Raw genomic sequence first — 72,089 nt, 5'->3', positions numbered from 1 at the left:
CAAGGCATATTATATTCCAACTGAAGTAAATAAAAACAAAGAGACAGCCTTGAAAGAAGCTGGGGGAATGGGGGCACCCACCACACCTTTAAAGGAACAAGAATCAAAATTATCATGTATATCTCATCAGAAATCATGTAACAAGAAGACCCAGAGTGAAATATTTAAAGTGTTGAAAGAAAACTTTTTTTAAAAACTAGAATTTGTGTATCCAGTGTCATTATTCCTATAGAGTGAAGACAAAGTAAAGACTTTCTCATCAAATAAAGAGGGAGAGAATTTGTTGCTAGGAAGCTTGCCTTGCAAGAAATGTTAAAAAGATGTACTTCAGAGAGATGAAAGATGATAGCTCAGAAACTCAGATCTGTATAAAGAAGAGCATTAGAGAAGGAACAAATGAAGGTAAAAAATTATTTTTCTTCTTAATTGATTTAATAGATAACAGTTTATTGGAAATAATAATAGCAACAATGTATTGGTTGACTATAGCTTATGGATGTAAGTAATGACAGTAATAAGAAATGGGAAAGAGGAATTAAGGACTTCCTGTTAAAAGTTATTTGTACTGCCCATGAAGCAGTATAGTGTTTTCTATTTCAAATAGAAAGTGGACTTAGATTAGTGGTAAATGTATGCAATTAGTTGCAAACTCTGTGATAATTTTTAAAAGAAGCATAATTGATATGCAAGAGAAGAGAGAAAATAGAATCATTTAATATACTTGTTTAAAAGCAGAGAAGGCAGAAAAATAGCAAGAACAACAAAAAAGAAACAAACAAGGACAATGAATAGAAAATTGTTACAAATATGATAAATATTAACCTAATTACATTAATAATCACTTTAAATGTCAATGGTAAAAAGATAAACTGTTAGAGTGGATTAAAAAAAAAAACAAACAATTATATGCTGTTTATAATCAGGCAGAGCTCATGCCTGTAATCCCAGCACTTTGGGAAGCAAAAGTGGGTGAATCACTTGGGCTCAGGAGTCCCAGATCAGCCTGGGCAAGACGGCAAAACTTTGTCTCTAAAAAACAAATACCAAAAATTAATTGTATGTTGATGGCACATGCCTGCGGTCCCAGCTACCAAGGAGGCTGAGATAGGAGAATCACCTGCATATGGGAGGTCCAGGCTACAGTGAGCCATGATCACACTACCGTACTCCAGCTTGGATGACAAAGTGAGACTTTGTCTCAACAACAACCAAAGAAATCAGCCTTAAATCAAAAGGTACGAACAAATGGAGGGATGGAGAAAAATAATCCATGCTAACACTCAGCAAAAGAAATTGAGTATAACATTAATTTCAGACAAAGCCAACTTCAGCAAGGAAAACTATCAAAGTTAAAGAGGGGTATTACATAATGATAAAGGCGTCACTGTATTAAGAAGATACAACAGTCCCTAATGTGTATGCACCTTATCATTGGAGATAGATACAGCAGGCAGAAAATCGGTGAAGTATAAAGTTGAAACTGATGAGTGCTAACAAATAATTGGATCGAACTGACATTTACAGAAAAGCTCATCCAGCAACAGCAGAATAGACATTCTTCTCAAGCTCTCATGGAACATTCGTCAACATAGATCATATTCTGAGCCACAAAACACATGTTAACAAATTTGGGCAATAAAAATCATACAATGTATGCTTTAGACCATGGTGGAATTAAGTTACAAAACAATAACAAAAAGATTTCTGGAAAAATATCAAAATATTTAGAGATCAAACAATACACTTGTAAATAACACATGAATCAAAGAAGAAATATCAATAAGCTTTTAGATATTTTAAACTAAATGAAAATAAACATATAACATCAAAATTTGAAGGATGCAGTGAATGCAATACTTACAAGGCCATTTATAGCATTGAATGTACAAATTAGAAGAAAAATATCTAAAATTAATAATATAAGCTTCTACTTTCGGATATTTTTTTAATGAGCCAATTAAACCCAAAGTAAGCAAAAGAACAGAAATAACAAAAGATTAGAGCAGAAATCAATGAAATTGAAAATGCCATCAGAAATAGTCTAGTCTTATAAAAGAAGAGAAAATGGAGTTTTAAGAGATACGTAGAGGAAACAGACACAGAGCAAGAGGCATGGAGCAGAGAGACGTGGTCACAAGCCGAAAATGCCTGTAGCCACCAGAAGCTGGAAGAAGCCAGGAAAAAATTCCCCGTGTTGCCTCTGCCGACACCTTGATTTTGGATTTCTGGCCTCCAGAACAGTGAGATAATAAATTTCTGTTCATTTAAGCTACCAAATTTGTGGTCATTTGTTATAGCAACCAGAGGAAACTAATACAATATTCAACAGTCAGTTTTTGGGGCAAAATTCCCAAGGCAAACACTATGCAATTAGCCAAAGACTGGCTAATGACATCAAGATGCAGGAAATCGTTTAGACTGAATTGTCAGTGGAAATGACAAATGTTGGCCCTCTCAGGATATTCCAGAAATCCTAAGTACTTTTCTCATAATGAGGTTTTTTTTTCTTTTTTTTTTTTAGTTGAGAAGATTTGATAAATGGCAGTGCTTCTTTTTAAAATTTACATTGATTATATTGAATTGGCTCTTGCAAATCCCATTGACTTGTTTGAATCTAGTCAGATTGTACGTGCTGTTTACAGTAGGCTTGAGTATGAATTAAAGGAAAGTGAATTTATGGTAAAGCAACATCAATTGTGAAAGCATTGTCAGCAAACTCAGATAAATTAACTTGCATAGGCCTTTGCTTGCAGGTCTGCAATGATGTATTTTTACCTGGTTCCTGTGCTACGTATTTCCTTATCTGTATATTCAGAAAATCATAAACATTGATTTTTCTCCCTTTTCTATCAATGACATTTTCACACAGGATGTTCAAGTCTTGTCACTCTGTTCTTACCGACATTTTCTCAGGCTTCAAGGTCTAGCTTAAAGCCACAGGAATTCTGAAATTCACACTGTTCCTCTGCTTTCCAGTGCATGCTAATGAGATCTCTTCTTAGGATGAAATTCATTGTGTCTTGAAGTATATTTAATGCTTATTTTTCTAACTTCCCTATGAGGCCAGTGATTTTCAACCTGGACTAGGGGCAGTGGTTGGGGAAAGTACAGGACTACCTGGAAAGCCTTGTCTGTGGTTCATCCACCTGTTCCCATCCCTTTCACTGAAATTCTGATTCACTAGGCACTAGCTGGGAGCAACTCCCCAGATATTTCTGAATCTCTTCCCTTGCTAGGCCCTTACCTTTTATACCAGATGACATCAGGGAAATAAAAAATAAGTCCTGTGGCCTTAGATAATTTAGATTTTAAGATAGTTCTCATATTTTTGAGGTCACAGACTCCTTTGGAAATCCTGTAAAATCTATGGATCCATATTTTTAAAATAAATATCTACACAAACTTTGTGTATAAATTCAGGGGATTAATAGCCTTCTGAAGATCATTCCTGAACTCTCTAAGAATCCAAGGGCTTCTAGTCAGAAGTCCTAGGTTAAAATATGTAGAAGATAGCATTACATGAAGGACACTCAAGATATACCAGTTCAATTAATCAATTAACTGATTAATGTCTATCTTAATAATGCTATATAAGTATATGCAGATTATTTCTAGACTTTGAGTATATATGAAGAAAGATACCTATTAACTAGTACCTTGTTATCTCTGCTTATGACAAACTACAAAGTGGATATATATTATAAACCAAAGAAAAAAAATAAGGAAAAACACACAATAAATGTTAGAGTTGGGTCAATCTGATTTATTTTAGAACAAAAAGGCAAAACCCAAAATGGTCAGTCATATCGTCCTGTTAGCCCATATCCTCAGCCAGCCTATAGCCACTGCTTCGACTTCCCAAAGGAAATAACGCAATAGTTTAGGCAAAATTATTTTATTTACCTGAATGAGATATGTTTCTCAAACCACGTCAGACTTACCTGATTGGTTGAGCAAGGCCCCATAGAGGTATAAGGTGCCTTTGGCCCCTAATAAATGAGACTAGAAATGAAATTAAAAGCCACTTCATGGGCTTTGTCCACTTTTTTCCCCCTCAACTCCATCCAAATTTCAATTATCTGATCTATATCTTAGCACCCCAATGCTAAAAAATTTCAAGATAAAAGATGGAAGAAAGAAAAGGTCTCACCTAAACACCTGAACTCACAGACCTAAGGTAATCTTAGGTATCCTTTCTTTGGGAAGCACTGCAATTCTCATTGGCTTTCTAATTTCTTCTTCCTAAACCAAAAGAGACCCTGAAGTCTTTTACCACCCACTTGCAGAGAAGGAAAAGAAGACACCATTGGTCTGAATTCCAAAAAGTTTTCATTGAACCCAAGGGCTCAGAATGTTAACCCTTCCCTTTATTATGTGGCAAATTCTACCATAGCTCAGTGGTCCGATAACGATCCTTAGACCTTCATTAACCTATATCAGTGCCCCATCCTGAGTGTGAAGTTGTGCAAGAGCAGAGAGGAAAGAGGACGTTGGGCCTCAGGATAGCCAAGCACCTACCCTGTACAATTGGCACATAAAAGAACTACAATTGAAATCCAGGTATTTGGATAACCAGCCCACTGCTATTTCTAGTCTTCTGAAACCTTTAGTCTTAATCATTTTGTTATTACAAGAGATAAAGTACATCATTCTCTGGGAAATAATAACCATATCAAAAAAAATTATCTTCAATTGAATATTCCTTAGCATTATGACTCATTCCTTCGCATCCCCACAGATCAGTAGAACTCATTAAACCTTGTATTTTCCACAAATTAAAAGCAAACTTCTAAAGGGCAGCATTTATTTATATCTGATTCATCTTAGGGTAACTCGTATAATATTTCGCATATACTAGGAACTGAATGAAAGATTGAGTGAGCACACAAGAGTGGGAAAACTAAACAAAAATGAAGTTTTTCTTAGTATTTCACAAGGCTAATTGCTTTAAATGATGTGTTTTTGACTGAGTTTGTACAGTATTCTATTTATATATCTCAAGCCACATACAAGATAAAAAACTGCTTTCAAAGAAGTTAGAGTACTACAGATTACACGTAACTTGAATATTAAATATTTGGCACCCAGATTTTAGACTAAATTTTTCTGTTTCCCTAAAGAACATTTGAGAGTATACATATCCTCAAGGTCAGAAGAAAAAAAAGAGACAAACAATGACAAAAACCAGCTTCTGATCTTACAAAGAACATCTGAGCGTGAACACAAAATACTTCAAAGTTTTGGGATACCAGTTCACTTTTTGACACATACATGCCCTTTGCCATATATATATATATATATATATATATATATATATATACACACACACACATATCTGCATACATACACACACACATATATGCACACATATACATATATACACATATATACACACATACATACACACACATATATACACATATATACACACACACATATATACACACACATATATACACACATATACACACACATATATATATACACACACACACTTATATACAACAAGACAAAAGTGCATGAAGAAAAAGCAAGATTCCTCCTCATTTCTCCCTGGGGGAATACAATTCCACAAAGGAAAAAACAAGTAAATCTGTTTGCTTGTATCCTTCTCTTGTTCTTCTGTAGAAGTTATTCATACAAAAGTTACTAGCATACATAAGACAGCCTGGCAGGTAATCATCACATTTCTTTCCCAGCCTTAGTCAGAGATAAGGTTTACCTGGGAGTCTTTAATCTTCTTTTGGCCATAATCTCACAAGTAAGCCAAGGGTCAGCCATGACCAGCCATTCAACACTGAACAAATCACTATTATAAATATTTAAGTTCAATTTTGTGCTGAAGAAAATTCTATCAATTTTTGCACATTTGTACAATTGTCAAGACTCATTGTTTCCTCTATAATCACAAAATAAAACTAGAGTTGGTGTGTGCAGAAAAGAAACAGAGAATAAATTGAATCAAGGACAGTGGCTGTTTCCGAATGACCTGTTTCCCAGACATGGACTGTGTCTGCTTGGACCTCCCCCAACCCCACCATTGCTAACTTCCATTAAACATGATATTTTACCTGCCTTGATAGCTGCTGTCTGTCAAATGCCTCTGCATGCCTGAACCACTCTCACAAGTCAATTTAAATGTCTAAAATACATAATTGATGCTCTTTCTTGTAAATACAATGGTTTATGGAAAGGATCATGGCTAGAAGGTTGTCAGTTGAGGTAGTCTGCGTTTACTCTCATGGACCATGGGTAGTACAAGCTTCTCGCTGTCAGGAATAGTCTACCTCATACAACTGTCCTCCCAGTCCCAAGATTTCTACTTGGGAGTGTAAAGGTTGGCAGAAATGAAGCATAGCTTCCCTCCAGCTGACTACAAGGGACAAACTGCCACAATCACTGCAAATGGCCCATGGGATATTTTCTTTGAACAGTTGATTATATTACTGTCTCCCCCATGTATCTGAATGAACTTGGTTCCCCCACTTAGGCCTCTTAGCCAACTCCAGCCTGGCAGATATACCATACAGCTTTAGCAATGGCTGTAAATTATTCCTGAGCTTTTCTGTCATGGGTACTGAAACAAGGCAATGTGACATATTTGCTGAGCTATTTAAACATTTCTTTACACAATGACTAAATGCTGCTACCCATTTGAAAACACTTGAATGCCCATAATGGCTGCCTAGAAATCAGTGTGGCTAACCTCACCTAATTACTGATTAGGGAGTGACATCCCAAGATAAGCATCTGTTGAATGCAGGGGAAAATTCACAGAATTCTCTGGAATCAGGCAGTCTTTTGCATCTCTTTGCTTCTCTTCTGCCCTAATGTAAAATTTAAATGACTAGAAGTCAGAGAAAGCATACTCATGTTGCCAGAAGCCACTTGCCACATTGCAGGGCCCATCTGCTCTATTAAATACCCTGGTCAGCTACTTCATGCAAATGCTTGAAGAGTCACTTTCAAATTGATCTGGGTTATCTCCAATTTCTTCAGTCAGTTTTCACATGCGGCTGCTTTGTGAACGTGTCAGTAATTGATATGTCATAGTCATTGCCCTCACCTTTCAGGAGCAACATGCGAATATTTTTTTTCATTGTCATTGGGCTGAGACCTATTTATCCAAATCTAAATCTCATTAGAATGCTGTGTCATCTTGGACCCAGAGCAAAATGGAAGAAGAAAATATGCAGACATCTGTACATCTGACACCAGCCCGGCAGAATCTTTTCTTCAGCAAACCTTGCAGCCCAGAGAAAGACTGCCACTCTCAACAGAATACGAGGTGCTAGAAGAAAGAATTTGATTCTTCACCTAATTTTGCAGAGTGGGTTTGTGAATTCACTGCTACCTTATCCCGGCCCTGTGAGATCTGTTTCCTTGAAGAGAAATCTTCTGTGAGATCTTCTCCTTGAAGCATCATTACGGTGAAGCCACAAACACCATCTTTTAGTTTTGCTAACAAGCTAATATTAAAAGGTCCTGTCTTCAGGATGATGTCAGGAGAGTGAGAACTTAGCGTTGTTTGTTTGTTAATTTTATTTTAGGTTCAGGGGTACATATGCTGTTTTGTTGTATAGATAAATTACGTGTTGTGCCATGAGGGTTTGCTATACAGATAATTTCGATACCCAGGTACTAAGCATAGTAACTAACAGGAAGTTTTTCAGTCCTAACCTTCCTCCCTCTCTCCACTCTCAATAAGGCCCCAGTGTTGATTATTCCCTTCTTTGTGTCCATATGTACTCAGTGCTTAGCTCCCACTCATAAGTGAGAACATGCAGTATTTGGTTTTCTGTTCCTGTGTTATTTCACTTAGCTGCCATGTTGCTGCAAAGAACAAGATCTCATTCTCTTCTATGGCTGCATGGTATTCCATGGTGTATATGTATTACTTTTTCTTTATCCAGTGTAACACTGATGGGCATTTAGGTTGGTTCCATGTCTTTGCTATTGTGAATAGTGCTTCAGTGAACATATTTATGGATGTGTCTTTATGGCAGAAGAATTTATATTCCTTTGGATAGATATCCAGTAATGGAATTGCTGGGTCGAAAGGTAAATTTGCTTTGAGTTCTTTGAGAGAGGTCCAAACCGCTTTCCACATTGGCTGAACTAATTTATATTCCCACCAGCAGCATATAGGCATTACCTTTTCTCCACAACCTCATCAACATGTTATTTACTGACTTTTTCGTAACAGCTGTTCTGAGTAGTGAGATGGCATCTCATTGCCGTTTTGATTTGCATTTCTCTAATGGTTAGTGATGTTGAGCATTTTTTCACATGCTTGCTGCCTGCATGTGTGTCTTCTTTTACAAAGTGTCTGTTCATGTCCTTTGCCCACTTTCTAATGGGGTGGTTTATTTTTGTTTGCTGATTTAAGTTCCTTACAGATTCTGGATATTAGACTTCTGTCAGAGGTACCACCCTGGGATCCCAGCCTCCCATTACTGAGGCTCAGTAGGAGACACAGTGATTAGGGACTACTGTGGACCCCCAGCAGCACAGATAGCTTATGGAAAAGCAGCCAGACTGGTTTCCACATGAGTCCCTGACCCTACTGCTTCTCACTGGACCAAGTCCTCCAACCTGGGACCCTAGTTACCCCTCACCTGGACTCTCAGGCCAGCAGCAGCAGCCCTGCACTTTCCTGGGACAGATCACTCAGAGGGAAAGCCAGGTTGCCATTTTTCCTGCTTTACAGCCCTCCCTTCTGTTGCCCTCAGGCTCAGGAGGGCGCACAGTGATTAGATTAGGGACTATGATGAACCCCACCCCACCCCCAAAACACAACACCTTACAGAAAAGTAGTCAGACCTAAACTTTTTAGCAATGGGAATTCTAATTGATATTAACCTCTCTTGGTTGAGGTCCTTCCAAATAGACCTACCAATATCCTTTCTGTTGTCCCACCAATTTTAGGTATGTCTAAGTCTCTCTATTTCCTCTCAGGCACTTAAAACATAACATTAAAGAAAGCTATGCTATTTAATAATAAGTCCTAGTGCCTCTGCCACCACTATATTATAAGGTATTTTTATGTCAAATCACTCTGTCAAATTGAGAGGAGTGTCTTCTTTAAGGAGCTCTAGAATTTTTTCTTTATTCTGTTTTTCTGTGCCTCTAGTTTTATCTAATTAGGTCATTTAGAATCACCTCTGAGCCTTATCTTTGGCAGATCACCTTCTATACTTTATTCATTGACAGAATAACCTTTACTTGAAAAAGAGAAAAACTACAAACGTCAGCATTAACATCAAGATCCATAATTAAGTTGATGCTAAAAACTTCCCTTTAGTGTCTCAAACCATTTCCACTTGGTTTATACAAATACAACCCTGGCATTTTAGTTTTCATCTCCACCTTGCCCTTAGATTTTAACAGGACGTCACTATATTTTGAACAGCCAGCCAGAGCTTCTCCCCTTACATGTCATGAGCTAGGGCAAAGACAAGTCTGGACAAACCGGATGTCTTAGATGGAAGCAAAGGGAACATTTCTTCTTTTTCCTCATTAAATTTACTTTATAGTCTCATTCTTCCCCAGTTGTGGCTGGAAACATCCACTAGGTCTCTAAGCTGTTTACTTTTTCTTAAAATGTAAACCACAGATGTCTAGAACTAGATTAACTATAAATGTTTATTATCTATTATTGCTTCATGCATGTGTATTTTTATTGTATTATATTATATCTATTTGTTTATAGTAACAAGATAATAACCCAACAACCCAGCCAACTCAGGAACTAGAACACTGTCAAGAGGTTACTTCTACTCCAAGTCCACCTCCTTGCTTGGCTGCCCAACCTCCAGAGGTTAGCATGACCCTGAATTATATGCTTCTTATTCCTTTGTCTCCTCTTTACAGTGTATAATGCAATGCATTCATGAAGGATATACTGTTTAGTTTTACTTTCTTTAATCTTATAAGAAAAGATAGTAAACTATAGGTAGTCCTTTAAAACATGCTTGTCCCTTGATAGTATATAACTGTAGTCAACTTTATTATCAAATGTACCTGTATTTTATTCATTTTCATGGTTATATAATATTCTATTCAATAAAATACTACAATTTTTTAAAATTTTCTATTAATAAGTATTTGTGTTGTTGAGTTGCTTTTGCTATTATGAACAATGTTGCTATTTTTAGAAGCATAAAATTTACTAAAAATTAGATAAAGTATATTTTTACTCCTAAGCATTAAAGAACCGAGTCCAATAAAAGTGATAACATTCCAAAATATTACTTGATTTCAAATTGATTCCCTCCTTCAGCTGAGGCCATTTTGGGGACCAAAATCCTGCAGTAAGGCAAAAGCACCAGGTTGGTTTTGTTAATACTTCTTGCTCTAATTCATTCCCCACTTGCTGGAGGCTGCTTCAGAACCCAGAGGCAGAGGGAAGCATGAATATAATCTCATGATGCTGATACAATTGTAATTGATATAATTATTGCTTTTATCTTCATCTTTTTCATTTTGTAAATTTCCTGGTGAGCTCACATGGTTTTCACAGAGATTCTTCTGCTGAAGAATGCCTGGTGAAACACTCTGACCACTAACAGGCTTTTTTGGACACCCTCCTTCTCAGCCCATGGGTTTCCCCTAAGCAGGGGTTTCTTGATCCCTATGGGCTGGCATTTTAGATGAGATCCCCACAAAGACAATTTCAGGTCAGCTCTGGGGCCAGACTCTAGAACACATGCATATTGGCTTCTTCATTGATGGAAATAAAGCAGCTTGCTCGTAAGGCACTTACATTTCATACCTTCTCTCTCCCAACTAATGCCTAGATAACCCAACCTTTTGTGTATAGGCCCTTCCCGGCAAAATGAAGCAGAAGTGTCTGTTCTTCAAATTTGAAAAATGCATATACAACTTTCTTGAGCTATTTTGTTGTTGCCTTTTCACTTGGCTTAATGTAAGAAGCCTTCAGCCTCCTCTGCCATCATGAAAGAAGAGAAGAATGTTTTCAATACTGTAACAGCTCTCCCCATACAAAGTCTGTCTCCCAAACCTAATTGAAATCTTTGTGTAACTGGGAAGCGGTTGTTTGGTTTGTGCAATGAGAACTTATTCTACAATCTCCTGGCATGTTCTTCATAGGCATTGTAGCTCCTTATTGTAAGATAAGAGTGTGTCTGACATCTGTTCTGTTAGTCTCAGGTATTAAGGTCTCTACTAAAATTTCAAGACCTAAAATGTCTCACTTGAATATCCTGTTACACTTGCAACCTAAAAGGCTTTTTAGCGAATTAAGGAATTTGAGTTATGCTTTGACTTCTTCCATATCCACTGAAGGAAAGAAGTCTTACCTAAGACTCCAAACATTAATTACAGGGGCCAGTTGTTCCTGCCTAAGTGGGTGAGAATTATCTAGGAACAGAGGACGATCTCTTGCCTATAATTGCAGTCAACGCAGAAGTCAACCAGATGTGGAGAATTACCAATCAATAAAGAAGACTAGACAGCTTATCCCATAGTCCTAATCTCTCACCAAACACGGAAGCAGTGAAAGGTGGCAGAAGCAGATAAGGAATTCCAGAACCCGATACAAAGGAAAAGAGGGGCAGGAGTAGGCATGTAAGAAGCAAACTGAGAAGAGAAATATACCTGGAATAAGCACAGATGTATATGCCTATTTTTGCATATGTCTTAGTTTTAAAAGCCAGAGATGGAATAGACCCTGCTTATCCTGTAAACCAGTTACAGTAACTGCTTCTTGCCTTGTTGAAATCTTCACTTTATCCAAGTTCTAATAGATGTGGTTTTGTCCTCCAGGCTTGAGTTTCTGTTTTTAGTGGGTGGTCTTCCTGCTAATCCAGTGTGGTCAGGGCTGGAGTCTCACTTGGCCCTCTACCCCTCTCCAGACACTAGCGTCCATAAGAAATTGTGTTTCTCTGGTAGGAATTTTTACTATCAGCTTCTGCTTTGTTATGATGCCACTCTCTGCTTCACTTCCAAGATCTCTCTCTATCTTAGCCCACCACTTTTCTCTATTGAACATTTCTCAAAATGACAATATACTTTTCCTACTTGCCTAGCCATTCTTCTCTTGTTCATTTACTCTCCGACGATGGGTATAGTTGGTTGTCAAATTTCAGTCATCCCATATAAGCATCCTGCTGCGACACCAGCCTTAAATACGTGGCATCATAAAGTTGCATTCAACTTTTATTACTTTATGTATTTATTTGTTCTTTAACTCCACAAACGTTTATGGAGCATATACTGTGTGTCAGGCACTGTTCTAGGGATTGGAAATGTATCAGCGGAAAAAAAAAAAAAATTCTCATTCTCATAAAGATTCTATTCTGTAGAGAATATAGTCAATATAAAACAAAACAAATAAGTATGTAATATATCTAATAATGCTAAATACAATAAAAAATATGAAGGTGAATGTGGAAGAGAGAGGCCTAGAGAGGTCATGGTAGGCCTTCAGGATATACATAGGCTCACAGAACATTGCTGGGAATGCCGTTTCCTTAACATAATATTTCTTACAGCATCATTGTGAGAACATAACGGGCATCCCTAATAAAACATGCATGTACAAAAGCCATTTCCATTCTGATTCCCTCTTCACTATGCTCCCTCGCCCCCCACAACGCCCTTCCAATGTGTTCTCCCAAATCCATGACCCATCATCAACAAAATCTAATTCATTTCTAAACGTTTCCTTCATTTTTCATGCGTTCCAACTGAAGCCTGGTTCTGCTTGGCTCTGGGATATTCCTTCGCCAACAACCCCCAGATGATGGCTGTTTTTTTCTCTCAGTGTTCCTGCCATATAGCCTGGCACATAATAGGAACGCTGTAAAAACGGTTTTAAATGAATGCCTTAAACTTTTCCTTTTCAGAACAGAAGGGATATAGATCATGTGAAGTGACCTTCTGGTTACAACTGATTGGATTGTGTCATGTACCTCCCCAAGCTGGGGCAATATTTCTCTCTGGGATTTTAAGATAGGCATACAGCTGTAGTGTACAGCCAACCCAGAGGGTCATGTAGGCCTCTGGGTTCCATAGACTATCATTTTAAGGCAGCTTTGTGAAGGCAGATGAGTGAGTAGAGAGCTTCCCTATGGAAAATAAATAAGCAGAAGCAAATTAGAGACAGGAGCTCATGTGGTGTGAAAGAGGGTGAAAGCGAAGGCTTGATGACTATCCATTTTACAGAAGGACTAGCTGTGGTTCCTGAAATTCATTTCATGGACTTGAGATTCTCATATGCTGAAAATACAATGATGCTGCTAATGAATTCTGTTCTGTGGCAACTGAACAGTGCTGCTTGAGTTAGAGTACCCCTCTTGTGAGTTGACTGTTTATACCAGCATTCATAGCAGGCTTATATCAACTAAACAGAATGCTTCCATTTTTCAAAGCCCTGGTGCCAACTGTGGCACTAACCTTTAAGCCTCTACCTTCTACCTTCCATTTTTTCTTTACATAATGTGCTGTCTCTAAGAGAACAAGGGTCAGCAAACATTTTCTGTAAAGGGCCAGATAGTACAGTTTTAATTAAGGCTTTGTAGACCATTCTGTCAGTTCCAGCTACTCAATTTTGCTATTGTAGCCTGAAAGCTCCACAGACAGTATGTAAGCAAATGGAATTGGTTGTGTTCCAATAAAACAGGCTCAGGATTAGGCTGCCTGAATTAAATGCTGACTTTCGCATTAATTAGCTGTGTGATTCAGGGCAAGTTAGTTAACTTCTCTGTATGTCTTTGGTATCTTCATCAGTAAAATGGGAGTAATATCAGTATCCATATTATTCTTATAGAATCATTGTGAAATTTAAATGTAATAATATTTATAGAGATTCTGGCAAATTGACCAAGAACCAGTAATTGTAAATTGCTATCACTGATCTTTTTTTTTTTTTTTTTTTTTTTGACCAGAGTTTCACTCTTGTTGCCTGGGCTGGAGTGCAATGACATGATCTCAACTCACTGCAACATCCACCTCCCGGGTTCAAGAGATTCTCCTGCTTCAGCCTCCTGAGTCGCTGGGATTACAGGCATGCACCACCACGCTTAGCTAATTTTGTATTTTTAGTAGAGATGGGGTTTCTCCATGTTGGTCAGGCTGGTCTTGAACTCTCGACCTCAGGTGATCTGCCCACCTTGGCCTCCCAAAGTGCTGGGAATACAGGCATGAGCCACAGCATCTGGCTTATGTTAGCACTGATCTTAAACGTTCTCCATTTCTTTACCCAACAACTTTTTCCCCAATATTCTTATTTGCTCATCAATTCTAGTGTATTGTTTCCAGAAGCATATGTTAGTCAGTCACAGAAAGTGCTTCTAAGTCGGGTCAGATTGAGAATTTCTAGACTAAATAATGTTAAACCATTCCCCTCTATGCTTTTACTTGGGATGAAACATGGGAAAATTTCTCAGTCATCTAGACTGTGTTATTTTAATATGGGAATATGGTCCCTAGCAGTTTCCAGGCTTATTTAAACATAACCCCCAAACTTGTGTACTTCAGAACATACTTCGGAAAATGCTATCCCAATGTTGTTCATGGACAACACTCATCACTTTAAGGTGGTGTGCTATTCCTACTGGCACACTGGTTCCTGCTGTTGACATACCTGCTTGCTCCCTGATTCCTGAAACTATATGCTCACTCCCTGGTCTCTGTCAGAGTATGCCCTTCTGCTTCTTCTAAGTGTTCCTTCATTGCTTCTCAATGCCATTTGCTGCATTTTCTATGCCTTCCCACGCATTAAGGTCTTACCCTTACTCATCTTCTCCTCCACAATTTTATTCACGTGCAGAGTTCTAATCTGTACTTAAGATTTCCACATCTACCTTTCTAGTCTAGACTTTTCTTCTGATCCCAGACCATATATTCAGCTGCCTGCTGAGACATACTGATATATTCAAAGCCAAACTCAGTATCTTTGACTGAGGACTTGATAGTCTATCTCTGCTAGTAGCACTGCCGTCACTGAAGCAAAACTCTAACAGTAATCCCTAAGTTGTTCTAATTCAACTCCTACATTCCATCAGGAGTCACTGCTGTGCATTCTGTCTCTTGAACTGTTCCCCTTGTTCGCCTCTCTTCTGTTCTCTATTTCTCTACCTATGACTTCTTCCACCTCTGTTTTCTACCTCCAGAAATGTGTTCTTTGTCCTATCGATTATTATAAATTCATATCTGATCCTATTATTTCAAGTAGCTCCAGATTTGCTACATGATATAGTTTAATGTACTCAGCATGGTACATAACACCCTTAATCACCTAGCTCTCAACCTGCCCTACACTCTCACCATCCAACACAACTCTCCATGTACCCCATCCATTTTCTACAGTGCACCTTTCTTCTGTCCCATTTTCTAAAACCACCTCCCCACCTGCTCCCAAAACAGTTTCTTAGTTTGTGTTTTCTCAGAAGCAGACTCTCAAACAAGAATTCCTATGGTCAAATATATACAAATATATGAAAGGGGAATAACAAATTAAAAGATGGCTAAGTGCCTTGTCTGGCTCAATCTCCTACATTATCTCCACCTATCATTGTCTTTGAGCAATTTTGCAACTTTGCAAGTTGTAGAAAACGTAGTAATGCAAATGATTCTTATCAGTACACAATAAGGTTATATCCAGTAGAATCCAATCGAATATTTTTCCATAGGCATTCACCAGTTCTGCCAGTTTTGCATCTATTTGTAAATTTATTTCATGGCATCCATGTGCTGTAGTTTGTATCTGGCATCTCCATGCAGTAGTTTGAACTCTCCATTGAATAAGGTTGACATTTTTAGCAAATAAAATTACAAGATGTCCAGTTATATTTAAAGTTTAAACAAGTTTTAGCATAAGTATAGTCTCACGAAATACTTGGGATGTACTCATACTGAAAAATTTTAAGTTGTTTATTTGCATCTGGCAGTTCTATCTTTGACTCAATTGTGACATCAGACAAGTTCCCTTATTAATAAATAAAAATTTTGATATGTATTCATTTGACTTGATAGTCTTGATTTTACTTTTTAAAAAATGTCCCTTTAACAACATGCAACTAGTTTCTTTGGAAAGCAGGGGACTAAGAAAGTAAGACAGGGGAGGGTAGTCAGCTGGTAAATGTACATTTTAAATCCAGTTACCACTGTGAGTAATGGGAGCTTGCTGTCCATGGAGAATTCCCAAGCACACCTCAGAGTTGTCTCATCCATGGTTGAAAGTACATTTATTCACCAACTCCTATTCCAAACACTCCAGCCTAGACCTTTCTCCTGATCGTAGATCGTATATCTACTGAAGGCTGCTTTGGAGTGAGAAACTTCCAACATGTCCAGCCTGCTGCGACAGTGACCAAAGAACCAGCTCTAATGACATTTGAGCCAGTTTGCACTAATGTTATCAGAAGAAAAAAAAAAAAAACACACACACACAACAACCCTGGGAGGCCATCAACAGCTTCAGCTGTATTAGGTAAATATACACATTCCTCAGTATAACCAAAAATACTACCATAATGATCACTTGTAATTTTATGTTGCTTTCACATTCATTTTGAGTATAGGTTAACCATCTCCTACCAGAAGCAGGGCTTAGTCATCCTTAATACAGCTTCTAGCTCTCTGCATCCTCCCAGTATCTCAACGTGGTCCAAATATCTTCTCTATATAATTGCTTCCTGGTAACTGCTTCTCTATGAGACATACAGATACAACATACCAGATTCACCCCTTGACCCCTCCACACTGCATAGACTGTGTGGTTATGCTACAGTGACCACTAAGAAGTTATCGTGTGGCCCCACAGGACTCATGTCTGCTTGTTCTAAACTCCCTAATTAGAACTACCCATGGGAAACCTGCTTGGGTAACAGCCTGAACCCCAGTATAGGCCTTAGCTAACAGGTCTGTCTCTTTCTGGGTCCCAGCTGCTGGTTCAGCATAGTATATCTGCAATCTGATCATCAGCCCTCACCAGTACCCCTCTTCTCTTACTGACCTGTAAGAAATAAACTACTTCTGCTGTTTCATGTATTTTGTTGTGCTGCTTACTCTGGCCTCACTTGAGCAACACACCTGAATCTACCTTCTTTCTTATTCAGGGTTCTCCTAGACAGTGGCTATCTTGGTGGAAATAAACTTGACACAGGTCAGATAAGAGACACAAGGGGCCAGGCATGGTGACTCACACCTGTAATCCCAGCATTTTGGGAGGCCGAGGTGGGTAGATCACCTGAGTTCAGGAATTCAAGACCAGCCTGGCCAACATGGTGAAATCCCAACGCTACTAAATAATAATAATAATAAAATTTTAAAAAATTGCTGGGTGTAGTGACACATGCCTGTATTTCCAGCTACTCAGAAGGCTGAGGCAGGAGAATCGCTTGAACCGGGAGGCAGAGGTTGCAGTGTGCGGAGATCGTGTCATTGCACTCCAGCCTGGGCAACGAGAGAAACTCTATCTAAAAAAAAAAAAAAAAAAAAAAAAAAAAGCTACAAGGACATCTGCCAGTATAAATAAATAAATTTACTACAAGAGGAACATTTCCCTGGTCTTGGGTCAGATGTTTGGGCATTAGGCCATCTGCCAGGACAACAGAGCATCCTGAGAAAGGCACAGAGTAAACATCCAGAGTCACATTCTCTGGAGCCCCACCAGGGCAGGGATAGAGTTTACAGCCACTCTCCATAGAGAGACCTAAAGACCAAATTTTTAAAAAATATATAACAGCCATCTTCTTTGTGATATCTTTGTTAATTCCCAAAAGTGATGAACAGTTCTTGCCTTTATGAGCTCATTGTCCTTCATAAAGACGACTCTAATAAAATCTTTGACAAATATTACACTTATTTTTCTCAACATGTATAACTCCTCCAAATAGATTAAACTTATGGGAAATAGAGATTAAGTTTTCTTAGTATAAATAGCCCTGGTTCCTGGTGAGTAATCTAGAAAGTAGTGAATAAATTGGGTGAATGAATTTGCACTGATTTGGGAGAAGAGGAAAATTGAAGAAGACTTCAGCAAAAAGTAACATCTAAGCAAGTTTTGAAGGATAATAAAGCATTTATCAAGATACAGAAGTCACTTCAGGCAAAGAAATCATTATAAGCAAATGAATGAAGAGAGTGGATTTATATTTAAGAAAATATTGGTTCTTTTCAGTAGCAAACATTTCTCATATCCTCTATATGTTGGATGCTTTTCCTCTCTTGCGCCTGAAGCATTTTAGATGTCTAGGTTCTAAGGTTTTTAGAAAGAATGACAGAGCTCTACTGTGATAGTCTTTACCACAGCTTCTCCCAGAGTAAATGTAATCCAAAAGCAGCAGTAAATGTTTCAGATGAAGCAATTCAGCCTTGAGAGATACTAACACTGCTGTCATCCCCCTCCAAAAAGGCCATAATTACATTGTACCTCCTATGCCATTAAAATTTTCACATCACTTTTGTGGGTGCTATATACACAAACTAAAAAAGTCATTCTCTTTTGAGTCCCTTTAGGAAAGCCACACACACACACACACACACACACACACACACACACACACACAAATATTCTTCCCTTTGATCCTGGTATAATATTAGTGTTTTCAACAAATAAAATGGCTTGTTTTGTCAGCCTCATAATGAAAGCCTGAATACGTCTGTCACTCATTCCTGGGGTTTATATTTTTCTTATTTAGAAGCTGAGAGATGAAAAATGAAAAGAGCTAACTCGATTGGCCAATTAAGAAATGCAAAAATCTGTGAGTAATTGAATAAGCACAGTGCCTAAGATTATTAAGTCTTGTTTTTTTTTAACTGAAAACAATTTTGGTAAAAATCAAGAAATGTTAATTGGAGAATTTCTTAAATTACGGAATTTAAGATTTATGAAATACCTTAATTACACAGAGTAAAGGAAAGCCAATGTGTTTCTACCCTGTGAAAGAGGCAATGGTGAAATTGGAGGACGTTCTGGTTTAGCTTACCAGGTCCTTTGATTGTCAAGACCATTGAGCACACCAGGTCTTTTTATAGTCAGATTTGAACAGAAGAATAAGATAGGAAGAAAAGATTTTGTGGGGCTGAAGCTCAGGAACAAAATAACAAATCAGCAAATGATCTTTAAGGGGTTAATCGCTGATCTAATGAACTTAATATAGAACTGTGACAAATCCAGTCTTGATTGAAGGAAGCATTCAAGTCCAGTGGAGAGAAATAGTGTGTTTGTATATGACCCTAAGTGTGTTTGCTGGTGGCAGTTAAGTTCTGATGAGGAACCATATTATGGATCTGATAGATTTATTCATTTTAGAGCTCATCTCCAGTCAGCAGACATTGTTCAGCCTGCGCATCCAAGGGATGGGAATTACAAGTGGCTGTGGTAGGATTCATTTGGGGCTTTGGAAAGATCTTAGTTATTGGAGTCAAAGTGTGCTGGAATACAGGATCCCACTTTTCTCCCCCTATTTCTGTATGACTTTAGATAACCTTCTTATTCTCTTTCAACTTCAATTTGCTTATCTATCAAATGGAGATTCAAACAGATTATTATGTCTTATCGGATCATGTGAGTATTAAATCACTGTGTTTGAGTATTATAACACAATGTTTGGAAAACTGTAAGTGCTCAATTATTATTATTTTTTTCTTTCTGTTTCTCTAAATCCTAGAAAATTTAGGCATATGAAAAACAATGTTGATGTGGTCATTTAAAAAGGGAATTTTGGAATCTATGGCTATCTGAAGTTCTCTGTAAGAGTGCACTATAATAGGCCTCTAACCTTTAACAACAGGATTAATTTTATACTTGATCCACATATAAAGGTTGGAAATGACAAAAATGTCGCCTTCCCAGGCCAGAATTAGATTAGAAGCTGGGGCTGAGACTGCTGGAAAAAAGGGGGATGTATAGAGGGATGTCTTAGAAAGTCAAGAATGCTTGGATTACTAGCCTTTTTATATTAAATATTGAATGCAGAAATAAAATGGTATTTAAAGGGTAACCAAATTAAAAAAATATATTTCCTTGTTTTATTATTTGGAAAAAACTGTTGAATTTAAATGGAAGTAAATTATAATGTTTTTTACTTACTTTTTTGACAAACTGAATCAAAAGAAGACACCCTCAAATGATTTCAAGCAAACATACAGAGAGAACCTCTTTAAAAACAGCATTGTGGGCCAGGCGCAGTGGCTCCTGCCTATATAATCTGAGCACTTTAAGAGGCCAAGGTGGGTGGATCACTTGAGGTCAGGAGTTTGAGGCCAGCCTGGCCATTGTGGTGAAACTGCATCTTCACTAAAAATACAAAAAGTAGCTTGGTGTGATGGCTCATGCCTGTAATCCCAGCTACTCAGGAGGCCAAGAGAATCACTTGAACCTTGGAGATGGAGGTTGCAGTGAGCCTAGATGGTACCACTGCACTCCAGCCTGGGCAACAGAGTGAGACTCTGTCTCAATAAAAGTAAACAAACAAACAGCATTGAAGACACTGCTCAGTTCAGATTCTCTTTCTGGACTTATTCTTTCCACAAACATTCCACTGAGATGAATTTCCATTCATCCACTGCCTAAACAAATGCAATTTCCTCGGTGAGATAACTGTGCTGCACCAATACTTCCCTGCTCTGGGAAAGCTGAGGTGCCTATCAGAATCTTATAAGTGGAAGGCACCACCAAAGATGCCTAAATCTTATTTCCAGCACTCAATCTTTCCCTCCCTTCTGTAGTCAAAATTGTTAATTTTTGTTAGTTTTATCTAACGTTAAGGAATACAAGCAATGAACAGAAGTGAATGGGAGTAAAAACGCAGGAGCCATTTTACAATTCATCAAGGTAAGAGTAACATCACTGAGTATTAAAAATACTATGTATAGATGTAAATTGCTCTATAGTCATAAAGATAATGCATGAAATATATAATTGGAAAAACAAATAGATGACAAATACCTAGAAATACCGAGAGAATTAAGAGTCTCAAAATAGTACATCTACTTTATGTGCAGAATAAAGCAATTTTAATAACGCAAAATTTTTATGTGCATGTGGCAATGTTAGTTTATGTAAAACCAACATAAAAATTTGGTTTATTCACTACTCTTATTAAAAGTGAAATGTTTCTATTATTCAATATGAACAACTGACAAACACCTTATCACAGCTGAAGGGATAACTACAAGCATAACCTCATTTTATTATGCTTTGCTTTATTGTGCTTTACAGTTATTGCACTTTTTACAGATTGAAGTTTTATGTCAAATCTGCCTCAAGCAAGTCTATTGGTGGCATTTGTCCAATGGCATGTGCTCATTTTATGCCTCTGTGCACCATGTTGATAATTCTCATGACATTTCAGACGTTATTCTTATTATTATTATTATTATTATTTATTATGTATGTTACGGTGACCTGTGATGAGTGATCTTTGATGTTACCATTGTAATTGTGTTGGAGTGCCATGAACAGTGCCCCCATGGCAAACTTAATAAAGGTGGTGTGCGCTCTGATTGCTCCACTGACCAGCCATTCTGCCATCTCTCTCTCCCCTCAGGCCTCCCTACATCCTGAGATAAAACAATGTTGAAATTAGGCCAACTGATAATCATACAATGGCTTCAAAATGTTCATGGGAAAGAAAGAGTCGCAGGTGTCTCACCTGAAATCAAAAGCTGGAAGTGATTGAAGTCAGTGAGAAAAGCATGTCAAAACTGAAATTGCCAAAAACTAGGCCTTTTACACCAAATAGCCAAGTTGTGAATGCAAAGGAAAATCTCTTGAATGAAATACAGTGCTGCTCCAGTGAACACACAAATGATAAGAAAGCAAAACAGCCTTACTGCTGATATGGAGACAGTTTCAGGTGTCTGGATAGAAGATTACACCAGCTGTAACATTCCCTTAAGCCAAACCTAACCCAGAGCAAGGACCTATCTTGCTTCAAGTATATGACGGCTAAGAGAAGTGAGGAAGCTGCAGAAGAAAAGTCTGGAGGTATAAGTGGTTGGTTCATGAAGTTTAAGGAAAGAAGCCACCTCCATAATATAAAGGCACAAAGTGAAGCAGCAAGTGCTGATGTAGAACTTCAGCAAGTTATCAAGAAGATTTAGCTAAGGTAATTGATGAAGCTGGTTACATTAAACAACAGATTTTTAATGTAGACAAAACAGCTTTCTTTTGGAAGAAGATGCTGCCATCTAGGACTTTCACAGCTAGAGAGAAGTCAATGCTTGGCTTCAAAGCTTCATAAGACAAGCAGGCTGACTCTCTTGTCAGGGGCCAATGCAGCTGGTGACTTTAAGTTGAAGCTAACGCTCAATGCTCACAAGCCAATGCTGATGGTGATGTACAGAGATTAGTGTTCTCATCTATGCCAACACAACATCCATTCTGCAGCCCATGGATCAGGAGTAGTTCTGAGTTTCAAGTCTTATTTAGGAAATACATTTCTTAAAGGTATAGTTGCCATAGATACTGATTCCTCTAATGAATTGAGGCAAACTAAATTGAAAATCTGAAAAGAATTCACTATTGTAGATGTCATTAAAAACATTTTTGATTCCTGGGAGGAGGTCAAAAGAAACTAATAGGAGTTTGGAAGTTCATCTCAGCCCTCTTGGCTGACTTGAAGGTGTTCAGTACTTCAGTGTAGAAAGTAACTACACATGTGTGGAAAATAGAAAGAAAAATAGAATTAGAAGTGAAGCCTGAAGATGTGTCTGAATTGCTGCAATCTCATGATTAAACTTGAACACAGGATTTTTTCTTTGGTATGACAAAGTGGTTTATTGAGATGGAATCCACTCCTGGTGTAGATGTCGTGAACATTGTTGAAATGGCATCAAAGGATTTAGAGTATCACATAAACTTAGTTGATAAAGCAGTGATAAGGTTTGAGAGGACTGACTCCAATTTTGAAAGTTCTACCATGCACACATTATAGAGTCAAATTAATACAGCAAATTTTATTGTTGTCTTATTTTAGAAATTGGCACAGCCACCTCAAGTTTCAGCAACCACCACCTTGATCACTCAGCAGCCATCATCATCAGGGCAAGACCCTCCACCAGCAAAAATATTACAATTCAACTGAAGGCTCAGATGATTGTTAGAATTTTTAGCAATAAAGTGTTTTTAAATTAAGGTTTGCATGTCGTTTTATAGACATAATGCTGTTGCATGCTTAGTAACCTTTCTTACTGACTTCAGTCATTTCTAGCTTTTAATTTAAAGTGAGAGACCTATGACTTTTCCTTTCATGTGAACACTTTGAGGCCATTGTAGGGTTATCAATTGGCCTAATTCAATATAGTGTGCAATACTATGGCTAGTAGCATTATCTATTTACACACTGGGAAGAAGAAAATTTTGTGTGACTCACTTTATTACAATATTTGTTTTATTAGGGTTGTCTGGAAAGGAAACTGCAATATTTCCAAGATTTGCCTGTAGTCATTTACGTATCTTTCATCCCACTTAACTTTATAAAAATGTGTACTGTCGAGTTTTAAGCATAACATGCAGTTTTAGCAACCCATATGGATTTTAATGAGATCTGTTATTAAGTGACAGCTACAGAGAATTTAATTTATAGAAATGTTAGTATCTTAAGATTAGAGAGAAGTGATTTATCAGAAAATAATTGAATTTCAGGAAAATGATTGTATTAATCATTGAGATTAGAAAATATTTTAAATCATGTCCCAGATAAGTGGAACAGAGGAGTCTTTAAGAAATTAAAATTAACTATTTAAATTAAATCAAACAAGATAATGGATTTGCTGGTGCTCAAATCTATGTTCAAAAGATAAAATAAGGCAAATATTGACTACTCTGGCTCATTGGCTATCTATAGTTCATTAAAAATTAAATTATTCAGAGCCATGTGAAAGGCCTAAAGAAGTGTGATATGGGATGTATAGAAACTTTGTTATCACCATGAAATGACTAGGATAAATTAAAATATAATTAATCTGTCAAAGTTTGCCCTATCATATTTTTCAATTATGACCAGCCTTCATATTCTAGAATAGATGCAACCCATCAAAATTGACTCTCAAACGAAGAAAGGAAAAAAGGAGAAAAGGAGGGACAGAAAGAACAAATGAAGAAAGAAAGAAAGGAAGGAAGGGCAGGAGAGGGAAGGAAGAGGAAGGGAAAGAAAAAGGGAGGGAACAAAAGAGGAAGATTCAAAGTATGTGCAGCCCTGCTGCAAGCTGATGCTGTTATTGGCCTCTAAAGCTTCCTATGGTTGATGGATCAATCAAGATTCTCTATTAATTTAGAACAATTTCTGGATACCAGCTTCCTTCCTTCACAATATATCATCTTTTAGCAACTCTTGCCATTGAAAAACTTTTTTCTTAACATGAAACCCATGACTTCATCATCATCTTCAAAGTTTGTGTTCCTTTTTTTACTTCTACTGGAATATAGTCTTATATATGCTCCCTGGGTAATGGATACAACTGCCTAATGCATAAGAATACTCCATGTGCCCAACACACAGCAATCCCATTACTGGGTATATATCCAAAGGATTATAAATCATTCTACTACAAGGACACGTGCACACGAATGTTCATTGCAGCACTGTTTACAATAGCAAAGACCTGGAACCAACCCAAATGCCCAATGATGATAGACTGGATAGGGAAAATGTGGTACATATACACCATGGAATATTATGCAGCCATCAAAAACGATGAGTTCACGTCCTTTGTAGGGACATGGATGAAACTGGAAACCATCATTCTCAGCAAACTGACACAAGAGCAGAAAATCAAACACCGTATATTCTCGCTCATAGGCGGGTGTTGAACAATGAGAACACATGGACACAGGGAGGGGAGCACTACACACTGGGGTCCGTTGGGGGGAAATGGGGGAGGGGCGGGGGGGTGGGGAGGTGGGAAGAGATAGCATGGGGAGAAATGACAGATACAGGTGAGGGGACGGAAGGCAGCAAAGCACACTGCCATGTGTGTACCTATGCAACAATCTTGCATGTTCATCACATGTACCCCAAAACCTAAAATGCAATAAAAAAAAATAAAATAAATTAAATAAATAAATAAATAAATAAATAAATAAAAAAGAAATCTCTCTCTCTCTCTCTCTCTCTCTCTCTCTGTGTGTGTGTGTGTGTGTGTGTCTGTGTGTGTGTGTGCATGTGTGTGTGTGTGTGTGTGTGTGTGAGAGAGAGCGAGAGAGAGAGAGAGAAGGATATAGCCGAGACTAAGGGATTATAAAATTTTTTAAAATAATGTTTTGGAATTTGTCAAAATGAGATTTTTATGCTAAATTGAGCTCAACTTTTTTTTAATCTGAAAAGAAACTTGAATCTCCTCAGTCTTCTTTCAGTTGCAGAAATGGGCAGTAACCTAATCCTCTTCTGCTGCTCAAGAAGCAGGCCCAATCCAGAGGTGCAGCACACCCTCATTGAGGACTTTCATGTCAAATACTGTATGGGGCATTGTAACAAGGACCCTAAGGCAGCTCTAGTCCTCAGGGCTTCCTCTATGCATGATTCCCAGGGTGTATATCCCTTGTGAGTTTCTGTGCCTGACATCTCTATTCTCAATGCACATGCATGTGATCCTATCTACTCAGATTCAGCCCCTAGTCTCAAGATTGCAATGTGATGGGCTAAGTGCTGGAATAGAGATAGCAAAAAATCACTCAAGAGGTGAAAGTGGTCCTAGAAAGATGGTAGTGTCTGAGGGGAGTCATGAGGGCTCATGACATTGAATTTAGCCAAGGATAAAAGAAGGGCAGGCTATTATACCAAAGGGAAACAGCAATCTTTAATGACATGAAGAAGCAAACAAACAAGAAAATTTCTGAAGTTCAGATAAAATTCCACATTTTTCTGGCTACTCCCAAGAAATTAGATCTAACTGTACTGAGGCAGCAAGGAAAGAAAGAGCTGAATAGTGGATGCCCCATGACATGGGGCACACATCTCCAGTTTGTTCCAATGGTCTACTCCACTCACTTTGCCTGGTCCAGCTCACATCCGTCATTTGCAGTACCCATAGGAATTTTACTTTCTCATCCCTGGATTAACATGACAAGTCTAAACTCTTAAGGCTCATATTCTTGCCCTCTCCCTGCAATGACCATTCCCTTCAGCAATAGAGAGAAGCTGCAGCTCTCACCACTTCCCAAGAGAGTCTCAGGTATCCTGCTCAAAATATATTCCCTCTACAGCCCTTTACAGCCCTCACACATTTCTTGTTCCACCCCATCTCTTCATTTAGAAGGCTGTCTGCTTTTCTCAAATATATCTATACTTTAAAGACACACATCAAAGATTTATATCTCCTATCAAAACTGTCAGATTAATCTTCATGTCAACTCTATAAGGTTTTGTCTAAATCATTTTAGCAAATAGAATTAGTTCAGGAAGTTTATAAAAATTTTACCAAAGTCATAGAGTTAGCAAGAAGTCAAGTCAGGATTTGAATTAACAGTATCTGATTATAAAAGGCAACTCTGGCACTCACACGACAAACCAGAACACAGAGAAAAACGTATCTATGCTTTCAGTTGCAGTTTGAATTCTTCCCTGGTTTTTGTATGTTTGCTTTCGCATTTATATTGTTCCTTTCCAGAATGCTTCTAAATCCTTAAATTCCAAGGACTGAATCTACCACTTTGTATATTCTATATTACTTAGATTTAAATTCAGAGTCAATTATTGTCATTTGACCATCAACTTTGATGCAGACATCCAGTGGAGCTTTTCCACGTACACTAATCAAATCTGTAAGACACTGAGATTCACATATTATTATTTGTCATTTCAGACTTGGTCACTATTTAAATCATTATAGAGGGTAAAAGACTGAATATGAATATGGGGTTCCTAACATCAAGCTCCGAGTTCTTTCCACTAAAAAACTCATTGCTTAACATCATACTAGATACAGAAAGAACATTTCATTAATGCTTACTAGACGAATGAATAGTTTTAAAAAAGAATTTGATGACAATGTAATAAAAGTCACCAAAGCAGAGATCTGTATTATGATAATACAAACTTCTTACAAATCAATCTTATTACATGGTTATCATCGTGAAGGGAATGCAAAACTGTAGACTATTTTGAGAAGGAAATTAAGCAATGGTCCTTGAAAGATTAAATAGTACAGAAGTGCAGGGCAGAATAAAACGGGAGAGATTAAATGGACAAAATGACAAAATGGACGGTTAGCAGACAGTTGTAGCTCAACTGTGATGCATTAAAGGAATGCCCTCACTATGGCCAGAATTTTAAAGTGTATACTTCTCCCCATATAGCACGAATGCTCTGAATTAAAATTGAGACTAGCTATTTGCACATTCGTTCTCTTGTCATTTTAACCTGTCACCACTCATACATCCCCTGTGGAATTTGTAGACATTTTTAATTCCCCACAAAATAAAGTAGGACAGGATGGAATAGATCATGTCTTACTAATCTTTGAATCCTTTAAGACAACATTATCCACACTGTGTCCAAACAAAGTTCAGAAATACGGAAGGGAAGTCAGGTGTAGTGGCTCATGCCTGTAATCCCAGCACTTGGGAGGCCAAGGCAAGTGGATTGCTTGAGCCCAGGAGTTTGAGACCATCCTAGACAACATGGCAAAAGCCTATCTCTACAGAAAAAAAAAAAAAATAGAAAAATTAGCCAGGCATAGTGGTGCACACCTGTAGTTCCAGCTACTGAGGAGGCTGAGGTGGGAGAATCACCTGAGGGTAGAGAGGTCAAGACTACAGTGAGCCGTGACTGCTCCACTGAACTCTAGCCTGGATGACACAGTCAGACTCTCAGGGTCTCCAAAAAAGAAAGAAAGAAAATAACAAAAATGACAAAAAAGAAAGAAATACTGTGGGAGGAAAAAGCATGTGTCTGGTATAGAATTTTTCAAAACTTCACTTTCCTAATATGTCTTATGAATTGCCAAGAGGGGATATGATTTGCAGGTTTCCCCAAATTTGTAGGACCACAGTTTCCTATCCATACTCCTTCGTGGGGGTGCTTATTCCCTAGGGATCAATTTCCCTGAGTACAGAAGACATAATGTTGTTCGAAAGATTTCTCATAGTGCTAGACAATTGAAGGTGTCTTCTAAATGTTCATCAAATGAAAGAATGCCTCTGTAATAATAATTACAATTTATGCTTTAATTATGTTGTACTACAATCTCCCTGGAATTTCAGTATTGCTACTTATATTGTGATGTGTTTATGCAACTTAATTGCCTCTATATTTGTTGACCCATGTCCACAAGGAGCACACAGCACATTGTCTCATATTGGATAGTATGTCTCTAAGCTTAGGTTCAGTTATTTTGTAGAAGCCAACATCCACAGGGTCTCAGCGGCTAAGATAACAAAGCCTTATTTCTTACTTATGTCACTGGTCCTGTGCAGGTGGTCCATGGCTCTGGTCCACGTTATCTCCATCCTGGGATCCAGCCTAAGGGAGCATATCTGAAACATGCCAGTCTCTTGACGAAAGGTAAAGAGAACATGGTGAACCCTCACAATGTGTTTTAAAGCGTATGCTCTGATGTGTAAGACATCACTTTCATTCATACTTCTTTGGACTAAACAAGTCACATAGCTGGACCCCTGTCACAAGAAGAGGGCAGCAAATAGTTTAACACAAAAAGATCCATCTACTATGCTAAGTTTTTATCTTCTACTAAAGCCCGGGTTTTCTAAGGAGGTAACAGAGTAAATTTTCAAATCATCTTGGCTTAGACATTTAGCAAGCACAGTAAAGAATGTAATTATTACAGTTTTATTTTTTAATCCCATATTCTAATAGACACACTCAAGCTTTCAGATTTACTCTAGTATGAATTTCCTTTTAATGGGCTCCATGCTTCTGCCTCTGGAACAAGAAAAGTCTACCTCTTCTTCCCTCTTCTAAAGATACAGTAAATTTAGAGAATGATGTATTATGCTTTTAAGTAGTGGTAAATACCCCCATTCTAATCAATTCCCTGATTGCAGCACAATTGATGCTGATTAAAGATACAACAAACTAAAAATATTATTTGTCTGAGTAAAAGTAATTTTAATCATGAACCTTAAATCGAACTGTTTATAATGTATGTCTGTTTACTCTGCAACAAAGTAAGGATTATATGTTCCATAAAAAGTCAGATAAACAGTGTTGAAAGTTTTATTTTATTACAACCATAAACTCTGTTCATGTATTTACATATTGCTTGGGAATCACGAATCATCTGCTCACAACCTAGAATAATAATGATTATAGTGGTTGATAAAGTTTTTCAGCTGTACCTTGAATACACCATGACTCCACTGATGATCATAAACCTCCACCATTTTGTTCCATTTAATAAAAGTTACATTTTTATCGACTAACATAAACTATTTCTTGTATAGTAAATGTCTTAATTTATAAGGTCAATAGAATATATAAAAGCAAATGAATAATACATGTAAACTCAAGTTTGTCATCATCATATAGATTCTTATTTTGTGTAATTAAAGAAAGTTCTCCTTTAACCAGACCCCCCTAAAATTGTGTCATATAGTCGGTAGTTTATGTGCTAGGAGATTAGTTTTCAAACTCAAAATGAAGTGAGCTATAATTTGTAATTAAACATATACAAAGCATCTATTTATAAATTATTTTCTTAGAGTATAAAGCAAATCAAATATAAGGGTATCCACAGAGCAATAAAACTCCCATCTAGTTAGCTTATGGTGTGTTTTCTTGAAAGGAAGGAAAAGCAACATAATTGGAACTATTATACCAAGGACTGAACATGACCACAATACACACTAGGAATGTAGTATGCACATGCCTATTATCCAAAATGTCTACAGCTGCTCCAGCAAAAGTTTGAGAGAAATAGGCAATTATATAGATTCTGGGAGTCAGAATTTTTAGAACGTAAAAAATTTAGATATTATCTAGGACCATTATGTTATCAAATAATAGAGATACCATCTCTCTTCATTTTATGTGACTGGCACATCTGAGTGATACACAGAATAAAATGAAAATGGTGCCCTCTGCAGCATGAAATTAGCAATATCACATCCACCTCTCATTTAATACATTTGGAAACTGAGACCCACAGAGAGGAATCCTCTGCCCTGACAGCTCTGGAAGCCTAGCTTTGACATAGGAAGTGTAAGTCCATGAAAATTTGGTGTCGACAAGTCCTCCATGCCATCTGAAATTCTACAAGTATTATCTTGCATCTGTGTTGAGACTTGCTCATTTAGAATTAAATTGCTTTTCCCCATTATTTATTTATTCAGTATTCTAGAAATAAAGAAGACAGCAAGTTTTGGTAAAGGAAATAAGTAGGATCTCCCAGGACTTAGTATCAGGAACAAGAGGTAAATTGTATCTGTGTAAGGCAGTAGTGGGAAGAGTCTGAACAGGAATGCGATGATATCCAAAGCAAATGAAATTTATGCAGCATAGGCTATATTCATGCCTACTGCTAATCTCTCTTCCCTACTCTGCTCTTTGGATTTTTTATATCTTCTCCTAAAACTGAAGTATTTGGTTTCTTCTAATGGTGTATGAAAAAGCAGACAATGTGTAGGAAATACCTACTCTGAGGCAAATTTTAGTCTGTTCTAATATTACTTTATTATTTAGTTGCATTGTACAGACACAAACTAATGTGGTAGCAATCTAACAAAGAATGTGGACACATTTAATGCAAACAACACCAGAATCCATATGACTGAAGAAAACAGGATTTAAGAAAAATAGGAGTGGATAAGAAAGACAAAATAACACTAATTTAAGTTAACACTATGAGCTAGATGTTTTATTGACCTCTTTAGCTTTTGTTGTTGTTATTCTTAATTTAAAAAAAAAAACTGTCAATTTTTAGCTACGTACAAGGCACAGGATTAGAAAACTCATTTATCAGCTTCCTTTGAAACTAAAGTATGGCTATGTGACTGAGTTCTGGTGAGCAAAATAGAAGTGGAAATGTTGTGTTACAACTCCTTAAAGATGCCTTATAAAGAATGATAGTGTGTACTGTTTGTACCTTTCTTCATTACTGTTTTTTCCATCCCACTGTCTGGTATACAGATGTATTGGTTGGAGCCTGACAACATGTCAGAGCAGTGAATTGCAACTGACCTGAGTCTCTGACATCTTCATGGAGTCACACAGCAAACTTGGATCTCCTATCTCAGAATATTTTTCCATGTAGTAAAAATAAACTTTTATCTCATTTAAGCTACATCATTTGAGGTTTCTGTGACTGAAACTAAGCATAATCCTAACTGATATTCTCTTAATTTACAGACGCAAAACCTGGGAACAAAATAAGATACCTATTCAATTGCGAAGAGGTAATAAGACTATTTATACAAAAGCTATTTATGACTGCAAAATCTGTATCATTTTCTGGAGAATACACAACTTTCTGGTTAGCATAAGAGTGATCAGAAATAGAAGACAGGCCAAAGGCAATTGAAAAAAGGGGCCAGATTACAGTGTTTGAGGTCTGAAGTAATCACTCAAATCTTACTCTCTCAACATGGACCACTGCAAAATTTTTGCTCATCAGTAGTTACAGGTGATAAATGAGTAATGAGCAAAGTCAAGACTGATTTTTGGATTTTTATCCATGATAGGCTAAGTAAATGGTGGTGGTGCTGTTTATACAGTTGGTAACTGATACAAAACCAACCCAACATTCAAGGTTCAGTACTTGAGCCCCGTCAGCATCCTTTGCTATGATAACTTCTCCACTTGGAGCTCTACCTGCCTATGGCTGAGCTGGTATCTAAGGTGCAAGACAAAGTCCTCTTTACATTTACCTCCAGTTTCCTTAAGCAGATAGAGTCTCTCCCTATAGCCACTATGGCTGGGGATGTGCTGAGTCTCATTTAAAGGCAGCAAGTGCCAGACTCATACCCAAGGACCACAGCATACTACCTGAGTATTGCTGCTGGTTATTCAGGATCTGAAGGCTCTTTATTCAACAAGTAATGTCTCCTGCCAGGAGGTTTTTCCCTTTGAGACAGTGAGTTTCCTTCTGGCTCACGGTATGTTTATAAATGTTATCCAGAAGCTAGGGCCTAGAAAGGGAGCTTCATGACTCTGACTGGTGCCCTATCCTACTGTGGCGGAGCTGGTATCCAAGATGCAAGACAAAGTCCTCCTTACCTTACCTTCTCCTCTCCTCAGGTGGAAGAAAGGAACCTCCTTTGGACCCATGAGCTATGAAGCCTGGGGTTGGGAGAGCAGTGGCATGACCACTCCCTTAGCTGCCCCATCTGTTGTCTCTGTAGGTCACATAACCCCGCTGCCAAGTCCACAGACTCTGAGCCCCGTTCAGGAATAGGGCTCACCTAGGAGTTGCAATCTCTGTGACCTAAATTGCCTTTCAAGTTTATTTATGGTATCAGAGCCCTTTAGCCCACAGTGGTGAGGCTTTCTGGAACTCAAGTAGTGACCTGGGTGCTCTGAGTTGCCCACTGGATTGGGCAATTCCTCTCTGGCTATGGCTGGTTTAAATGCTCCCTTCATGGGTAGGTGTCAGTTGAGTTCAGCCTGGTTTTGCTTTCTGCTATGACTAGGTAGCACTAGGTTCAATATAATGTCTTATAATCGCTGCACTCTCCCCATTCCAAGTACATGACTCTCACACCGCACAGCCACTGCCAGAATGTTGGGGAAGGGTGATGTCAGCGATTCAAGATTGCCTTTTCTACCCTCCCTCTTTAAGGATTTTCTCAGTGATACGAAGTCAAAAACAGGTATTGTGAGTGCTCAGCTGATTTTCAGTTCTTATGAAGGTGCCTTTTTGTGTAGGTAGTGGTTAAATTGGTGTTCTTGTAGGGGAGATGGTTGGTTGAGCCTTCTATTTGGCCATCTTGCTACAACTACCATAATTTTAAAGAAATAAACATAAACAATATTTAAAGATTGGAACTAGTGAATATGAAAGTATCTGTTATTCCTATTGGTGGCAAAGTCATAGTTATTGCTAAAGCTACTGTGGTTTATTGGATACATGTATAATTAAATGAAATGCTAAATTTTAATTACAAGTTAGAGAAAATAAAGTGTAATTTTTTTTTCCCTTCCAAGTACCTGGACCAAGTAAGATACCCTGCTATATAAATGGAAGATGCTGACTTCAGTGAACATTTTCTGATAGGAGCAGAAGACTTTGCCTGAGTCCAGGTTGCACAAAACCCATCACCCTTCACCTCTTTCCTCTTCTTCATTCTCATTCCACGTGGCGTAGGCTTCACCTTCTGGTTCTAGGGGAAGAGTATTTAACCCAAAATGACCAATAAAACTACCTGTGCCTCCTAAGAGCTTCCTCATTCTTTCCTGTAGGATGTGATTATTAAAATTATCACTGTTACCTTGTGATGTGGATGAATTAAACTTTTTAAAGATTAGAGCCAATATTAAGAATAACACAACTACAGGACGGAAAGGAACTTGGACCAGAGGAAATAATGCAGTCTTTGATCAAGCCTCTCCTGACAACAACTATCTCTGGACTTTATATTATATCTCCTTTTCTTAAACCATGCTGGGTTTCCTTTTCTAGCACTTGCAAATGACATATAAATGTAGTATGGATGTTTCAGGAAGATATTCTAGTGGAAGCGATATTTTAGTTGTCCAAGGATAGATTGGAATTAACTATTTGGGATAAAAGCAGAGAGGTAACTTTCCAAGCAGAAGAAATAACATGTACCCAGGCAATATGGCTGGGGAGAACGTGGTGTGTACGAAAGAAAGAAACTGACAAAATGACAGGGCAATTAGTGCACAAAGAACTAGGGATGGAAGTAGTAAGGTGAGGATGGAAAGCAGTGTGCACAGCTGTGGAGTCAGATGTAAGGGCTTTGGTCATTACTGTTAGAGAAACTAGACATCATGAAAGTGATTGAAGCAAGAGAATGAATGACATGATAATCTAAGTATTTAAGATGACACTATTCATAATATGTAGATCAAATGAGAAGTACAGGATAATCAGTTAAAAAGCTATCGCAAAACTTGTTTTAAAAATGGTGAAAAAGTGAGGGAAGAGTCGCAGAGGAGACATCAGGACAGGAGGAGAGGTCAGGGTGATGTGGAGCCAAAAGCCAAGGAATAGGGGTGGCTTCTAGAAGCTGGGAAAGGTCAGAAAACAAAATCTCCACTAGATTCTCAAGTAGAAACTCAATTTTCTAAATAATTTGACTTCAGCCCCATAAGACCCATTTCAGACTTCTGACTTCCAGAACTGTATGATAATAAATTTGTATTCTTTTAGCTAAGAAAACAAACCCAGTAATTGCAGTGGTCCATGAGAAAGGTGATGATAGCTTGTTTGGGCCAGCATGCGACACTGTCACAGCAGTAGAAATAGGGAAAAACAGAAAGAAATTGAGAAATATTTGGGAGCTGAAATGGATAGGTCTTGATGATACCAAACCTGACCTCTAAATGTTGGACTGCACCAGAGATTCATTTTAGGCCTTCTTCTCTTGTCCCACTCTTTCCCTAGAATATCTCATCTCATTCCAAATATGGTCTCCAGCCCTGACCTCTTCTTCAAACTCTGATTTACACTCATTCTATTGCAAAGTCTCAAAGGTATGCCCAACCTATCCATCACCACCACCACCCAACTTTTGTCCCATCACCACTGACACCTTTCCCACATCAGTAAGTGACACCACCCTTCTACCTAGTTGTCCAAGCCTAGGGGTCATCTTTGATTTCTCTTTTTTCTTCATTCCCCATAATGAGCAATTTCCTGATTATGGGTTTTTTTTTTCCTGTCTTCAAAATACTTCTTTAATCTGTTAATTTTCTCACCTCAACTACAAATACCCAAGTCCAAACCACCATCCTCTCTCACCTGCGTTAATTCAAAAAATGCATAAATGGAGTTCTTGCCTCTGTACGTTCCAGTCCATTTTAAAAATAGGGTCAGAGTGATAGTTAAAAATATAAGCCCTACAGTGTTTTTTCTGCATATCACGGGAGCCATATTACCACCCTTCATTAGCTTCCCTTTACATTTCCTTCTCTGCTTTCTCTTTTCCCCTTAGGTACAATGTTCCAGCCATGTCGGTCTTCTCGACACCAAATCTTCTTCTTCCTTTCAGACCATTGTGGTTGCGGTTTGCTCTCCCTGAAGTGATCTTCACTCCTAGCTCACACCTTCTCTGTTCACAATCACCTCCCTGAGGAAGCCTTCCCTAACTATGACATCTAAATTTGGCTTCCCCTATTCCATCCAGTGTCTCCCTATGGCATGTTTGGTTTCCTTTTGAACATTTTTCAAAATATGTATCTACTTGCTTGTTATCATTTCCTTCCTTTCACTACATATGCTTCATGATGACAAGAAAGTTATTGTTTATACCACCACGCCCCAGGCACTTTAGAAAATGGTGGTGCTTAAGAGGTGCTCAATAAACAATTGATGAATGAAAAATAAAGGAATGGATTAGCTCTGATGTGTGAAGAGAAATGAAGTTTCAAAACTCATCCCTCAGTTTCTGGTTTGTTTCTTGACAGATGGCTATGCCAATTACTGAGAGAGGGGATTCTAAAAGAAGACCGCTCTTGAGGGAAAGAGCGTGAATTTTAAATGGTGGACTTGGATATGCCTTTGAGACTTCCATGTGAAGACATTAAATGGCAACTGATTTTATGGGTTTAGAATGTAGAAAATAGAATTGTGTTGGACATAGAAATATAAGTAATATAACTGGCATACAATCAGGAACTGGATACATGGGCATAAAGGTAGGCTTGGGCATGTCCTGATGATACTTTCCTGTGGTTCTCCAGCTATTTCATCTGCATGTCTCTCTCAAAATATTGTCTGCACAGTTTCTATTTTCTGAAAGCATCCTGCACCATGCATTGCCTTATGTCTACTGTCAATTTCAATCAAATATTACCAAAAGTATCCTTGAAATAATGTCATGTATGACATTTTACTCACCAAATTACACTCATAGATAAACCAGTACCCATTTCCTCTTAGCATTTGGTATTTTGGTTTTTTCATTTCACTTATATTTTCTCATCATGAGTAAGCAAAGACTATAATGGGAGTCCTCCATGATTTGACAAAGAAATAAATATTTCTTCTTCCTTTGATGACTTGATACAGTCTTCTTTGTCAATCTTATATTCAAAACCAGAGTGTTTTGATGCAATGAGGGGAAAGAAAGAAAGCTGTAACAAGAGAGAGTCAATACATAAAAGATCTCCTACCACTACTTTCTAATTATTTTTGTTTTGTTTGTTTTAAACTATATTGCCTGAGGTTTTGGATGTTACCTGGTCAGGCAAGTAATGTGAGATCAGCCCTCTGGACTCAAACACCTAGTATATTCAGTCTGAGAAAGTCATTTCACAGAGGCAATTAGTTCAACTAACTGCTTGATTGCTCTGGTAAAATTGGCCAGTTGTCTGACCTTCTACAGAACCTGGGAAGAAATTTTCTTCCCCCCATGAGTCTGGCAAAGATATTTTTTGTGCTTTCTCCAGATCAAAGGGGAACATCACACTCCTGGAGCTTAAGTGACCCAACATTTTGTTGCATTAACAGGTTCAAGGAAAATATGTGGGAAGGAACTCTTATTCCAGGATTTAGTGAAAATTCAATTGTTGAACTTTGAGAGTACTTTTTGAATTGTAATAAAGCAAACGTTGAAGAGGACCTCCTAGTCATATATAGACAAATTCATTAAATACACCTGACAGTGAAGTTTCACTGTTTTAGCTGGTGCTTGCTGCTAGTGGCTTTCAAATTGTGAATCTCCAGAATTGTTGGGCAGACTTTCAAGGTGTACAGGAGAGAAAATAATGCCAATGAGGCAAGGCTTAAGTTTGCATAGTATTTTACTTTTTATAAAATGCTTTTTATTATTTCAGTTGATTGTTTAAATAATCCTGTGATGAGGGCAAGAGTTAATATCTCTATTTTTAAAAATGAAAACATAGTGATTCAGAGATGCTAGGTAGCTTTTCTATCCTTGTAGCTAATTAGGGATGGATCCAGGCCTGTAATGCCTTTTTCTTTGTCTCTAAATCCAGTGCTCTTTCTGCTGGGCTCCACTATTCCCTCTCAAAGCTCTTAAAATCAGAACTCACATTTATAAATGTTTTAGCTTTCTATCCCCTCAACTGCAGTGGATGTGTATGTGCATGTAAATGTATTTAAAAGACACTGTGAAATATAAATACATTTCCAAATGATTTGGAATGCACATCCTTAAATATATAGACTAATTAAACCTGCTAAATACGTTTATTTTCATACATTCTAAAAACTAGTAAATGCTTGTATCATCAGACAGAGAGATATTATCAAATGCATTTGAAAAATGTACAGCAGGTAAACTTCAGAAAACATGTACAAGGTCATTTAGCTAGCATGTGGTTGAGCTTGTGTTTATCCAGACTTGACATTGTCTTCAGCAATGCTTGTTTCAGGTGTTATATGCAAATAAGGGAGAGAAGCACAGATTTCCAGAGTGGGATTAATTAATAGAGGACATTTAAGAATAGTCAATGTCTTTGTCTATCAGAAAGTCAGCTCTGTACCATTCACTTTGGATGAGACTCTCTTGTCAGGAGCTCAGTGCTGTTGTTTCGTAAGCACACCTCCTGTAAAATACAAAGGGCCACCCACCTTACATGAAATCTCCTTGTAGAGCAAAATGAAATTTAACAAAGGCTCAGTACACTTATTCAGGAAGACACCACGAAGATAGAGAAAGGTTTTTTAAAAAGAGATGGGTCAAAACCAGCAGAAAAGGAAAGACTGGTGGCTTTGAGAGAAAATATTTTACAAATAATAGAAAAAGGTCAGGACCTGCTGAAGCCAGAACCTGTCTGTCAGCAGCCTTCATTCTCCTTCAGGTCCCTCCTCAAATACTGATGGCCTCAGGCCACGTTTAAGGTTTAGCTAGTGCCGTCAAGTACAGCATAGCTCTGTTTTCTGCGTGAAGCAGGCCAATCTAATACTCGGGGAGCTTGGCCCAGTCCAACAGCTGTTTTTCTACAGTTTTGATATCCTGTCTTGCTCAATTCTCTGTAATTTGCAACTCTATGGATGCAGCTCCAGGACAAGGGTAACAACGGCCATAAATAAGGCTTTCTGGAACACAGCCATGCTCATTCAGTTACACATATTATATACCTGCTGGATCCCTGCTTTTGTTCCACAGGAGCAGAGTTGAGTAGGTATGACAGAGACACATAATGTCCAGCAATCTAAAATATTTCTTATCCAATCCATTGTAGAAAAAGCTTGGCAACCCCTGCCTCAGACCTGTTGTATTCCCCGAACCTCTCACTTCACTAGTCCCCTACCTTGCCTCCCTGCTCTGGACTTGCTAGAATTTCGAATTCCAGCCTCATCTCTCAAGGTTTTTTTTCTTTTTTGAGATTCTTAAGATACCTATCTTGTATCCACAACCACTAACACCCTGCTTCACAGCACAATCTATTAAAAATACATCTGTAAGTCTTATTCAATTAGCATTTGTTTTGCTGGGGGCAAAAATGATCACTGCCGGCCTCATGTCTCCTCTTGGCTTAATTAACATATTCACAGCTGAAAAAATGCACAGGATACCGTCACATGACACAGTGTGTTTGCTCCTGTTTGCCAAAATCGGAGTTCTCTACCATGCTCAGTGAGATGGCGCTTTAGGTCTGTCACCCAGGCTGGAGTGCAGTGGCATGCTCTCGGCTCACTGCAACTACCATCACCCTGGTTCAAGCAATTCTCCTGCCTCAGCCTCTCAAGTAGCTGGGGTTACAGGTGCATGCCACCACGCCCAGCTAATTTTTTTGTATTTTCAGTAGAAACAGAGTTTCTCCATGTTGGTCAGGCTGCTCTCGAATTTTCAACCTCAAATGATCAGCCCACCTCAGCCTCTCAAGGTGCTGGAATTACAGGCATGAGCCATGGTGCCTGGCAAAGATGGAGCATGCTTACAAAGGATACTACAGAGCATAGAAGACAATTATGGGAACTGGAACAAAAGGGAATGGGAAACAGCATATAAATCTGCCTTAATGCTGAAAATGACAAATTAATATGAAGAAACAGAGGGTTCAAAAATTAATCATTTTTGAAGACTTCACTAACATGCTTATAATTGTACTGCCATTGTCACACATAATCACCAAAATTTCCCTCAAGAAGCAGGTATCTTGCTTATTTTACAGGTGATAAATCAAGGCACAGCAGGGCCACATAGATAGCAACTGGTAAACCAAGGATTAGAACCTAATTCCTTGACATCACTGCTTGTGGCAGTGACTAAGACACTTCACTGTCTCCCTTGCCTCCACTTTGCAAGATTCAGTTCAGACAATTGGAAATTTGTTCTGCAAATTCTAGAAAAAATCAGGGCTAAGTGTAAATGAGTCACAATGGGGTGATGAGGAAAAGGAGGAGCAGGGGATTGAGTGAGAACTTACGTTCTAGATCATTTGAAAGGAAACTTTTACTGATGGTATTCACTACAATGTGAAATTCAGTAAAAAATCAGACTGTCTGGGGTTTTATCCATAGGCATTCAGTCTTTCAGACACTTTGGAGGAGTGTCTGAAAGACTGAATGCCTATCAAAAGCTCCACAAACACAGTAATGTTCCAGTGTACACAATCACATCCCATAGGACAGATTAAGTGGGAAAACATACCAGGATCCCATTGATCCTCGACTCCAGTTCATTCCTTTTACAGATGTAGATTTTGAAATCCAAACAGGGAAGGTGACTGGCCGGGTGTCATACAACTGTGGCAGATGCCAGGTTGCATTACAATTTCTATCACCCTGTGACCCATGACACAGTGACTAATGCATGGATTTTGGATGCAGACAGACTAGGGGCTGGAACCCTGGGGAGCTGGACTGATGGCTGGGAGTGAGCTGCTCTCCTCTTAATGACCCACTTCATCTCCACGAGTACAGAGAGTTTGTCCCTTCTCATTGACACCTTAGCTCAAATTAGTTTATCAGATACCACTAAAGATAATTACCACTGGCACAGAGGTTTGTGCGCTACAAAGTGCCTTCACAATGATGGTTATTATCCGTGCCTAACAAAGGAGGAAATCTGTGTGGAGAGAAATGAAGAAACCGCATCTAGGTCATCCCAAATAGCAATGCCCTTCCTCCCACGTAGGCCTGACTCCCAATAAAGAAAAGAGACATCCTCATGGGTTCTCTAGAAAGACATACCCCTTCCTTCTTCAGAGTTTCACTAATCAGTCTTTCATGGACTTAACACCTGTTCATGGGGCAGATATCATTTCAAATTCTTTATGAACAAACGTTTTCTGCTTTCCCAAATTATCCTGAAATGGAGTCTATTGTACTTTTATTAGTGGAGTTTATGTGAGTTCTTAAGAATGGAAAGGTCTTACAGTAGTCACTGATTCAACAAACCTGATGGCAGCTCTAAAATGTCCAAAAAGTGTTACCTAGATTGTGGGAAATCCTCAGAAGAATCCTATGAGATGGGCATCATCATTTCCATGTGCATATAAGTAAACTGGATTTCTTTAAAGATTAAGTAACTGAACACAGGTCACAGCAAAAGTGGCAAAGTCAGAATTCAAGTAGTTTGCTTCACATTATGCTGTTTTTTTCTCTCGTAAAGTCTCATCAAATCCAATCCCTATGACAAGCAAACAAAATGATTGGTAAGGTTGATTGATCCCATTTTACCCATGAGGAAACTAAAGCATAGAGGGTCAAAACTATTTGCCAAGTCATAAAACTAGTAAACTGGAGAGTCAGGATTCAGATTGAGTTTTCTGATTAACTTTTGCAGCTTCCTCTGGTGTTTTATCAAATGCCCCACTGACACCTACATAGCTACTCATTTTAGCAAATAATCTTGCTTTAGAAAATGATTACTAGGGATACAGAGATGTGTTTCTGAAATTCCATTATCCTTTGCATCTAAATTATATATATATATATATATGTGTGTGTGTGTGTGTGTGTGTGTGTGTGTGTGTGTGTGTGTGTGTGTAGTTTATGATTAGGGTGGAGATAAGTGGGAAGATTTTTGCCATGAGCTATAGAATAACAATCTGAGTTGGAGTTCTTCAATTTTGAGGTTTATCTGGAGAATTAATCTACATTCTAGGCCCATAAAAGCCATTCTGGCTGTTCATATAATATTTCTAACACATTTGTAATAATAATTCTCTTTTACTTCCCTGTAAATGGGGATATGTTGCTCAAACAGACCATTTTTATTTACCTTGTGAGTCATATATGAAAAAAATACAGCCAATTTGAAAGCAGCACAGCATTTCCTTGGGGTCTTTCACTGAAGGAATGGCAGGATGCATCAGACTTGATGGCAAATGAGACACAGAAGGGCCCACTGATGCACCAAATCCCATTTTGGGAAGTCTGTTTCAGTTGAAGATTGCAAACAAGCCATTATTTTGTCAGTTGGAACAAAAGCCCTGATTAAAAATTAAAATACATTCTGTACTGATAAATATACAGCTGCCTAATTACTTGCAAGATTTATATTTTGCTGTGTTAATTCCCTCATAATGGTTATTTCTTACTCCCCATAAACCAGAACACAATGAGCTTGACAGGGACAAGCTTCAATAAACATTTGGTTGTGTCTTTTAATAGATAGATCAGTTTCTGATTATTAATGTTTTAAAAATCTTATTTTAAAATATTTCTTCAGGAGAAAATTGTGTCCCTTCCCTCACATGGCATTCAGTGTAGGCAGAAATGTATCTTTAGAGATACCTCATTATAGCTAATTTAAAATTCTTACGTGCCAACTTGATCTTCTAACTTGCCATCACTCAACTTTCCTCAGTATTCACGTATGTACACAACCATAACATAAAGCAGTTCGAAAAAAAAAACACTACAGTAAATAAAACAAAACAGAATAACAGCTTTCAGTAGCTTAGAGGAATATTTGCAGGCTGAGATGGAGAGGGAAATGGGAACCATGATCAAAGGAAGATTATAAAAATAAATAAAAGAGGAATTGGTAGAGTAGGTAGTCCCAAGGAAGGGCCCATCTCTCCACAGAAAGATTTAAAAATCGTGTAAAAAACTGTCAGAATCAACTTTATCAGAACTCTGATAAACAGTCAAAAGTTTACAGCAACTAAGTGATTGCTGAATCAAGGACATGCACCATTAAAATGGTAGAAAAGTTTTGTGACATTTTTATTTGCCTTTTTTGAAAAAAATGCTCAACATAGTTATAAGACAAATGCAAATTAAAACCACAATCACCTCACACATGTTAGAATAGCTATTATCAAAAAGATGAGAGGTACCAAGTGTTGGTGAGGATATAAAGAAGAGGGAACATTTGTTCACTATTAGTGAGATGTAAATTTGTAGAGCCATTATGCAAAGCAGTAAAGAGGTTCCTCCAAAAAAGTTAAAAATAGAACTACCATAGGCTCCAGTAATCCCAGTTATGTGTATATATAAAAAGAACATGAAATCAGTTTATTAAAGAGATATCTGCTTTCTCATGTTTATTGGAGCATTACAATACTCAAGATATAAAATCATTACAATAGCCAAGATACAGCATTACAATAGCAAGATGGACAAAACCTAAGTGTCAATCAATGGATTAATGGATAAGGAAAATACAGTCTGGTCATTTGCAACAACCTGGATGAACCTTCCAAGCTAACTGATACAAGCCATTCAGAAAGACAAATACTGTATGATCTCCCTTATACGTGGAATCTTAAAAAGTCAAACTCATAGAAGCAGAGAGCTACCATGGACTGGATGTTGTGGGATATGGAAGATTTTGATCAAAAAACATAAAATTTCAGTTATAAAGAAGAAATAAGTACAAGAAATCTATTGTACATCATAGTGACTATTGTCAATAACAATATAGTCAGCCCACTAAATCTATGGGTTTCACATCTGTGAATTCAACTAACAACAGAATAAAAATATTAGAAAAAGAAAAAGAGGATGGTTGATTCTGTATTGAACATCTTCAGACTTCTTTTCTAATCATTATTCCCTAAACAATGCTGTATAACAACTATTACATAGCCCTTACATTGTCTTAGGTATTATAAGTCATCTAGAGAGGATTTAAAATATACATGAAGATATGTGTAGGTCATATGCAAACACTACACTGTTTCACATAAGGCACTTGAGCATCCATGGATTTTGGTAACCACAGAGGGTCCTGAAACCAACTTTCTATGGATACCAAGGAAGAACAGTATTATATACTTGAAAGTTGCTAAGATAGTAGATAAGTATGTGAAGTAAAATGTGTTAAATAGCTTTCTTTAACCATTCCACAATGTATACATATTTCAAAACATCATGTTATATATCATAAGTCTATATAATTTTCATCTTTGATTGAATAAATAAATGGAAGAGATAACATAAGATCTACAACAAAGGTAGTATGGTGAAGTATAGCAGGGAAGAGCAAAAGGAAGTGAAGTCAGAGACAAAACGTGATGCACATTTGAAACATGGAAGGTGAGAGGCTCTTTGCTTCCTTCTACCCTGACCTCTGCAATTTATTCTATACATAACTGCCAGATTTACCTTTCTCAAAAAAACAAAAAAAAAAAACCAGCTTGACATTACATTCCTACTCTCCAGGCTCAAATTTAGAAGCTTTTATTCTCCCCTGTTAACTCCCATTGCACACATGGCAGCTCCTCCATTCCAGCTTGGCCTAACCTTTCCTCTCTACCTCCTGAAGCTTTCCCTCTCTACCTCGCCACTCCGTGAAACAACATGTGCTCCAGCATCTTTTTCCACTCCCTGGACACCATAATTTTTTTTACATCTTTGTGCCATTACTCAAACTGTTAACACTTTCAGATGAATCTTCTTAGCTCAAATACCATTTTTATGATATTATTGCCAGTGAACAACTAAGCTGAAAATATCTCATGGCAGTGAATAGAACACAGACTTTGAAAACAGGTAGGTATAAACTATCCAACTTGTATTTGTGTCAGTCATATACATTTGGATCCTAGAAAATTTTGGTGAGTCTTGGTTTCCTCACCTGTTTAATGAAGTTACTAATATCTCATTCATTTTTCATGATAATAACATTAAGAACCTATGCAGAGATCCTTTCACTTGGCTGATATGCAATAAATGTTATCTACTCATTTTCCAGGTAGCCCATGAGAAGTACATATTTATTACAATTTTAAAAATAGAAATACTTTCTCAAATGCATATAGTGTTAATATTTCAAAGCATCTTTAATTATATTTCTCATTTAATCTGCAGAAAAGTATTTGGTGTCTATTAAGATAATGTAAACTGCGGAGGACAAAATCTAAACTCTAAATGTCTTTAACAATAAATTCATTGTGTTTCTTTATGGAAGTTTCTGAGGCAGAATAAACTCTACATATAGCCTGATCAATAAACAATGGAAAGTACAGGTACTTTCCATCTCTCTCACCTTCTATTCTCAGCACGGACTCCATCATGTGGCTGACTCTCCTCAGAGTTGCAAGACAGCCACCATCAACAAATGGGAATACATGCTGCTTTGACCCATGCAGCTAGAGAGATTCTCTTTATTAAACCTACATAATATCTCTTCTCAATCTGATTAGATCAAATTCATATGCGCTCACAACTAGGCCAATAATATTGATACCCACCAGGGGATTGCCACAGCTGATTGGCTACACCAATTATCTGGAGCAAAATCTATTTGGGGAGCTCATCTCAGTACTCCATGGTAAGTATGTGTTGTTTGTTCCACAAAGAAAACGTTCAGCCTAAAATCACATAGGTAATTCATGCCTAACCTAGAACTGAAGCCCAGGTTCCCTGACCCCCTGACTCCTCTTCTTACTATATTAAGCATGGAAACCGTATTGGTTAGGTTTTTTGGGGCTTCCAAGTTATTGCATAACATTATATTATAAATATATAACATAAAAAGAGTTCACAGAGAAATAAGCTATGAGTCACAAAAAAACTTAAATGCATATTACAAAATGAAAGAAGCTGATCTGAAAATGTTATAGCCCAATGGGCTTGCCTTGCTTTCTTGAATATATTTATAACACTTTCTGCACCAAAAAAGACAACACACTGAGACAGCAAGTGTTGCAGAATTCAGGCACCTATTATAATTTTAACCTGTGGCCTTTCATTAGTTTTCCAAGGGTGATTTCCATCTCTGAGTGGGGAGGGAATATGTTTTGGGAAAAGGCTGTTGTATTTTTGCTTTAAAGTTAAGTGATAAACTAAATTACTCAGCTGAATTATAAAGTAATTTCCTCCCATAGTTAGCTTGACCTACACACAGGAATAAGCAAAAGTAGTTAGCTTAAGAGGTGAGAAGCAAAACAAAGTCAGTTATGTTAAATTCTATCACTGGTATAATCTTGTAAAGGTGGTTTCAAAAAGCCTACATAATTTATTATTAAAAATAAACAACATTCTAGAAAAGGAAAACTATGGAGATGGTAGTTGCCAGGAGTTGGGGGTGGGAGGGACAAATAGGTGGATACTCTAACGGTGGATACATGACATTTCATTTGTCAAAACCAATAGAGTGTAGAATACCAAGAGTGAATTCTAATGTAAACTATGAACTTCAGGTGGTGTTATATCAATGCAGGTTCATGGACTGTAACAAATGTACCCCCATCTGGTTCAGGATGTTGATATTGGGAGAGTTGGGGTGTGAGGGGGCAGGAAGTTTGCAAGAACTCTCTGTACTTTCTACTCAATTTTGCCATGAACCTAAAGCTGCTCCAAATTTAAAAAATAAAAAATAGTGCTCTAGAATGTTTTGATTTTGCAGCTCAATGGCATTACCCAGTTTCTTTTCATCTCTTCTCTCTACCATTTGCAATAGTTCACTTTGCCGTGGGCTGGCTACCCTCAAGAGTAAGAGGCTTCTGAAATTCAAAACATTACATCCATACACAACAAAAGCCTAAGGCAGAAAAAGAAAAAGACAAAGCTTTCTGAAATCTGCTTAAGAGGAGAAGCCCTTTAATAGGGCCTGTCCTTTTGGGTTTTGTCCAAAAATAGGTCACATGCCTATTGTAAATAAATCACTGAATAAGAGATTGAGATCCCCATGTTTTAATCAGAACTTGCTGAGTCATGTGGGGAAGTGATAGATATCTAAACTTCAATCATTCTTCTCTTAGAAAAAAAAAAAAAGTAACAATTTCTAGTACTGCGAACACTACCAGAGAAAGTTACCTGTTAGAAGACATTTCTGCTCTTCTTTTTACCTCTTCCCTGATGGTCATAGGCAAGAGTCCACATGAAGTAGTCCCCTGTTGACTGAGGTAGTGGGCTATACTTAACTGGAAAGGGCCCTAACAGGAAGGCAAAGACAACAGTTTTTGTTGTTGCTGTTTGTGGTTCTGAATAAGCAATAGACCAAGCCACTATCGTAGCCTTTTGAAGAAGGATATTTTGAAAAGTGGCTCGTTTTCATTAAAATTCAGTGGCCTGTGATAGACAAAGCTACAATTCATATTATCAGTGACTTAGCCAGGGACTTTGCTGTCTCCTTCTAATGGTGTCAAATCCAACACTGTTTCCCTGCTAAGAAGCTCATCAAAAATCTTAACCATACTTTTCTGTTCTGTCCTTGTAGCCCCATATCTTTAATGACTCCACAGATTTATTAGAGAATAGAATTCAATCTTCAGAGTTTAGTTCCTCACTTCTCAAGCAGAACTGCTTATTAGTATGCCCAGGGGAATATAATGCTGCACAACCAAGATGCATCCTTTTACAGCAGTGGCTTTCAACTTGGCCATACATAAGCAACCCTTGCCCAGCTCTACAGATATATGCAGAAGTCTGCATATAAATAAAAATTATTTTTGAATTTTTTAATAAGAATTTTCTGCAGCTATTTCAAGTCATGTCAAACAACCTGAAGATATTCACTTATTCTTTTTTTGGCCATTAGATGAAATTGAGGGAAAAGTTTTGAAACATATTCCAGGTAAGAAATATACTAAGTGCTCCTCAGAAGCCATGGCAGGTGGAGGAGAGTTTTATGACGACTGTATGCAAAATTCATTATGCAGCTAGTGCCTAATAAGCCTGAACTTTCACAGTCTTAAGATGGTACAGATGTTCTTTATGGTTTAATAAAAATTCCTTCTTGAAGTTTACATTATCAAGTTGCAATATTACGCTCTTTTGTCTTCTCGACCTTTCTGCAGCTGGTTCACTGTCCTTAAAACTCCTCACTACACTTATTCTGAATAAGTAGGGATGCTGTGTCATAATCCACAATCAATCCACATAAATAAAACAATTCAGCACAGATGTGACCTGAATATCCATTTAGATTCTGCTAATTACGCCAAGCAGTGACACAAAGGTTTCAAGGTCAGACAAACCAATAGTGAATTTGCTCAGTGGAAAAGCACAAAGGGGACCATGTTGCACTTTTTATTGTAATTGCTCATCTGCAGAGTTTCAGAGAGCTTGACACTCTAAAGACATTCTTTAACTTATGCCAACTGCTTTTTCTTCAGGTCAGAATGAAAGTGTAAGAAAAAAAAAAAAAACTTGGTTGCCAAAAAGCTACAGAAATTTAGATTTAACCTAGTCTAAACCCTCCTAGAGACAAAGCAAAGTGAAAGAGAAAGAGCGTAGGCTTTGGATTCAGTCAGGCGGGGCTTGAAATGTGGTTTAGCTCATTATTAGTGATGAACTCTTGCACATTTTATTTAGCTTAAGTTGGCCTGTGATCCTCATTTTTATAAGGTAGATCAAAAACTTGCATTTGATTTTGACTCCCAAGAAGAAGCAGAATGAGCCCAAGCTGCTATCTCCTACTCCAAACATAGATGGTGGGGTGAGGGACCTATTGAAAGCAACTTTTACAAACCTAGGAAATAACTGAGACGACTGTGGGCAACACTGGGAAAGCAGGAGTGAATTATTGCCTAGGAGGTGGGGACTCCTGCACAAGGCCAGGACCAGTCAATGAGGAAGAAAGAGATAAATTAGAAAAAGCCATTTGAGCCCATCACTTGCCTTCAGACCATCAGTGTTTCTGCCTCATGATTCAGACAACTGGGCATGTTTGCAGGTCCACAAAAGCTCTCATAGAGACAGGAGCTCAGAAAAGCAGGTATGGATTGAATCGCCTAGGCATTCAATCCTTTACCTCTTCCTTTCAAACCACAATGGTGGGTTATAATCTAAGGAATCTCTTCTCCACATCATGATGGTGGAGTGAAACAGCTGAGAATAAAATCCTTGCTGGAAGAGTTGTTCATTGTGGGTAAAAAGTCTGTAACTCTTCACATTAAAGTTTTCACTCCTCTTTTGAACTTACTGAGATCATCACCAAAAAAAGTTCTGGTATTCAGCCCTTTTTAACCTTACATGGACCTGGAGTACAAAGGAGTACCGCCAATTTAAAAAAAAACAGCAAACTAGATGACAGATACCATCAGAGGCAGAGATATTAAAGAGCATGGAACAAAAAATTTATAGTAAGAATAACAAAGATAATCTTATTTTTAAAAAATGACCTGGCACAGTGGCTCATGCCTGTAATCCCAGCACTTTGGGAGGCCGAGACAGGCAGATCATGAGGTCAGGAGTTTGAGACCAGCCTAGGTCAGGAGTTTGAGACCAGCCTAACCAGCATGGTGAAACCCTGTCTCTACTAAAAATACAAAAATTATCTGGGCATGGTGGCACATGCCTGTAGTCCAGGATATACAGGAGGCTGAGGCAGGAGAATTGCTTGAACCCCAGAGGCAGAGGTTACAATGAGCTGAGATCGAGCCACTGCACTCCAGCCTTGGTGACAGAGCAAGATTCCATCTCAAAAAAAAAAAAAAAAAATATATATATATATATATATATATATAATTAAAAATATTTATTAAAAAAGTATAATTTTTGAAATGAACACAATTCTGTTTAGTGAAGAAATAACTTTATCCGAAGAGAAGATTGATTGACCTTGGGGAAGTAACCTGTAAATGCTTGGGATTTTCCAAATGATGGAAATTTCTCCCCTGTAAATACAACTGAAAGTTTATACTAATGTGATGACTCAGGCCGGGGGCTGGTGGTGCCAGAAAGACCAACCCAGTGGTTAAAGTGTTGGAATTTGAGCCACATGAAACAGTCTCTAAGGAGTGAGACACTCTAAGGAAGGAGAGGCTGGAGATTGAGCTCAACCACATGTGCAATAACTCAATCAATACTGCCTACATAATGAAGCCTCAATCAATACTCTGGAAATTGATGCTTGGTCAAGATTTTGGAGTTGACAATACTCTGTTTTTCTACATGCAAATACCAGAAGGGTAACACATCCCTAAGACCTGTATATTTGGGAGCCTGCCAGTCCCACATTCCACTCTCTGCTTCTCAAGAATGTAAACAACATTATAAAAAATAGTCATATACTAGAATATAAATCAAGTCTCCATAAATTTCAAATAACATATTGCGGACTATTTTCTGATCATACTTCAAATCAGTTAAATGTTAATTACAAAAATAAAAACTTCCCACACATTTTGAAAATCTAACAAAATTGTACCTAATTAACACATTAGAAAATATTATAATTATCTAGAACTACTTGATAATGATAATACTATGTTTTAAAACGTGTGGACTATACCTGAAGTGTTTTGAGGGAAATCTATAGCGTCATTAACTTATATGAGAAAAGAAGAAAATCTAAACATTTACAAGGTAAGGGTAAAACTTAAGACACTGGACAAAACAAAATAAAACCAAAGAAATTACAAAGAAAGAAAAAAATAAGAGCAGAAATTGATAAAATAGATAACACAATTGAGAACATCAATAAAGTCAAAAATTGGTTCTTTGAAAATAATAAAATTGCCCTGTTCCAAAATAAACCAAGGAAAAAAGACAAACAAGAACATTTTGGATGACCAGTCTACAACAGTTATATAGTGTATGCTTGTAGATATGTGAATTCTAGAAAAGGAAAAATTGTGTGTAGACAATAAAAGAATCAGCAATTGCCAGGAATCCAGGGTAAAATGTGGAGAGGGATGAATAGAAGGAATTCAGGACATTTGTGGGGTGAAACTAATCTGCATGTACTGTAACTCTAATGTAATCCACCTTGTAATGGTGAACAAATGACATTATACATTTGCCAAAACCCATAAAACTATACAACACAGAGAATGAACTCTAATGCATATTGTTGACTTGAATTAACAATCATATATTAATATTGATTGATCAGTTTTAATAAATGCACCACACTAACACAAGGGGTTACATAATAGGAGAAACCCTGTCTGGGGTGGCAAGGGGACATATAGGAACTCTGTATTTTCTGCATAAATTTTCTATAAATTTAAATCTGCTCTAAAAACCAGTATTTTTAAGTATTATTAATTGCAAAGTGGATAAAACCACAGATGAAAGAGACTTTTCAAAGGAAATTATTCATATATTCAGTATTTTCCATGCTAATTACTTAAAATGCAAAACATTTTAAAAAAATAGAAATCATGAGTTGTTCTATAACTATCACATAAATTAAAGCAATAGTTTAAAAAATATTTATCTAAAGGAAATGCAAGGCTAAGATGATTTTATTATAGGTAGCTCCCATCAAAGTTGCAAGATAAATTTTATCCCCATCTTAAATAAATTCCTTAGAAAACAACAGCAACAAAAAATGAAATTCTTTCCAAATCCTTTAACAAAGAAGTCATTATAAACCTGACATCAAGACTGGATTAAAAGAATAAAATCCAAACTGATTAAAATAATAACATTTTTATTTATTTATTTATTTTATTATACTTTAAGTTCTGGAGTACATATGTAACAAACCTATGGAAGCAGGTTTGTTACATAGGTATACATGTTCCATGGTGGTTTGCTGCATCCATTTGCCCCATCAGGGTGGCTAGATATAAGATAAATATGTGGAGTTTATTGTACTTCTATGCATCAATCGCAAAACTAGAAAACAATTAAAAACATATCATGTACAACAGTCTCAGATAATGTTAAGTGTCTAATATTAACTATAAATATATTCTGAGGTCTTTACATTTTCAAAAAAGAAATCACAAATTTATGTCAGGAGACATCAGGAATGTTCATGACAGTATTTTTCACAAGAGCAAAAAGTGTTAATAGGCATATAGTTAAGTAAAATATGGTTTATTCATACAATTGATTGTTAGACATTAGCAAAATTGTATGAATTATAGCTGCATAGCTACACAAATAGAAAGTTAATCTTAATAATATAAAATTTGTCAGAAAGGGAAATGCCAGATTATATTTAAATGATAACCTTTTTATAAAGTTAAAAAACTGTTACAGGCCGGGCACAGTGGCTCACGTCTGTAATCCCAGCCTTTGTGAGGCCAAGGCAGGTGGATCATCTGAGGTTAGGAGTTCGAGGTCAGCCTGACCAACATGTTGAAACTCCATCTCTACTAAACAATACAAAAATTAGCTGGGCATGGTGGTGGGCGCCTGTAATCCCAGCTATTCAGGAGGCTGAAGCAGGAGAATCACTTGAACCTGGGAGGCAGAGGTTGCAGTGAGATGAGATGGTGCCATTGCACTCCAGCCTGGGCAACAGAACATGACTCTGTCTCAAAAAACAAATAAACAAATAACAAAAAACAAAAACGAAACTGTTACAAATTTATATATGTATGACAAAACTGTACTATACACACACACACGTACATTATGGTGTTTTTTATATATGCATATATATGACATATTGATAGGTGAGATTTAAAATATTCATTGATTTTACAAATTGAGAAATTTTAAAATATATTTATAGAGCTGTGCTACTGTCACCACAGTCCAGTTTTAGAACATTGTCATTGACATCCATAGTTCTCTTGAGCCCATTTTCAGCCAGTACCCACTCACTTCCACCCTCAGGCCCAAATAACCACTCATCTGTTTTCTGTCAGTATAAATCTGCATTTTCAAGACACTTTGTATACACAGAATCATATAATATATGGCCTTTTGCCTGGCTTCTTTTATTTATCATAACATTTCACAGGTTTAATCATGTTGTAACAAGTCTCCATATTTTGTTTCTTTCTGTTGCTGAATAATATTCCATTGCATTGACATACCACATTTTCTTCCTTTTTTCGTTCCAATTTTTATTTTAGGTTCAAGGTATACATGTGCAGGCTTGTTACAAGGGTAAACTGCATGTCATGGGGGTTTGGTACGCAGATAATTTTGACACCCAGGCAATCAGCATAATATTCAATAGATAGTTTTTCAGTCTTCACCTTCCTCTCACCCTCTACCCACAAGTAGATCCCAGTGTCTATTGCTCCCTTCTTTATATCCATGTGACCTCAGTGTTTGGGTCTCATTTATAAGTGAGAACATTTGATATTTGGTTTTCTCTTCCTGTATTAATTTGCTTGGGATAATGGCCTTTGGCTCCATCCATATTGCCACAAAGGATGTGACCTCATTGTTTTTTATGACTGCGTAGTATTCCATGACATATATATATATATATATATATATATATATATATATATATACCACATTTTCTTTATCCAGTCCACCACTGATGGCCATCTAGGCTGATCCCATGTCTTTGCTATTGTGAATAATGCTGCAATGAATATACGCATGCATGCGTCTTTATGGTAGAATGATTTTTATTCCTTTGGGTATATGCCCAGTAATGGGAATTGCTATGTTGAACTATAGCTCTGTTTTACATTCTTTGAGAAATCTCCAGACCTTTTTCCATGGTGGCTGAAGTAATTTGCATTCCCAACAGCAGCATATAAGCATTCCCTTTTCTCCACAACCACCCCAGCATCTATTATTTCTTAACTTTTTAGTAATAGCCATTCTGACTAATGTGAGATAGTATATCATTGTGGTTTTTAATTTGCACTTTCCTAATTATTAGTGATATTAGGCATTGTTTTTACGCCAGTTGGCCATGTGTATGTTTTCTTTTGAGAAGTGTCTGTTCATGTCCTTTATCTATTTTTTAATGGAGTCCTTTGTTTTTGTTTGTTGATTTGTCTAAGTTCTTTATAGTTTCTGGATATTAGATATTTGTCAGGAGCAGAGTTTACAAATATTTTCTCTACTCTATAGGTTGTCTGTTTACTCTGTTGCTAGTTCTTTTGCTGCACAGAAGCTCTTTAGTTTAATTAGGTTTCATTTGTCAATTTTTGTTTTTACTGCAATTGCTTTGGAGTCTTCATCATAAAATCTTTGCAAGGGCCAATGTTCAGAATGGCATTTCCTAGGTTTTCTTCTAGGGCTTTTAGAGTTTTTGGTTTTACATTTAAGTCATTAATCCATCTTGAGTATTTTTGTATATGATAAAAGGTAGGGGTCCAGTTTCAATCTTCTGCATATGACTAGCCAGTTATCTCAGCAACATTAATTGAATAGGGAGTCCTTTCTTCATTGCTTATTGTGGTCAGCTTTGTCAAATATCAGATGGTTGTCAGTGTGCAGCTTTATTTCTATATATAATTTTCTATATAAATTCAGAGAGTTATTATGTGGTCATTTATTTCCAGGTTAGAGAACCTAGAAATAAAGAGAAAATGAACTCATTTTGGAATAAATGACCACATAGCTTTCTGAATTTATATTAGCTGTAAAAGAAGGCTGATTAAAGGTTCCTCATCAATAAAATTATCTCTGTTTATCCTAGGTCAATAAGATTAAAAACAAATTAGTACCTAATTTATTAGCACCTTATTTTAGATGGAGCTAGGTCAATAAGATTAAAAATAAATTAAGTACTAATACTATTTATTTTTTAAATTAAAAAGTGTTAAATCAATACTATTAAAAGTATTAAATTAATACTATTATTAATCCTATTTATTTTTAATCTTATTGACCTAGCTCCATCTAAAATACTAAAAAATACATCTTTAAAATTTTTCCTCTTGTGGCTTCACTAATATTGGTTTTAAAAATAACAAAATTCTGATCAAAATGATTCAGGAAAAATGTGTCATTATAGTCAAAATGCTTCACTGTTCCAGCTACATTCTCAAAGGCAGGCCCTGTAGGGCATGTGCACTCTCTGCTGCCACAGCAGTTCCATCAAGAGTCCAAACACCAAGGGGAACGTGAAAACTCGTCTGTCTTAAGCATTTCCAAGGAAAATATTTATACGCGCATATTTCTGTAAACATAGATAGCTACATAATAGCATACAGCATAACATAGTATAGGATATATGGCAAGAAAAATACAAATAACCTACATAATAGCATACAGCATAATATAGTATAGGATATATGGCAAGAAAAATACAAATAACTATTAGGATTCCAAATCCTCTTTCATTTTGAATAACTGAAAAGAAAATTGCAATAGGCCAGATATTTTGCTGTGATGAGTCAAAACTGCACAGATAATGCTGAATGGCACAGAAATGATTTAATTCTTACTAAAAGTGAATAAAACTAAAATTACCTGCCCATTAATGATGAGACAAACTGAGGAGCTCTTAAACACTTATTCATCAATGATTCTTTACTCATAAATAGAAGTCAGAGTATAAGCTAACTTACTAGGGAAACTGGAGTAATAAAAACAAGCTTAGTCCAGGAAAGAAAGTAACTTAGAATAATAGCACACCAACACAACTGAATTAAAAAATATACATCAAGATCGACCCTATTGATCCTACAACCCATTTTGGCTATATTCCAGAGACAACCATCTCCAATCCCTACCCCCAGTCATGTTCTGCTTTGTCTCCCTCTTCTACCACATGGCATTTGCTTTGACTTTTACCCCAAACTGCCTACCTATTGTGTATTTCCTATATCCATTAACACAGGTGCCCAAGCCAGAAACCTACAAGTCCCACTAGATTCTCCCTCAGCTCTACCCACACATCTAATCAATCACAAAATTTTGCTGATTCTATCACCTTACTGTTTCTTGAATCTGTTCATCCATCATCCCATTGCTACTTTTTCAGGCTTCATCATTTCTTACCTGAATCACTGCAACTGTCTTCTAGGCTCCTTGCCAGTGTTTTACCGTCTTCAATTCGTTCTCCAAAAGCAGCCAGCAAATTTGCAGAAATGCACATTCATGATTCCCAGTGATAAGATAACATTTAAACTCTGTAACACAGCACTCAAGACTCTGCATGGGCTGGCCCCTGCTTACTAACCTAACAGCAAGCACCTCTTTCCACATTCCTCTTGGTACTTTTCATTTCAAGCTAAGCCAGCACTGCCCAATAGAAATATAGCATAAGCCATACCCTAAAGGAAGTTAAAAAAAATACATAGGTAAAATGCATTCTAATAAAATACCATATTTAACCCAATACATCCAAAGTATTATGATTTCAACATGTGGCATTAGCCACAGTTCAATTGATCAATCGCCACTTTTGGCGAGCAGCTACATACCAGACAGCGTAGGCCTAAGACGTTTACATTTTCCCCAGTCTTCCCTACGCTTGACCATCATTAGAATTTTTCATAAGCTGCTACCTCTGGCTGGAAGTCCCACCTTTTCCCTTCACATTCTACCCCACTGTGGTTACCATTTCTCCCTTATTGTGCCCTCCTGACTCACCACCTGCAAATTATGTGTCTCTTTCATGCATTTCCAGAGCACATTGAGTTTTTTTCAGCAAATGGTATATAGAAAGTTCTTTTCTTTTTACTTATACCACAGATATCTTATATGTCTACTAATTAGTATAATATTTGACGCATGATAGGTTAAATACACACTCATGGTTGCCCACCAAGTTATAACTCCTCCTTTACTCAGTATCCGCCTGCCCTACAGGCAGGTAACTCACAGTATAGGAAGCTCATTGTTATCTACTAGGGGAGAGCCTAAGAGGAAACTGATTAGCACATATTCTCCTGGGGATTGTTACTGGTTCCAGGTGGGCATGTGAACAGTTGCTCCAATTAAGCTGAAGGCAAAGAGCTTATTCCAGTGTTAGGGCAAATGTGTTTGTTTTGTCCCCACAATATGTGAGTAAGAAAGTGTGCTGCCCCTATTGCCATCAGCAGGCTCCCCATGGAGCCCTCCAAAGGAGTGAAAGAGAAGGAAAGAACATGGAGTCATTAAACAATCCAGCTTTAAAGTCTGCACTGTGTCCAGATTTCAGAGTTTATGAGATAATTTTCTAATTTTTAAATCTAGTTTGAAATAGTTTTTTATTACTTGCAGCCAAATGCGTATAACTGATCTTGTTACCTTGTGTTAAGTGAATGCTTATTACATGACAGACATTGTTCTAGATATTTTACAGATAGTATCCTCTTTCCATCCACTCATATAAACTTGAAATTTTTAGAGTCTTTTACATTTTACTTCTATTTTTTGTTGAAAATCGTTTTCAGGGATAAGTATTTCCTGTGCTAATTAGAATGTTTTTTTCTGCCATCATGTTTAAGGTGAGATGCCTTCTTGGTGTCTGTGAGGCGAGATTTTAGATTGTTGCTGACCAGAGACCAAAGTGTGTCCCCATTATTTGCCTTTCTACCTGTGGGTATGTATTACTTTTACATAGTCCCTGTTTCATATTGGCATATAGGTATGGGGGAGGCAGATAATTTCTTTCTTTACTCTTTACATCATTAATCCAAAAGCACAGCATTACACATGTAGCAGGGAGAACTTCACATTACACAAGGATACTGTACCTGGATTAAACGGGACATTAGGTTGTCTTCCTTAGGGAAAAGATGGAAGCAGTGGGTGTTCTATGTTTGGGAAAACACAAAAGTGGACATTTAGCAAGATAGGGCAGAGATGAAAGGACGTGATCACACAATACCCTTTCACTCTCCTTTCCCTAGACCCCTTATTTGCAGTTAGGTTGGGGGCCATGTGACTAAATCTGCCTAAAGGAATGTGAGTCGGAATCCCAAAGGCATTGCTTGGAGAGAGGGCCAACATCCATTAGACTAAAACATGAACCAAAAAGAGGTTCTATTACATTAAACCACAAAGAGTTTTAGGATTTTTCTTAAAACAACTAGTGTTACTTATGCTGAGTAAAACAGTACTCGGTAAAATGCTTGTTGGATGAGGAATTGGGGTCAAAATAGGGTATCATTTCACTTAATAAGATGCTCACAGTGACTTCTGCTAAAACGAAGCAAAAAAAGAAAATAAAGAACTGTACACTCTTCCACTCCCCAAGGGATCCATAGCATCTGTATCTGAAATTATTCACTCCTAATTATTCAGTTTTCAGCATATCCCTGGCACTGAGTATGTGTTTAATAAACATTTATTGCAACTTCTAAATGTTTAGAGTTCCATAGAATCCTCCTTATGCCTAATTGTATATAGAATTATATATTTTATAGAACTATAGTTGATTTTCTTTTTGTCTTCATAATTACCTGTTTTCAACCCATATCCATTAGTTATTTTTTACTATAATCAGAAAAAAATAAAAGTTTATTTTCAGAATCTATAAATCAATGTTGAACATTTATAAGAAGGCAAAATCATGGTATCAAATAAAGGTTGAAGTAACAAAACAAATACTAGAGAAACCAAGTAATGTATTCTGAAGCATTAGCTATAATAATGGTCATTATGAAGGGATTCTGTCAGAAAACAATTCAGGCAAATACTAACATAAGACACAATTACAAGAAAAATCAGCCTGGAGATTCTAGTCTTTTACTTTACAAGAAAAATAAAATGTTCTGGGTTATTTTAAGCTTCTAAAATATTAGTTTCTATCACCTGAAAGCAGAATACATTATTTAACACTGTGATCTCTAATGCAGTAGAGTAAAATACACAGTGTCTTTTGATGCAAAACAAGAATTAAGGAAAGTTACAGTGTCTGCTTTGAGATTTGGAAGATAAGGAGGAAATGATAGGCAACAGGAGCTAGAACCAGAAAGGAATGAGGAAATCGAATAGAATAGACCTCTCACACTTTGATTTAGCATCTTGTTTAACCACGAAGCATCTTATTCCCTAAGGAGTATTTATCTTTAAGTTTTGTGAGAAGAGTGTAAATTGCACAAGGAATTAATTAATTTAATGCTTCAGTGTCCCACCTAATCAGATTATAAATCACTCTCTCAGACTGTATCACTTATAATCATGATATCCCTAAGAGGTAAATTTGTAGATTAGGTTATTGATTAAATGTGGGGAGGGTGAAAGACATAAAGTCGTCGGGATTGACTGCCAAGGTTTGGCATGAACAATTGAGTGGTTAATGGCGTCATTTATTGTGGCAGTCCACACAGTCTAATGTGTATAGGAGTCACCTGGAGAGTGTTTAACTATTTCAATTCCCTGGTCCACACCCTAAAATTCAGGCTTAGTAGATTTATAGGAAGGAACCTTGGAATTTGAATTTTTTCTAGAAGTACCCCTGGAGGATTCTACTGCAAGTGGGTACAGGACAACCTTTTGAGGTATTTATAAATAGAAGGCACCCTGGAGGAGAAACAGATTAGTAAAAAAGATCCTAAGTTTTAGCTGCATACAAGAATGCTCTGCTGATGTGACTGAATGAGTTTGTTCACATCTGTCTCTAAGCTAACACTAAAGAAGAATGGAAACTGAGAAGTACATAACCAGGACTTCGAAAGACTCTCAAACCATTACAGTGGGAACAGCTTTGGGAATTCAAGAACTACGTGGGCTCAGACAAAGAAGTCCTTCCCAAAAAGTTGTGTTTTCCAAATCTTAGGAAGGTAGGCAGTCGATGAATTAAACATAAGAAAATAAGGCAAATGGCCTGAGGTTATATGAACACTGTCAATGTTCATTTACCATCCAGACACTTTAATATTTGCTATATGTGCTTTATTGTATTTTATATTCATTAAACTCCTAGCACAATTTCATGCTTACAAAGAATGATGGTTTTACAGGGGTGACAAAAGGAAAGGGACACACAGAGGTTAAAGTACACACTGGCAACCAGCCTTAGGAAGATTGCCTAGCAAATAAGACAAGTAGCTTATAAGAGGCATGACTGGAACTTGCAGCATAGAGAATAGAATTGAGCTCAATTTAAATTAACCTAGTGTCACCACAGTAGAAATCAGTCATAGCAGATGAAAGGGCCATGTTGTTTATGCCAGTATCATTGGTTTTAACAGATCTGGGAGATGAAGGTTTATCCTTCCATTTAAACATTTGATGATGGTATCCTTAAAATAACTATAAAATGCCATTTTTAATATCCTTATGGGTACAAAGTGCTCCTTAATTTCCAGATAAGTATAACTTTGGAAATGTTCTCAATTTAAGGGAGGGCTAGAAATATATACAAGTCCGAGAAGAAGCGGTTATCTGCTCTCTATTTGGGACGTGAGAAATATTGACCAAATTATGAGATACTATTAACAGTCACCGAGGAGAACAATTTTGAATCAAACTTAAAGAATATACCTATAATACTTTCATACTCAGTAATTTCTTACCAATTTCTCTTTTAATGGCTCCAATACAATTCCATTTCTTTTAGCATTAAGAGGCTTTATTAATATATTCCTACTTTTATTGAATTCTAAAACTAAAATGATGAGGTTGAGTGATATCCAAGAAAAAATTTGGAATATTTTAGCTCACCAGAAACTTAGTACATAATTCTGTTCACATTTAATATATCCTCACACCAAAATTATATTTTCAAAATCATACATTTCAGTCATTATTTTTCATGTTAAATAGGCTAAGTGATGGATGATTATCCTTTTAAAAGTGATCAAAAACATGTACATAACTTAAAAAGTGCATGTCAAGTGTTAGATTTAAATAATAAGAATAAATGATTGGAATTTCACTTATCCCTGAAAGACCAAGAAATTGGAGTCTTAATGAGTTTAAATGGAATAAAAACACTGATTCATTAGAGAGCAGGTTGCTATGTAATTTATCTACAGTATTTGGCATTCACACACTCATTATTTAGTACATGATACTTTCTATGAAGATATGTAAACTCTCTGGGCACAGATCCATTTTAAAAACCTAGTTCCTCTGAAACAAGGAAATGCTTGAGGGAAGAAAGCTGTAAAAATAAAATAGCTGACTGCAGAGACAGCCACCTGTGGAGTAGTGCGCATTCTGGAGAATTTTCAATGTAGAAGACAACAGGACATCAAACCACATGTATTCTAAGGAGCTGCAGGGTTTAAACTATGAAATGAGAAAGCATCAAATAAAATAGAGAGCAAACAAATTTAATATGGGAAGGCCATTGGAGATGCCAATAAGAAAAATAAAGGCTGGCCAGGAAAGATTGTAAGTGTGCATTTTGAACCTGAAATAGGTGACGGAGACATTATCCCTCAACCCTTGCAAAGGAGCACTAAGCTAGTGTACTATGACTTATTGAGCATATTGATGGCCTAGCTTTACTTCTTACTTTTAGATAATCTTCTGTTTGTTAGAAAACACTAAGCACTGCATGAAGCACTCTTATTATATTGTTTAATTCCTATAATCTTAATGGGACTTAATCTTGTCTAGCTTTTTCCAGGCTCCTCTTTCAGACGGTCAGGGGAAAAGAGAATCCTACTTACCATGGCAATTCACTAGTTTTCTCCTTTTCTGAAGAGATCTACACTGCCATCTGCCTGAAGCCTTGTTCTGTCATTCATTTAGTATCACTGCGGCCAAGCCCCCACTGCCGCTTAGACCTCCCCGGATATCACATCTGCCCAGATCAGGGCAGTTCCGGCACTTTCTGATTAATCCTATGCCTGGCTCAGACTGGTTGGCATTCAAGCTTCCTCCTCTTGTTACGAGTATGCTTTGCAGCCAAGCCTAGCAATGTGCAACATGAGCTGAAAAAGGGGCCCAGTAGCTGAAAAAGCATAGTGCCAAAGAAATCCATCAAGCACAGCTTTCAGATCTGGGTTTGTAGATAAGATTAGGGTGAGAAGAACCCGCTATAGAAGAGTCAGGTATTAGATAAGAAATTATATGTATCTTAGGCTTTATATTGTTTCCTTAACGTTGATGACACGCTATTAATTATTCAGAGATGCAAGTTAATATCTTTGTGATGTTATGCTTTGATTTGTTTCTTTTCATTGTATCACTCTGTTCTTCTGCCTTTTAGGGATATATTATCCTCCAGTCTGAACAGTGACCATGTTTTCTTCCTAAAATTTATGTTGACAAAACATAGCTTCAGGTTTCCTTCACAATTGTATGTTTTGTAATTTTGCACAGAAATATATATATATATATATATATATATATATATATATATACACACACACACACACACACATATATATGTAAGTATAAAATATATATATATATGTAAGTATAAAATACAACCTCTATATTTAGAGGAGTATGTATACATTCGTGTATATATAATATATATATATTTCATATATATATTATATATATATTCTTAACAGCTAGTTTTGGCTGTTAAGAAAAGAATTATATCTTTTTAGAAATATACTTTGATCATCCTCTTGGGAATAGAGAATGAGATCCTCAAGATTTGTTCTTTAGAATCTAAGGCCACAAACACAATAGGTAAACTGTTCTGTATAGTAAAGAACATGGTCCTAACGGAGAATGGTCAAAAAAAAAAAAAAAAAAAAAAAAGAGGAAGAAAGGAACAGAGGATAGAGCCACACAGGAGAGGTTTAACTAGTACAACAGAATAGACCTGAACTTCTTGGAATTACTGCTTGCTTTTCTCTTATGTCCATCTCTCTGTTTTCTCCCACTCTTTGTATTCTCCACATATCTTTGTGTTCTGTATTTTTATGATTGTCTGTTTTCTTAGTTTTGTAAAAATTAAGGATACACAGATACAGGCTCCTCCTTCTTTTCACTGCCTAAATATCTTTGCCATCACTTGGTCCTTTGATTCCTAGTTTCAAGGTCCCATTCAGCATGGAATCTGGCAGCTGCTTAGGGGGCTACTGCACATCTCTGGTCACTTAGGTGGACAGTGGCAGATCACTCAGACTGAGGCATGAGTCCTACCAGTGAAGTTCTGCCTTCGGGGTGTTCTTACAAACTCCAGGTTTGGTTTTTCTCAGTGTAAAAGAAAAAAAAATGTGAATAAATGAAATAGATACCTCTTTTCTCCAAAACAATAAATCAAACTGGTCGTTTGATTCAAATTCCTGCTTAGTATGCATATGCTGTGTTTGTCTGTTTCTGACTGTGAAGATAAAGGCTCTGCAAAGAATCCTAGCCATCTTTACTCAGTGCCTTTCTCTATGATGCAGCAGATAAGTGGAACTGACAGTACTTACTGTTCTTTATTTTCTGCCCAGCTCCCTCTGCCTTGCTTTTCTGGGACCCCAAGGCATTCCTATTGTGAAAACTGCGAGAAAAAAACCCTGGCTCTGCCAAACAGAATTCGTCCAAGGACCTCAAGGTGTGTGTGCTTTGGGGAAGGCTTAAGAAGGGAAGGTTTTCAAACAGCCAAGCTTGCCTGTGGTCAGCAGTAGGCAAGGGGGATTTCCAGAGCTGAAGTTCCCAAACTTGGGGAGTTTAAAAAGCTTTCATTTGTTAAAATACAGATTCTCTGGGCCCCCCACTCACATTCTGACTTGGAGTATCTAGGGCCTGAATCTAAATACCTGAATCAATAAAGACTCCTTAGATGGTTCTGAGTCTATCCAGGTTTGGGGAATGAAGTTAGGAATATTCTTAATCATTGGCATTTAACAATAGTCTTCCTAGGAAAGAGTCCCAGAGAAAATCCCATATCCCAGTGGTGATTTTTTTTTTTTTTTTGTCTCAAAGCACACACAGAAATTGAGTTATCTCACCTCTGCTCCAATCCCTTTAAAGAGACATTCTTTATAATAACCACTGGGTTTCCCAGGGAGTATTTGCAATAAATGTATACCTTAACTATTCAATAAATGTATAAAGTTTATTTCATGATGAGAATATGGCCATTTTTAAATTATCTATTTATGATCTTAATAAAATCTTAAAAGAGCAAACCCTGAATGAACCTGGTTGCTAATTTCAGTCATGAATCCAGTGCCCAAGAGAACAGATAAGAAAGAATCCCACTTGCACAGAGCGTGTTCTTGTCTGGGGCAATAACAGATTAGCAATTTACTGGCCAGGATATGCTAATTTATGCTGTCACAACAACTCATAAGATTTCAATAGATTAAAACTGAAAAGGTTTGTTTCTTGTTTATGTTATATGACCATTACATGTCATTAGGGTCTCTTTTCTTCACAGTCGCCCTGAGACCCAGGCTAAGTGACTAGCCACCATCTTGAACATTGTCAGTTTTTAACCCAAGAGGGAAAAAATCTGGAAAAAACCTCATAGCAACAAGTATCCCCCTCCACTCCCAACTCATGAGCTAAGCTACTTGTGTGGCTTTGCTACATCCCAAGGGAGCCAGGAAATACAATCCTAGCAGTTTATTGGAAGGAGAGAGACCTAGGAATATTCTGTGAGTGGTATCAATGATAAGCAGAGTTATTCTTCATCTGCTTAAAATAATCCATTCTTTAAACCATGCTCTTGAGTCAGACCAACCTGGACCAAAAATGCCCTTTACTCCTTTGCCGAGTGGTTTTTCACAGTTTTCTTCATTCTCTGAGTCTGAATGGCCTCATCTATGAAATGAGGATAATAAACCTTTAGCCACTCAGGCTTGCTGTAAGGATGAAATAATTTTTTCAGAAATGCAAAGTGCTTGGCACAATGCACACTGAAGGTTTGCAAATGTTGTTTGCAGATGTTGCCATTACTACAGAGGAGGAACTGGTCTTGCATAGTAAGAAGTGGGTCTTGCATAGCAGACATCGTAGCAGTCTTTCATAGAAGAAGCTGGGTTGGGCATGGAAAAGAAGGTTTTGTCAGAGGCAGAATGAGACATTATTCTTCTGTAATGGAGAATTCCTGTGATGGGCTGTTATAGGAATGTCTCAAGTTATCTTCCACACACAATCTCCAGGAAGTGAAAAATAAACCACCTTTTGGATGACTTTCAAGGAAGAAGATAGTCATTGATTTACCTTTTTAGTTGCATTTGCTGCCCTAATCTATAAGGGTTTCTGTTCCAAGATTCCATGATTCTCTTCTAAGTTCATCTTTCCCTTTCATTTACTCTCCCTCTTCGTATACAGATTCCTTGGCACTTCTGTTCACCCTTTGCAGCCACTACCTCAGTGAGACAGTTGCCGAACATTTTCGTGGTGTTTTTAGCCCAGAAAAGGAACAAATTTGTACTGGACTCTGTTCACATTTTCAAGGAAGGAATGCCCCTTGCTCATCTCTGTTCCTCCAATGCAATCCTAAGCCAGGATCAAAGAAAGTGCCCAGGTATTTGAACAAACAAATGAATAAACGTGGTTCCTATTTTATTTACAACATTTTTTTTCCTAAAAAAGACAAAAACCTTCAATCAAATAAATAATGAGGCTGAGAGCAATTAAGGCACAAAAGATACAGTTGACTGATTTGATAGAAGTTAGCCAGTTCCTACCTGTCACTTGACCATCTAAATCACGCCTGTCCTTCAGTCTATGTTCAAGTCAAATATATCTCCTCTAGCATCCTCAAGTTACTTAAATAGGACATCAGAGCAAAAAGATCTCAAAAACTTGATTAACTTCTTGAATTGAACTTTCAGTGCTCCGTATGGGTTGCTGATGTATTGCTTGGATTTCTTTTTCTGAAACCAAAGCCCTCCAGGTAAAATAGAATTGAAATCATGCTGTGATGACTACCCATCCCTTGGTCTCTGAGAAGTCACTTAAAAATGAGCACTGGACAGCAGCGCACAAAAAAGGCACAAGGGAAATGACAAACAATATAAATCAAAGGCAGAGCAGATGGCAGGAGCAGCTGTGGCCTGACAGCCACACTCAGAATATAGTGTCCTTCTTCCCCACATAGCCTGTGTCAGCTCCTGTGACTCTGGGAAAGGAGCAGATCAGAGTTCACTCCATCTCAGAGAAGCTGGTGCACACTAATGCCCTTACAAAGCTTTCTCCCTGAAATAGCTCATTTCCATAGCTACTGATCCTGCACTGGGGTTTTGTAGATCCAAACTTTATTTTTTCTTCTCATTCTTTCTTCTGCAATAAACTAGAGTTAAAATGGGATATTACTAACTGGATATTTCAAAACATCTGGATAACAGGGTTTACACAGATGAACTAGTTTTTCCAGTAAAACTAAAAAATTGTATTTATTGGAACTTTTATCTGGTTATAAAAGTAATACTCAGTTTATAAAAAATTGGAATCTTTTTTTTTTATTGCATTTTAGGTTTTGGGGTACATGTGATGAACATGCAAGATTGTTGCATAGGTACACACATGGCAGTGTGGTTTGCTGCCTTCTGTCCCCTCACCTGTATCTGTCATTTCTCCCCATGCTATCTCTTCCCACCTCCCCACCCCCCCACCCCTCCCCCATTTCCCCCCAACGGACCCCAGTGTGTAGTGCTCCCCTCCCTGTGTCCATGTGTTCTCATTGTTCAACACCCGCCTATGAGTGAGAATATACGGTGTTTGATTTTCTGCTCTTGTGTCAGTTTGCTGAGAATGATGGTTTCCAGGTTCATCCATGTCCCTACAAAGGACGTGAACTCATCGTTTTTGATGGCTGCGTAATATTCCATGGTGTATATGTACCACATTTTCCCTATCCAGTCTATCATCGTTGGGCATTTGGGTTGGTTCCAGGTCTTTGCTATTGTAAACAGTGCTGCAATGAACATTCGTGTGCACGCTATTCCCATCAAGCTACCAATGACCTTCTTCACAGAACTGGAAAAAAACACCTTAAACTTCATATGGAACCAAAAGAGAGCCCACATAGCCAAGTCAATTCTAAGCAAAAAGAACAAAGCAGGAGGCATCACACTACCAGACTTCAAACTATACTACAAGGCTACAGTAATCAAAACAGCATGGTACTGGTACCAAAACAGAGATATAGACCAATGGAACAGAACAGAGGCCTCAGAGGAAATACAACATACCCACAACCATCTGATCTTTGACAAACCTGACAAAAACAAGCAATGGGGAAAGCACTCCCTGTTTAATAAATGGTGTTGGGAAAACTGGCTAGCCATGTGCAGAAAGCAGAAACAGGACCCCTTCCTGACACCTTACACCAAAATTAACTCCAGATGGATTAAAGACTTAAACATCAGACCTAATACCATAAAAACCTTACAAGAAAATCTAGGCAAAACCATTCAGGACATAGGTGTAGGCAAGGACTTCATGACCAAAACGCCAAAAGCAATGGCAACAAAAGCCAAAATAGACAAATGGGACCTAATCAAACTCCACAGCTTCTGCACGACACAAGAAACAGTCAGTAGATTGAATCGGCAACCAACAGAATGGGAAAAAATTTTTGCAGCCTACCCATCTGACAAGGGGCTGATATCCAGAATTTACAAAGAACTAAAGCAGATCTACAAGAAAAAAACAAACAAGCCCATTCAAAAATGGGCGAAGGATATGAACAGATACTTTACAAAAGAAGACATACAGGAGGCCAACAAACATATGAAAAAATGCTCATCATCACTGGTCATCAGAGAAATGCAAATCAAAACCACATTGAGATACCATGTCACACCAGTTAGAATGGCGATCATTAAAAAATCGGGAAACAACAGATGCTGGAGAGGATGTGGAGAAATAGGAACACTTTTACACTGTTGGTGGGAATGTAAATTAATTCAACCATTGTGGAAGACAGTGTGGCGATTCCTCAAGGACCTAAAAATAGAAATCCCATTTGACCCAGCAATCCCATTACTGGGTATATATCCAAAGGATTATAAATCATTCTACTACAAGGACACGTGCACACGAATGTTCATTGCAAAAAATTGGAATCTTTTAAGAAGCATAAAATTTTTGAATTCAGTGACAAACATTACAAACCATTTGATTTATTTCTCTCATCTTCTTTCTATGGTTTTATGTGTAAAGTGTTATGAATATTTTAGCCTTAAATATTCTCATAAATATATTTTTTATTATGTCTTCTATTTATTCAGGTTAAAGTCACAGAAGTAGAATTATTGACTCTAAAGATATAAACTTATCTTAGATTTCTATTATCTGTTGACAAACTATCTTTCAGAATATTTGTTTAAAAATATTGTCCAGAAGTAAATTCAGATATATTCAGGTTATCATCCCTTTGATAACTTTGAATACAATGTGTGTGTTATCTTTGTCAATTTGCTAGGTAAAGAATAAAATAACACTGTTTTAACTTCTCTATCATTGCTAGTTTTGAACTAATAATTGTGTGTGTGTGTGTGTGTGTGTGTGTGTGTGTGTGTGTGCGTCAGGAGTCTGACTCTGTAGCCCAAGCTGGAGTGCAGTGGCATAATCTTAGCGAACTGAAACCTCCACCTCCCAGGCTCAAGGGATTCTTGTACTTCAAACTCTTGAGTAGCTGGGAATATAGGCAAGTGACATCACACTAGGCTATTTTTTTTTTTTTTTTTTTTTTTTTTTTTGTAATTTAGTAGAGATGGGGTTTTACCATGTTGGCCAGGCTGGTCTCAGACTCCTGACCTTAGGCAATTGGCCCGCCTTAGCCTACCAAACTGCTAGGATTGCAGGTATGAGCCACAGTGACTGGTCAGCTAATTTTAAGCTAATAATTCATTATACTATTTATTTTGTTCTGTTTAATTTTTCTTAAAAATGTTTATGTCTTTCTCTCCAATGGAATTATAAATGTCTTGATGTTAGGGCTTACATAATTCTTTCTATATTTTTACCGTACTCTCTACCACACTGCCGTTAAACTTACATGCATCTTAATAAATATTATTAAATAAATTTTGTAGACATAGTTGATCTCAAATTATTAGCTGTAGCACCAGTGAGAGGATTTCAGAAAGCTTCCAATATGGTAGAATAATATTTCTGAGGACATTATAACATCTTTTGACAAAGATCCTTTGGGTATTTTTCAATTTTAAAATGAGGATAATAATTGTAATGCTAATTACAATTTACAAAAAGTTATGTAAAGCAAACAAGATAATATTAGTAAAAAAAATCATCTAGAAAAAGTCACCATAGTATAGAAATGAAATAATTGTATTCAAAAGATAGTGTTAACAATTTATCATATCCATTAATGAAAGGCTGTATGAAGATAACATTTCTAATTTCAGTTTCTTCATCTGTCATCCATTATACTTTTAAACACTTTAAAGTCTATAATATTTGTTCCCAAGTTTAATAATAAACTTCATAAAAGGGAAAAATGCAATGCTACTATGTATATGCTCTTAAGTTTTGTTATTTTTATTTCCAGACAAAATTTGAATTGATGGTTTCCAATAATAAATCCAAAATACTGAAGCCTATAAAGAAACAAAGCCTAGACCGGGCATGGGGGCTCACACCTGTAATCCCAGCACTTTGGGAGGCCAAAGCGGGCAGATCCTGAGGTCAGGAGTTCGAGACCAGCCTGGCCAAATGGCAAAACCCTCTCTCTACTAAAAACTACAAAAATTAGCCGGACACAATGGCAGGTGCCTATAATCCCAGCTACTTGGGAGGGTGAGGCAGGAGGTAGCAGTAAGCCAAGATCTTGCCACTGAGCTCCAGCCTGGGCAACAGAGTGAGGCTCCATTTCCAAAAAAAAAAAAAAAAAAAAAAAAAAGCCAGGAGTGGTGGAACATGTCTGTAATCCTGACTACTTGGGAGGATGAGGCAGGAGAATTGCTGAAACCCAGTAGGTGGAGGTTGCAGTGAGCTGAGATCACACCATTGCCCTCCAGCCAGGGCGACAAAAGTGAAACTGTGTGAAAGAAAGAAAGAAAAAGAAAAAGAGAGAGAGAGAGAAAGGGAGAAAGGGAGGGAGGGAGAGAAGGGGAGAGGGAGGAGGGAGGAGGAGAGGAAGGAAGGAAACAGAAAAGAAGGCAGGAAGGTAGGACGGAAGGAAGGCAGGATGGAAGGAAGGAAAAGGAAGGAAGGAAGGAAAGAAAGAAAGAAGGAAGGAAAGAAAGAGGGAAGGAAAGAAAGAGAAAAGAAAGCCAAAGGAAAATACAATTTGACAAATAAAAAGAAGCCAAGGATATACATAGGAATGTACACCAAAACTATGTATACAATTGCTAAAACTGGGTTACTTTGAGCTTGAACTTTAATTAAGAGCTTTGTAGTAGACTACAAAGAAAAGGAACAAAACTGAAAGTTACAAAACTTAAAATCCAAAAAGTAAAAGGCGCTCAGGAAAAACAGTTGTCTTTGTCTCCTCTACCAACCCCTACCTCAACTGCAGCATTTAGGTCTCAGAGAAATTTTTACCCAGGATCATGATATGAGACAATTTGTGAATTGAGTAACAATATCCTTAATATCAAACTTGATGGAAATTAGCAATTTGTATAACCTGAGCACATAAGGCTAAAAAAAATTTGTGAATATAATTCTAGGGGGAACTAAAGAACACAGTTTAAGTCCCTAAATTTTAAATTTGTTTGGTCTTGGAGTAAAATTCAGATGACCTAAACTAGTTCTACATATTTTTCCAAAGGGAAAAAAACACTGGGCTTTTACTTCTCAAAGTCCAATTTAGTAGATCTGAGTGAGCACCAGAAAATTGTGGGGTTTTTTGTTTTTTTGTTTGTTTTTTGAGAGGGAGTTTCCCTCTTGTTACCCAGGCTGGAGTGCAATGGCGTGATCTCGGCTCACCGCAACCTCCACCTCCTGGGTTCAAGTGATTCTCCTGCCTCAGCCTCCTGAGTAACTGGGACTACAGGTGTGCACCACAGTGCCCAGCTAATTTTTGTATTTTTAGTAGAGACGGGGTTTTACCATGTTAACTGGGATGGTCTCAATCTCTTGATCTTGTGATCCACCCACCTCGGCCTCCCAAAGTGCTGGATTACAGGCGTGAGCCACTGTGCCTGACAGAAATTGTGGTTTTTAAAAGCACTCTGGGGAAGCCTGATGCACCTTTCCAGCTGAAAGCCACAGCATTAGAGAAATGAATAAATTGTCAATCTTTAAGGAATCAATAAAGACTATTATCTTACAAAATTAGAATTTCTGCAAATTATAATTCCTGCTATTCCTATTAGCCCAAATGTCTTCTCCAACTAACACCAAATTCTTTACAATGTGAGATTACAAGGAATCTATAAGGTAGATAAGTAGGGAGAAAAGGTGAGGGAGTCAAAATAGAAAGGGTGACAGAATAGACAAGAAAATATTGCCACATAAAAAGTGTTTGCTCGGTGGCTCAAGCCTGTAATCCCAGCACTTTGGGAGGCCAAGGTAGGTGGATCACAAGGTCAAGAGATCGAGACCATCCTGATCAACATGGTGAAACTCCGGCTCTACTAAAAATACAAAAAAAATTAGCTGGGCATGGTGGCACGTGCCTGTAATCCCAGCTACTCAGGAGGCTGAGGCAGGAGAATTGCCTGAACCCAGGAGGCAGAGGTTGCGGTGAACCGAGATCGCGCCATTGCACTCCAGCCTGGGTAACAAAAGCGAAACTCCGTCTCAAAAAAAAAAAAAAGTGTTTGCTGGAACTTCTGTTATGCAGCTGAATACTCTGATGACAGGAGGTGACACAATCCAGGGGGTCAAATGAAAGTGGGCTTCATGAATAAACATGCTAAAACTGGGTACCTGGATTCGTTCTGAGTACTTGGGAGAGAAGGAAGACAATAAAGGGCTCATTTTGAGAAGGAGCCTCACCCTTGGGGCAGTCAAAGACATGTACAGAATAAAAGAGCTATCCAAAATGGTGGCTTTGCTGATCCTCAGTATCTTCCCTGGGAGATAGGGCAGAGATGATTTATGGCCCTTCAGGGTCTAGCACAGAATTGAATCTTCAGCTCTGGATTAGCCTTGTCTACCTCTAACCCTAGACTCTGCTCAGAGAGACTGCTGAGCATCTTACCACTGCAGAGGTCATTTAACTAGAAGATCCCAATAGAACTGACTTTGGCCCTTGACAATGTAGAGACTTCAGTCTGTATCCCAGGACCTCTTGAGCTACCTTTTCTTTTCTCTCCTCTTTACCCAGATTTTTTCAGTCATCACAAGTCTAAAAGGGTGAACAGAACTCTAGTGGTAGGAGGAATGAAAAGATTAGAGATCAATGGAGATGTTTTATGACCTTTAAAAAAAAAGCCCTTTTATTTTTCTGTCTTTTTTTTAATGGTCTATAAATCCTGAACTCTAACAGTCAGCGGTATTTATTGAAACTGTGTGTGTGTGTGTGTGTGTGTGTGTGTGTGTGTGTGAGAGAGAGAGAGAGAGAGAGAGAGAGAGAGAGTAGGTAGGTAGATATGTACATGAAATTAAACTTTTTACTGTCTCATGAGTTAACTTTAAATATGCTATGAGTTCAGAAACTGATAAAATTCCTAGTTCGGCAAATATTTCCCCATAATAACTTAACAGGCCAAGACTACAATAGCCTGTATCTTATTTTCATATCTAATCCTATTTTATTTTCCAAACCGTTAGCAAACATCATCTCATTAATTCCAAAAATAATTATTCTCATTCCATCTTTTTCATATATGAATAACTACAATCTATCTTATTTCCTCTCTTTAATTACACATACAGATATCTAGAATAACAACACTAGTGATAAATGTATAGCGAACTCTATCCACTGGCAAGTATTGGTATTTCTTTTGAAATTATGATAAATAAAGAGGAAGCTAAATGTGTACAGATACTGTATCAAAATAATGGAGTGCCTTCCGATACGCATTTCTTATTTGTGCATGATGATTTAACAAATGCAAATTCTGGCTCCAGGCTCCACAATGTTCATAAAAGATATTTGTTTATAAATGCCACAGCAGCAGTTCATCCAGAGGCTGAGATCGGTATCTGGCTGAATCTTCATTTTCACATTTCATAAGATCTAAATATCTAGGTCCAAGCTTGAGCCAGAATTGTGAATGGTGGTTTTCTACTTTTTTACTTACTCTCCTTCAGTCCCAAAGCATATATACTATTCCTAGGGAGACCACGTTCCCCTTAACTGTGTTAATGAGGTATTTGGGTCTTCACACTCTCCTAACATTTTTCCC

This window comes from Saimiri boliviensis, chromosome 1 (assembly GCF_048565385.1).
Source record: "Saimiri boliviensis isolate mSaiBol1 chromosome 1, mSaiBol1.pri, whole genome shotgun sequence".
NCBI classification, from domain to species: domain Eukaryota; kingdom Metazoa; phylum Chordata; class Mammalia; order Primates; family Cebidae; genus Saimiri; species Saimiri boliviensis.
Note: the sequence above shows the minus strand (reverse complement) of the source record.